This window comes from Cupressus sempervirens, chromosome 8 (assembly GCF_028749045.1).
Source record: "Cupressus sempervirens isolate cs-2001-9-10 chromosome 8, ASM2874904v1, whole genome shotgun sequence".
Taxonomy (NCBI): domain Eukaryota; kingdom Viridiplantae; phylum Streptophyta; class Pinopsida; order Cupressales; family Cupressaceae; genus Cupressus; species Cupressus sempervirens.
Genome location: NC_143125.1, coordinates 139797593 through 139869681, shown reverse-complemented (window position 1 = coordinate 139869681; position 72089 = coordinate 139797593). Strand labels below are relative to the sequence as shown.

Here is a 72089-nt window from a genome sequence, read left to right as displayed (position 1 = left end):
ACTTGAGAATTTATCTCACCTCTCTTACCATTGAGATAATGTGATAGGGTATGCTCATCCTGACAATTCAAGGAAGTCAATACCTGATACCTGCAACCTGCATAGATTCCATGCATGTACATACTATATATATATATATATATATATATGCTAAGCTAAATAGGCAATGGCAGGAAGTGGTGCATTGTGTAGATCCCGACTAGCAGGTGACTACGACTCCCTTCTTTAATCACATCAGAAATACCATCCAAGAACAAACACACACACCATACACATGCACGTATGGGGTAAGTATCCATAAGAAAACACATGTGATAATAAACCATCTAACTAATCAATAACTGAAAATAATGTAATAATCATCATGCATATATGAAATGTAGAGTCTAAGTAATCTCATCACATATCAACTGAATCCATAGCACAATATCTAATAGTCTCAAAACAATGCTGCTAACCATCAACATAAAACTAGCCCTAAAAGAGTTTGACAATGATAACAAAAATGTGACCTAGGGACAAGCACTACACATTCCCTATTCCTAAAGTGTTGAAGGATAGGAAAGTGGTAGTAGTAACATAGCTTAACTCTCTCCTCTAAGGTTATATACATCATGATAACATAACATACCATATCCCATGGTTCAAGAAGCTCTTCTCTTGTAAATCTCCGATACAAAAGGACAAGAACTTCCTTGGGATGGAAAACTTTTGTAGGCTTGTCTCATTGGAAACCCTAGCTTGCTTCCATTGGCTCTTACCCTTCATAGATAAAATTGTAGCATTAGAAATCAACTCCTCTTTAACTTCAACAAACACCACATTAATGCTCACCCAACAGTTTTTCCATGAATTAGTGAACTACCAAGTCAGGGTATATGCAGGATCATGGTGTGCCAAAAAGTGGTGATGTGAAAAAAATAGAGTTTGAAAATGTCTAAAAGTGTTTCAAAATCCGCTCTAACTTTTTTTCACCTATCCAGGCACCAAGCTTGGAAAGTAAGCCCAACCTTATCAGATATCCGATAACCCACACAATAATATTATAATAATATAATAATTATAATTATTATGCTATAATATAATGTTATTATTATTATATTTTAATAATATTAAAATATTACATAAGAATAGTATAATATATTATTTAATATTATATAATATAATATTATTATAATAATTATTATGATACTATAATATAATATTTTATATTATAATATATAGTAATGCAATATAATATATATAAAATATAATATAATATAATATATAATATAATGTAATATAATAATAATAACGTAACATATTATAATATAATATATTATAAATTATAATAATATAACATAATAATAAAAATATATTATAATATATAGTAATGTAATATAATATATATAAAATATAATATAATAATAAAAATGTAATATATTATAATATAATATATAATAAAAAAGTAGTATATTATAATTAATATATAATATATGCACAAAATATTGGATGTCCGATATCTGTGCTATTCATAAAAAAATACAGACTCGGAGGGCCCTTATTTCGCATTTGTTAGGGATAGCTTTTAGCGTAGCGATCGGATATCAGATATTAAGTAAATTTTTTTTAAAAAAAAATACATGTTTTTGTTTGTTTTAGTTGAATCTAGGGTTTTTTTGAAAAAAATGTTTAAAATTAAGGTTTTTTAAAAATATATATTACGTTTTTCAATTCAATAGGAATGGCTGATCAAAATGATGAGACTAAGGCAAGGAATAATATTCCTCATAACCCCCCACCAAATGATCTAGTACCCCCACAAAACTGTCCACGAAATGATCCTCTACCCCCTCAAAACCTTCCTCAAATCAAGGATTTGATAAATGAAAATCTCATCGAGTCGAGAGGTTTGCATAGAACATATAATAATGTACCCATATTGGCTCCTATGTTATCCATGTTAAACACCATAGTGGATAATATTGAAACCCTTACGAACCAACAAAATGCCGCTCTTCATTGGCGTGATGAAATGCACGAGATGTTTGATGATGGTTTGGATTATGATGAGGTTGCAGCCCTCAATATAACCAAAGATGATTTGGTTAGCCTTTTTGCGAACCCAAAAATGGGTTTACTAATCGACCCAAAAAAATCCAAACTATCAATTAAATGGTGCACAAATGACACCATATGTGCAAACTTTTGGGATTGTTGGTGAATGGTCTTTGATATCCCTCTACATGGAAATTTAGACATACCATTTTACTTCCCTAGAAAATTATATGCGAAATTTGTGTTGAAACTTAAAGTGAACTATTGGAGCATGAAGCCCAACATGGGCATAGGACTAGAAGCTCCTCAGGATAGAACCTCTTCCTAGCAGAATAAAGCTAGCACTTGTGTTCCCCCCACTGATCTCTCCCTCTCTCCTCGAGTGCAGCATCCAAATATTATGGTAGAGGCTAGCTCTTAGACCATAAGAGCCATTCATAGGCTGAGTAGCCTAATGATATCTCAAGCTAGGTCAGTCCTACCTCCTCATGTTGATGATGTTGGTGCCACTTCATCATTGGCTAGCTCATCACACATTTGTGTGCCTCACACTTGCATTACGTGCAAGAATATTTTCCTAGGTCCCATAGGTGATCTTCTTGAGTATCATTTTGTATTAGACAAGGATACATCAGACACACATGTAGAGGCTATAGACCCTGATGCAAGAGAGGAGGGGAATGTAGAGGCATGGATTCCTTCGATGTTGGTACGTATATACATTTTTTTGTTATGACATATGCGATTTAAAGTTAATTTTTATAATAGAGTAATTTTAATTTTTAAGCCATACTAACTTTTACATGTATGTGATCTTCATTCATGTTTAGTTGATGACCGAGGAGGAACTCAGACAAATTGATGATGCCATGCTCTCAGCCATTTCATTTGGCCTTGAGACATCTATGGTACATTATGTTGTGTTCGCATTTTTTTTTTGTTGTTGATATTGTAGCATATATGGTTACTAATCTTTCTTTTATCTTGCAGGTACCACCTATCGCGAGGGGACAAAGTGCAGGGGGTGAGCTAGCACACATTGACAAAGGAAAGGTAATTAGGTGCTTTCTATTTGATTAAATATTGATGAATTCTTGTAAAAAATTTTTGGTAATCCCATTTAATTACATTCTTTATTGTATATAGGGTGTGGCTACTGGCGATGAGCCTGTATAGATTTGGCGTCGTAGACCATCAGGGATTTCCATTTGCACTAAGAGCCCCATTTTATGTATAAGTATCATTTATTTTTTATTATCCTTATCTTCATAAATAAATTCAAAACTGATTTTTGTGATATTAACAACTACTATTTTGTATCTCATAGGAGACCCCTAGTGCACATGGGGTCCGATGGGAGAGTTATGTAGATTTGATGACACGGCCACTCTCTCTTGAGGAGGAGCCTGCAACAGTAAGTTGTAGTTTGAATTCATCATTAAATATGTTATAAATTTAGCATGTTATGAATTATAATTTTATAGTTTAAATTGTAGATTCATTTGACAAATGTATTTGAACATATACATCCCACAATTAGAGAGGTACACGTATTGTTGAGGGCGTATGAGAGGACTCCTGACTGGCATAGGAGGCTAATGAGAGAGGTATTTATTATGAAATTTTTATAGTATAAATCTTCATTACAAAAAATATCATTATGCATTTCATTAATTCAATGTTAGATACAAAGAATCATATAAATTTAGTAGTCTAACTTTGGGTTTTCCTTTTTTGCTTATGTAGGAGGCATTTGATCCACCTAGTGCAGTGAAGAGGCCACATTTTGATCATCCACCAGGACCCTAGGATAGTATATTTGTCATAGGATGCATCATGAGACATTTTGAGATGGCATATGCCATGTTGTATATAGAAACGTTGATATTATACACATTTTGATGGCATGATCAGCCACATTTTGGATATGGATCTATGTATTTTGATATATATTTGAGTACTTTGTCTATGGATACATGATCTTTGATATATATATTTGTGTAAAATTTTTTCTATGGATACATCTATTTTGATATATATTTTTGTCATTTATGTGCACAATGATATACATATTAATTTAGTATCTAGTATTGTTCAATTTATCGTGGATCGTGTGTATTATTAATGTTTATGGAATATCATTAATTTTGATTATGTTTGTTATATTTGATTCAAATGCAATAATTTTTTAATAACATTTTTAAAACCTTTATTATCAAATTTGGATGCAATGTATAATTTGAGGTGCTATCATGACATAAACACACTTGTTAACCTCCTACACAAAGTTCAGATAACCCCAAATCTGATTTTAAACTCCACCTTCAACCTTGAAACTAACTCTTGGCTTCAAATATAATCTCAACATAGTTAAGGACTCCACTCCTCAACCATGGATTCTATTCCCAACCACAAAGTCATTCATAGATTCATAATCTTTGATAACTAGCACTTCACTTTGTTACTATCCTCATACTACAACTTTTCAATTTCAAAATAACCTCAAAATATCTCAACTTAAGAGACTTGATTGGATAGCTCATCGATAGCCCTCATGAGCTCTGACTTATTTTAGGCCTTAGCGTCACTATCCTATAGCATTCAACAATTCATTGATAGACCTCACAAGCTCCGAGTTATGACCCTCGAAATATCGACCTCAAAATGCACTTAGAGCACCTTGGAGACTGCTCAGTATGAGGTGGCCGCAAAGGATGGATGGTCTTCATGGCTGAAACAAGGGTGTCACTGAGGTTCACCCACCCACCTGGAGCTAATAGCACTGACAATTCGATGCCAAGATCAGCGGTTTCAAAGTTACTCTCTGTGCACCTATGAACTAAGGCACACTATGAGTTTTGGCATTGAGCAAGATTGCTATACCGAATCCAAACAAAATGTGATCTCTCAAAAATGAGATTGGTTATTTTAGGCCTCAGCATCACCATCATGTAAAATTTGATAGTTCATCAATAGCCCTCATGAGCATTAAGTTATGACCCTTGAAAGATTAAACTCAGAATGCACTTAGAGCACCTTGGAGACTCCTTGGTACAGGGTGGCTACGAACAATGGATGGTCTCCATGGCTGGAACAATGGTGTGACTAGGGTTCACTTGCCCACCTGAAGCTAATGGAATTGACAATTCAATGCCATTATCAACAGTTTCAAAGTTATGTTGTGGTGTACCTATGAATTGAGGGACACTACGAGTTTTGGCATCGAGCGAGATCGCTGTGTCAAATCCAAATGAAATGTGATCTCTCAAAAATGAGATAGGTTATTTTAGGCCTCAACATCATTTTCCTGTAGCATTTAATAGTTCATCGGTAGACCTCATGAGCTCAGAGTTATGACCCTCAGAAGATTGATGTCAAAACACACTTAGAGCACCTTGGAGACTCCTCGGTATGGGGTGGCCATGAACGATGGATGGTCTCTGTGTTTGGAACAAGGGTGTGACTAGGGTTCACCTACACAGTCATAGCTAATGGTGTTGATGATTCAATGCCAAGATTAGTAGTTTCAAAAGTTACACTATGGTGTACCTATGAATTGAGGCACACTACAAGTTTTGGCATCGAGAAAGATCACTATGTCGAATCCAAACAGATTGTGATCTCTCGAAAATGAGATTACTTATTTTAGGCCTCAACATCACCATCCTGTAGTATTCAATAGTTCATCGATAGTCCTCAAGAGCTCCAAGTTATGACCCTCAGAAGATTGACCTTGAAACAAACTTAGAGCACCTTGGAGACTCCTCAGTACAGGGTGGCCGCAGATGATGGATGGTCTCCATGGCTAGAAAAAGGGTGAGACTAGGGTTCACTCACCCACCCAGAGCTAATGGAACTAATGATTTAATGCTGAGATTAGCGGTTTCAAAGTTATGCTGCTGTGCACCTATGAACTGAGGCACACTGCAAGTTTTGGCATTGAGTGAGATCACTGTGCCGAATCCAAATGAAATGTGATCTCTCAAAAATGAGATATATTATTTTAGGTGTCAGCATCACTATCCTGTAGCATTTGAAAATTCATCGAAAGCCCTCATGAGCTCCGAGTTATGACCCTCGGAAGATCAACCTCAAAACGCACTTAGAGCACCTTGGAGACTCATCAATACGGGGTGGTCATGGATGATAGATGGTCTCTGTGGTCAAAAAAGGGATTTCACTAGTGTTCACCTACCTACCTAGAGCTAATGGCACTGACGATTTGATGCCAAGATCAGCGGTTTCAAAGTTACGCTATGGTGCACCTATGAACTGAGGCACACTACGAGTTTTGGCATTGAGTGAGATTGCTATGCCGAATCCAAATGGAATGTGATCACTCATAAATGAGATATTTTATTTTAGGGCTTAGAATCACCGGCTGATAGCATTTAATAGTTCATCAATAGCCCTCACGAGCTTCAAGTTATGACCCTCGGAAGATTGACCTCAAAACACACTTAGAGCACCTTGGAGACTCCTCGGTACAGGGTGGCTGGAGACGATGGATGGTCTCTGTGGCTAGAACAAGGGTTTCACTAGGGTTCACCTGCCCACCTAGAGCTAATGGCACTAATGATTTGATGCTAAGATCAGTGATTTCAAAGTTACACTATGGTGCACCTATGAACTAAGGCACACTGCGAGTTTTCGCATCGAGCGATATCACTGTGCCGAATCCAAATGGAATGTGATCTCTTGAAAATGAGATAGGTTATTTTAGGCCTCAATATCACCATCCTATAGCATTCAACAATTCATTGATAGCCCTCACGAGCTCCGAGTTACGACCTTCGGAAGATTGACCTTGAAACGCACTTAGAGCACCTTGCACTAGTGTTCCATGTATTGATGTGATAAAAAAGTCCATAGAATGGTTAGTGATTGTGCGTACCTCATGTATTCGTTACCTGATTTATTTATTTTTGATGAGATGTGCTTGGTATGTGATCAATTAACAAGCTTTCTTAGCATAAGAATTGTTGGATAACCAAATCCATTTTCCTAATAATTCAAATGGGTGTGCCTAAGGGCTCAACCTATTTGGATGATATTGAGTCCACATGGAAATCATTTTCTTTTCTAGAGATGCTAAAGGGTGTATGCAAAGTGACTAGCATCCTTTAATATTATAGAATTTCATTTTTGTGCATTTTTATGGATATGCATTTGGAAACATGTCATGCATTCTTGAAAATTCTTTTTATTAGATGTAGTAGGTATGTGGATGATCAACAACCCTGTGTTTCATTAATGTTATTGGACTAAGAACTAGTTTTCCTTTCAGTTAGAAGGGTGGGCCTAAGGGTTCAACACTAATGGGTGATGTTGAACCACCTTGGTAATGACTAGTTCATTTGGGGAGGCTTGAGACTGCATGCAAAGGGATTCTTGTCAATTTTACTCTTGTTTCAAGGGGTGGGCCTAAGAGCTCTATGTCAAATAAGAAAAAAGCTAAACTTGTAATAGGATATCCACAAGAAATTATCTTTCATATAGTTATAAATGCTCTTAAAATTGTCCTTATAGCCTTGTATCACATGCAAATATGATTTGCAAGAACTTGTTCAATATCTTCCTCTTATAATTCCTTACAAAGAACCTACCAAAATACAAATTAAAATGTGCAACTAATTTAACCCGTCTTTTTCATTATTACAAAACCATATACAAAAAAAGTTCACATTTTACATCATAATACATCATAAATCTTAGGAATTCTCTCCAACACTACCCCCCCCCCCTCCCCAACTCTTCATGATGTACCTACATTCCAATATCATAAAAAAAATAGTAACTTATTGTATTAAACAAGATAATCATTAGTTCATTGAATCATTATGAAGAAAATAACATAAGAAGTAAATATACCTAGTCGAGTGTTCTAGTAGGGTCCTCTCTCTATTTTAGGGTCTCCAACAGGGCTTCATGATCAGCATTAGTAATAGTAAAAGGTTCTTTTACTTTTAATCTTCCTTGATGCTTCAAAAACTTTACATTTGTTGCTATAATAAGATGTGAATATATGAAAATTATTTTGTGCTTCTGATAGTCTTTGAATGTAGGAATTCCATTCCTTCTAAGCATATATGTCCGCAACCATGTTCTAGTGACAACCATTGAACTAGTAGGATATGTGAATCCATCATCATATGTGATCGGTTGTGCAAGTTTTGTTTACCTCTTACACAACATGCTAACCAATAATTGAATTTCTCATCATTCCCCTATGGTGCAACCAATGCAAAGACATGTCCTCGCTGAAGTAGATCTGATAGATGTTTATGCTCAAGTGAACTTTCCATGTCATCATTTTTGATAGAGAGTATGATAGAAAATGGAGTAAGATAATGTGGAGCCCATGTGTCCACCCACTCACTTGACTCATAGTGATCCCAATCACACTAAAAACAACTAGGACAAAAGCAAGCTAGTTGTCGTGTCCAAATGGTCCATGTACTAGAATCAGAGCTCCAGAATGAATGCATTTTTTATGAGTCTCTCACTGTAGCAAAATCTGATCTATCAGCTATGGACCCTTCCTCTACGAACCAAAAGAACTTGTGTACCACTGAATCAAGAGTCTCCCCCTATGATAATGCTAAACTACATGAATCAACAATGCGACAAGCATCAAGAAGCTTTGCTGCTGAAATCTTTAGTTGCTCCTTAACTAGAGCTCTCTTCACACATGCCCCTGCTCCATCATGTTCCCCTTTTCCATGACCAGACTCAAAAAAAATCCAAATATGAGGCACCCCTCTCTCCACGTGCATCCTACACAACCAATAAAACATGCAAGAATTCTTGAATTGACATGTATAGTTATCTGACCAAATGATATGTCTATCCATAGCAATTGCATGCTCATGTGAGAAATCAAAATAATTCTTGAAACAATGTTGCACATACTCGTGAGAGTGACATCTATCATCAGTCATATAAAAATGATACTCTCTAATAATCTTCTGATTATCTTCCGCACTATCAAGGACATGTCTATATCTTATGTGAATGAAAATAGCAATCTAAATGGAGTTGTACTACTGAGATTGTGTCTCATTTTGAGGTTGCAATGTGTAGTTCTCAGCAAAATCAACAACTGATATAATAGTGCCAATGGGAAAAGTCTCCTTACACATTCTAAATTATTGATCCAACCACTAAGACCTGTGACTATGTCTTGCATACTTGTAAAAAAAAATTTCCTTCAAATCTGAAATAAAACTAGCCACACTGATATCTTTTCCAACCAATTCACATCTAGAGCTCTCACCCCCACTCTTCAATGTGTATTTCACCATTTCATATACATTTTTTTTTCACTATTGTCTTTCCAAGATCTTGTTCGCACCCCTCATGGAAACATGTGTCAAACTTGGATAAGCCACCACATTCTTAACACTTCTCATTTAAGAAAGTATTTCTATAAAGGAAACAACCATCAACTCTATGACATAAAAGTTGATCTAGCAAGTCTCTTGATAATTTTGGAAGCCCATTGGCACCACAATCCTCCAACATTTTTTTACTATGCAAAGTAGAATGGATGGAGCATAATAGTTCATGGTGCATAGAAAACTCAATATGATATTTGTAGCAACATGTATTTCAAATTTTGAGTGGCACACAATAAAATGGTTTCAAAGATTCAAAATCCCTTTGTGATAGATGAAGACTTGGATGACTCTCTCTAAATTGTTTGAAAGAAATAGTTTGACTTACCTCCAAACAGTGTTTAGGATGTGGCGTGCAGTCTCTGATGCCAATTCTCAACTTTAACACATATTTAGCATTGGGTGATACTCGTGAGCTAGAGTGCCAAAATTGTGTAATTTCTTCCTTCACATTATCGGATAGCTTCTTATCAAAATGTGGAAGTCTCCCACTAAATGCCCATGTTTCATTTTGAAGAGGATCATCAATTTTCTCTGGTCGACTAAGTGCTCTTCTCAAACTAGTATGATTTAGATTCGAATAAATACAAGTTTGTCTCATATATCTACCCTTTCTCAAATGATGACTTAGCAAAGATGTTGTAATAACCCTTCGAGTAGCTTTGTTATCCTTCTCCCTGCTATTTTTCCCAATGTTATTCAGAGCACTGATAAGATTCTTCACAATAATGGAATTTCTTTCCAACTTTTTATTGACACGAATCTTCAATTTGGAAAGCATAGGTCTCATCTTTTGCATCTTTAATAAGTGCATGAAAAGTGGACCTTTCTCTACTACTGTCTTGTTGCCAAAATACATTTTATATAATTTGAAGCCCATAACCAAATGGTTCTTTCTGATTTTTTCCCTTGCAAACTAGTAATAATCATTTCATCAATTTTAATTATCCATTTTGGTGTTTTAGAACCTTCATGTTGATTATAATTAGGAGATATGTAAGGTTCTTGTGCATTAGGTTCCTGTGCATTGTCATGTTCGACATGGTCAATTATGCAATTTGGTTTATGATTTGGTAGCATTTCATCCTCAAAATTTTCATTCTCTAAATTTTCAATTTCGGCATTATCGTTTTCAATAGATACATTTTCATTCACCAACTATACATATTCATTATCTGACTCTATGATTTCACCTTCAACTAATTCATCGTCACCTTGACTGATATTTAACACACCTTGTCTTTTTCTTCAGTGTTCCATTTTGTCCCTTTCCCTATATGCCACAATGTCTTCATTAGATACCTTCCTTTTGTGTTTAGCCTTTTGATGACTGCTACTCCCCATTCAAATGACAATATCGGACACCTAGGGTTATATTTTCAAACTTTTTTCGATTTGTTGGGCCCCAAAACATAACTTTTTGTAAAACCCGTGAAAAAAATCTCAAAAAGTGATGTTGTTGGGTCTGCAGGGATAGGGAATATGTTGGACAGTGATGCTAGTAATATCATATATCCAATTTGAAATTGGATATCCAATTTCAAATCAGATATCACATTTCAAATCGGATATTCAATATCCCCCCAAAAAGATTTTGGAGGGAAAATCGAATATGTGAGTTATAGTTTATGACTTAACAATTATTTGAGTTATATTACTATGTAAAGATATATTATAATATATTTTATATATATATATATATATATATATATATATATATATATATATATATAATAATTTAACATAAAGATATAACATATATTCTATTAATAGGGTATGTGCAGGATCATGGTGTACCAAACTATGGCCTTAAGTGGCAGTGAAAAATCAGTAAATCAGGGTTATGTCAACTTGACACATAATTTTAAAGTGGTTCTAGACTTTATATCAAAAAGTTGTAAGAAAATAATTTGTATGAAATTGAATATAGTTTCTAAAATATAAGGCCTTATCTAGAGAAAAAATTATTTGATTGGCCAAAAGTTTGGATGTTAATGCAGTACTACAAAAATTTCAAGGCGAAAATAAAAAGTAGGTGTATGTCTGACCACCTTAATCATAATCAAATGATAATATTTTTAAATATAATTTTAGATATAAAAAGTAGACTCATGCATGGAGGTGACGCATATTTTTGGCAATTTTTATTCCAAATAAATAAATAATTATGAATTTTCTACTATACTATTTTCAGAATTAAAAAAACCCTGTGTCTGACCACCTTAACTAGTTCAAAACAATCAAAATTAAGTTTTTTTTTTTTTTTCTTATACTAGTCGAACCATAGAATGTGATGCATCTTTTGGATTTCACAAATCTTATACGGTTTGAAATTTATAGCTATTTTTCAACTAGTATGTTAATCAGCACTTTGTAGCTAACTCCATTAGAAAATAAGTAATAATTACTTACTGAACTCGTAATTTGACAAAAATTACATTTATGAAAAGCTAAGAACATTCTTCAGAAACCCTTTTCATTACATCAAATTTTGGTTTAAAAAAAGTCGTTAGCTACATGCTTGAAGTAAAAAAACATATAAGAACATGCCAAAAACACATTTTTGAGATGTTTTGAAGATGACCATATAAGGTTGGTATTGAAAGATATAGTAGGGATTATAAAGGTATTAATTATTTTCATTTAGTATCAAGATGGGTGGGAAAAAAGTGGGAATAGATTTTGAAATTCTTTGAGACATTTTAGAACTACATATTTTTCAGATCGCCACTTTTTGGCACACCATGATCCTGCACATACCCAATATATAATAATATATTATGTTATTCTTATTATAATCTATAAATATAATATATATTATTATTATTTTTCCTATATTTTTATTAAATATAATAATGTAATATATATATATATATAATATTAATATATATATATTATTATTATAATCTATAATATATTATTATTATTATGAGCTATGTTATTAATATATAATAATGTATTATCTTATTAGTATTATAATCTATAAATATTATATATATATGTCCCTAGGGGTCCTAGGACCCCTAAGCACATATTAGAATGCTTCATATGGGTCGAAGGGGGTCATAGGGTGACCTATGACCCCCTTTGACCCATTAAATGATGACATATGTCCCTAGGGGTCCTAAGACCCCTAGGGACATATTAGAATGCTTTGTATGGGTCTAAGGGGATCATAGGGTGACCTATGATCCCCTTCGACCCATTACATGATGACATATGTCCCTAGGGGTCCTAGGACCCCTAGGGACATATTATAATCCTTGGTGTTGGTGTGATTTTTCACAGTATAGAAAATTTTTGATATTTGGATGAAAAATCAGTTAAGTCTTTATATTTTTGCAGATTAGGGTTTTATTTTGTAAAATCCTAAAAATTGTTAGATTACCCTAATCATGCCCTATTCTGTAGGTTGTATCTTCCTTTTAATTTCTTAGGGTTTGGCTCTCAAATTATCCATAAAAAGGCCCTAAGTGCGTGAAAAACCCTTATACCTTGGTTTTATGTTACCCTAGTTTTAAAAAATTTGAAAGGGGGTTTTCTTCAAGTATCTTGGTGGGACTTTTTATCCTAATGTTTTGTTTGCATCAGAATGTCTTTTAGTCCTTATGATAAGCCTTTCATGTGCCTTTAATCTTGATATTCTTTTTGAAAGGATGCCGAGTTGAAGGGTTTTTCAAACACCGTTGATCTATCAAAGATCAAGGGCTAGCGCATCCCTGCATTATGAAGATGAAGGTTTTTAAGTAATGTGGGGAAGCACATTTGCGATGCATGGCAAAGTGGGGTCAAGTATTTGTAATTCAGTGTGCTACACTGTAAACAATGGATGACGTGTACTGACAGATGTGCACTAAAGGATTTCGGCTGCTGAATGGAAGTGAAATCTTATCAACCGTTGATCTTTCGAAGATCTACGACTGGCGCATCCCCACATTATGAAGTTGTAGGTTTTTAAGTAAAGTAGGGAAGTGCATTTGTGACGCGTGTCATAGTGGGACAAGACTATGAAGAATGCAGAAGTCAGGCCATAGGATCTGACAGTTGTGCCTAGTTGGAACCACTAATCCATGTGGGCCAAAAAGATGTCAGAAATAAATGCGATAGTAAGAACACATGGGTTAACAACAGTCATATCATTGGCCTGAGTGGATAATGTAAGCATGAAATAAAAATTTGTTTTCGATCGTCGATGTTGCCTTCATCAACGAACGGCACATCCTCGCATTTTATATTTGAGTGATGTTTAAACAATGTGAGGATGCACCCTGCAGACACGTGTCCATGGTGACATCAAATTTTTTTCTTAGATGCCCGGTAGGATGGAATCAACATTGCCATTGATCTTTTGAAGATCTACGATCAGCGCATCCCTGCATTATGAAGATGAAGGTTTTTAAGTAATGTGAGGAAGCACATTTGCGACACGTGGACTAGATGGTGTCAAATACTTACTTGCTCAGAAGAAGATACGAGATCTGCGGGAATGGAATCTTGTCAGATAGTATAAGCTCATATGGCAATTTCTTATTGGTTAGTTCAGCTAGCTAGTTGTTAATAAAAGGTGGATTAGTCTGATCGTTGATCTTGTCTTAATCAACGGACGGCGCATCCCCGCATTATGAAGTTGTAGGTTTTTAGGTAAAGTGGGGAAGCGCATTTGTGACACATAGCATTTTCTAAAAGCTATAAGTCTTGTTATTTTTAAATCAGAACCGTCCGATCTAATAAAATCTATGGATGGGATTCAAACTTGGGTGCAAATTGCGCGCAACGGTTACTGAGAGCAAATGTGATTCAGACTTTATGCATGCGGTTTTAATTTATGAAAAGAGCCCATGATTTGACCATTAATGAACCACTAAAGCGCAGAAAGAACATCAGGGCATACAAGATTTCAAAGCTAGGGCACAGAAATTCTTGGTTAATAATCCATTAAAATTGTAGAAGACATCATATAGTGCAAAAGTGTGAATTCAGGCGGGTAAGTGCTCTATGACTTTCTAAGTAAATTTGAAGTATGTACTGTTGTGAATTTCCTAGGGTTCATTCAAAATGCCTCCCCAAAAAGAGTTTACTGGGCAAAAGGATTATTTGAAATGTTCTATGCATGATGATTTTCTTGAACAGTTGCCCTTATCAGTGCATGAAATAACTAAGGGAAGGGAACTCATTCCGAAACATACTAGAATAGTGGTAGTAGAAGGCTTTTATGACAAAGCTAATTGGATAAGAGATGCCCAGGTTTCCATGGGAGGTCTGGAGTTGTTTAAGAAATGGTTTTCAGAGCAAAAACTGGACACTCCTATGAGCAATGTTTGGAAATTTGATATTGGAAAATTAATAGTCCCCATTGTTTTCTTTGATAGTGATTTATTGATGGACCTGGCAAAGAAGTATGATCCTATCACAGGATGGGTCAAAAATCATTTTGGAGTAAATCTTTTTAGGGTTTTTCCTAAGCTGTTAAGTGAGGTTTTCAACCTTAACCCTAACCACGCTGTGCATGAAATCATTGATATGGATGATTTGCAAGCCAGATATGATGCACAATGAATGTACTTAAGAACAGGGCCACTACAGAGCATGCTGCCAAGGTTGGTAATTTGCCTATGATTACAGCCAGTACCCCAGAGCCATTATTAAGAAGACATTTCAACTTGAGAGCTCAAGCACTGTATTTTTCTCTTTGCAAGATCTTTGGGATACATGAAGGTGATCAAATTCCAGGTTTTGTTGTCCTTATAATTGCTCAAACCCTTCAATTTGGAATGAGTACCATTCTGGATTTTGCCATTTTTCTAGCAAAAGAGATTCACAATGGTTTGGTTGAAATAGCAAGGGAAAAAGTAAACAAACCATTCTGTTGGTATTCATTGATGATGCATGTATGCTTATACAAAGGATATACTTTCTTCTCCAAGGGTATGGAGTTGGAAACAACAAAGGATGGAGAGAGGAATCCAGTGCAGTTGTGGAGTGTGGATATAACTTTAGAAGCCACAGATGCTAGTTATGTAAGATTTGACAGGTATTTTGCATCAAAGCTTAGACTGCTTTTAAGAGGAGATAGCCCTAGAATCCCACAAGCATTATTAGAATTGGTCAGACCCAAGGACCATGCTAATACTTGTCACTCATAACTGGGGGAATATAATTCCCTACAATGTTTCAATAGTGATAAGAGTTTATGGTTTCTTGGGAAAACCTCAATTGCTACCATTTCATGTGCCTTTGAAGATAGGGATTGCTGAGCTCTTATGGTAGATAGGTACTATAGATGAGAGGGAATTGGTCAAGAATGACACTTTATTTCCAATGGTTACTGTAGTGCATGATTTTGTCTTTGTCAAAAAGGGGAGGAAGCACTTAAATTTGTTTTTGAATAGATATAACATGGCAGAATCTCACGCCAGATTCATTGACCCTGAAGGATTCTATGACCTATTAAAAGAAAGGGTGAGAGCTTCCCATATGGTACATCAGGTTTACTATCTAGAAGATATAATAAAAAATATCTTCACATTGCAGGAGCAAGAATTGAGGAAAGAGAAATGGATAGTTTTCAGTAAAACCCTGGAATTCATTAATGCTTTTGACCCCCAGTATGACCCATTGAAAGAGAAGAAATACTGGGGAGCTAAAATACAGGCATTAATGAATAATTTTGCCATAATAATTCAAACCATGAATGAAAAGAAAGCTATGTTTTTTGAGGCACATCCAGACAAGGTAGCAAAAGTACAAACAAGAATAAGTAGTAGAAATGTGGTAGCTCCTAGCCAATATACATTGCAAAAAATGGCAAGTTATGTCATGATTCAAAATGTGCAACAGGCACCCCCTCATAAGAAACCAAGGTCAAGAAGTCCATCTGCAGCTAGCTCTCCAAAAATACAAAAATTAGAGCAGGGGTCTTCTTCTCCTCAAAAGGAACAATACTCCCCAAGCCAGTCTCCAATCCAAATAGATGATGAGGCATCTCTAGGGGAACAACTTAGACAAATGAGTGGAGAAGGGGATGTGATTGTCACTTCTATAGACCTGGATATTGGAGAGCCATAAGAACCTCCTATACCTTCCTTGGACCTAACCATTGCTAATTAGCAAGGTAACAAAATTGACCCAATCATTGCCCAGGCTTCTAAACAATTTATTAATGATGAAAATTTTGTAAGATCTAGAGCCTTTGCACAGTTTTTGTGGAGATTAAATATGAAAATTTTTTAGAAAGCTTGTGAGAAGATCAAGGCTGAACAACCAGATAAACCCGACCTGGTTATTAAGGATGAGGTAAAATCAAAATTTTTGAATGATTTTTCCCAGTTTTCTCCTGAAGCCGAGAGGCAAATAGTTAGACGATTAGGAGTCCTGCTTCTGCTAGAATGGGATATAGCAAATGCTATTATTTTTTATTCGGTAAAGAAGCAGAAGGATGTTCAACTAACAACTGCTAAAGAAGTACTACAGGATCATAGAGGAGTCAAATTTAGTGATGACCACCAAGCCCTTATTATATGGTCCATAGATAAGAGGGAAAATACCAGGATGCATGAGTTTCCAACAACAGAGTATACTGGTACATTGATAGTATACAGGACTAGTGAGGTAAGTAGTAAACAAGTAATGGGAATGACCTCAGAAGTGTTGAAATTGGGTGTTGTTATATTTGGCCAGGAAGAAGATAAGTTTACCCAACTCAATGCTAGGTTTGAAGAAGTTTTAAAAGCATATGAGGAAAGGGGTATCCAGATACAGTCACTTGAAAACAAGGTGTCTAAAAAGGAGAAGATACTTGGGAAAAGAAAGGTGGGAGAATCCAGTGCACCTAGAATTGCATACCCTTCACAGCCATGTGTTGGAACAACCCCTATTATAGAAATACCTGAAACCCCTGAAAGGCCCCAATTCTATACTATAGAGGACTTTGAAGAAGAAAAATCTAAATTATATGAGTTGAAGGTAGAATTAAAAAATCAATATGAAGGAAAATTAAAGCAGGGTGTGATGTATTTAAGGGATAAAATACAATGGTCAACCTTCTTTGATCAGTTGACAAGAATTGCAACCCTAATGGATGAGTTGGACAGAGATAAGGATAAATTGGCTCCCCTTGCACAAAAGTGGAGGGAGAGGAATAATGATATTACAATCATATGTATATCTGCCGTCCAAATGCCTTATCATCAAGTTGAGAAATTTTTTGATTTATTAAATAAACTAGAAAATTTTGACGATAAAAGGGATTCTTTGCAGAAAAGATTAACAGTCTATTTTTCCCGATATATTCCTGAAAAATTCACTTTATTTCCTTGTGTTTTAGAATCTGTTAATACAATAAAGGAAAAGGAAAAGTGGAAAAGGGAGTTGGATGAGTTATTTTATGAAAGAATCAAGAACATCATGAGTGAAACTAGCCACTGGTTTTGGGCCAGGACAAATGAAGAGTTAGTAAAGATAGAGTTATTTTATACCACCATGAGAAAAGTGTTTGATGATTTAGAAGAAAGTGCAAATTCTTTAGTGGTGATTCAAAGAGAAGCTCTAAATTTTGATTGGCCAGATGATGATGCTTATAATAAATGGAAAAATTAGTTTATAGAACAAATGTCAGAAGATGATGAGGAGGAAGATGCAAAAGTAAAAGTTACCCTCGTAGTTAGTAATGAGGACATGGAAAATCCCCACGTTAAAATAAGTTTGCAAGTAACTGAAGATGATACATCACTTTCAAACCTCATGGATATTTACTCTGAGGATGAAGAATAATTGAAGAATTAGATCATCTTTTCTTGTCTCAACAACTGAAAAGCATAACAGAAAGGGACCCACCAAGAAATGTTCTATGTAATAGCCTTTCTGTTATTTGCTTTTGTCTTTTATGACAAACATTTGTCAGTATCTTTTAGAAGACACCTGTCACTTTCTTTTAGCCTGAAGCTTGTTGCATCTCACACTATTTAAGTGAGATTCCAAGGCTAAAGAATGGTCCGAATTCTATTTTTCTAAGTAGTATGCTAAGTTTGTCTTTGTTCCAAAATTTTGAAAGCAAATTCATGATATATTTTCTCTGTCAATTCTCTTAGAATACATGAATATAGAATGAGTTGTGTTTCTTTCTGAAGGTCATTCTGAGTCTATTGTAAATGATATACCATTTTCAAAGAAAATGAATACAAATTGTGAATTGTCCCCATATTATTCTTTCTGAATCTTGTCTCCTTCCAATTACTTGGTTGTCTTGATATTGTATAAGTAAAGGCTTGTGCAATTGAATGTAATCTAGTTAGGTTTTATATCTGTTTATCACTGTTGTTAATTCAATGGATTAAATAAAAGCTTTGGTGAACATGATAAGGTTTCTTTAGTAGTGGGAAGGATTTTGAATGATGAATTATGATAAGAATTGCTGATAGAATTTGTTGTAAGGCAACAAACTAGATCTGAGAACTTGCTATAGACTCTGAATCCCAATGGATTAGGCACTGATCAAATTGATTCAGCTGAAGGAGAAATAGATCATAAATGATTATCAAAATGTAGCATCAAATCAAATTTTACTTTTATTTCCTGTAGATCTTCAAAGTTGGCTAGCACTTGTCTGCATGGAATGTTTTAGCTTCAGTTAGCCACTATTGTTAAGAACCTCTGCAGATCTATAGTAGAATTCTTGGCCATATCTGTTTTATGGGATGTGTTTATCAAGTTAGTAAGAATTATGTATATATCTAAGGATTTTGAAATGAGAATCAGAATGAAACTAAGAATAATCCTCATACAGTTGTTCCAGTTTTGAATCATCCCTGGGTATACCCACCCCAGTTTTGCAGAGCAAAAAGAGTAGAAAACCATCTTTGGTTTTGTAGAAGTTGGATCCAAATGTTTTACACATGCAATTGTTAACAAGAATTGGCTGATCTTTAGATTGTATGAGTATTATCATCTTGGTATTAAGCATTTTTCTTAGTAGTTTTAGTCCATTTTAAAACACCAACAAAATGGCGACTCCACTGGGTTATTGTCCAACACATATGCAAGAAAGTACTGCAGTTTCTTTGTTCCTATTGTGTAGGTGCGTGTTATGTTATCTAAGTTTCGCCCCTGGTTATAAGGGAATCTTTTAGTGACAAACATTGAGAATTTAAAGAGGATAAAGCCCAAGTATCATAGCTACACACTGACATATCCAGCTTATCCAAGTGTCTTATCTAACAAGCAAGAGTTGCAGTCTTACGACATCAGTGATTGGTCTATTTGTGCCAGATATTTTTGTTTCTACTTGTGTATTATTTTTCTTGAATCAGAAATAAGTGTCATTACATATTTTCTCGAAATAGGGTGGTGACTTAGTCAAGGTTTTGAAGCTAGTGCTTATTGTAACAAAAGGTGAATATGGCTGACAAGAGAAAGAACACAAGAGCTTACATAAGAGCCAATCCCAATGTATCAATGTATACTGATCTACCCCAAGGTTATAGGAAGAACCAAAATAAGAAGAAGACAGATCCAAATCCCACTTGGAAACCCAGAGGTAATGCATTCGTCAATTCCCATTATCAACCAATAGTAGGAAGAGAGTCTTCTTTGCTTAGTTCTAAATCCGAAACTACAAGACTCTTAGAAGGCATTTTTAGTACCCCATTACCAGATGAGAGAGTCTTTCAAGACAAAGACGTGTCTATAGTAGGAGTTGCTTCATCAAGGCTAGATCCTATAGCAGATATGAACTATAGGCTAGGATTTAGGAGTTCATTTGATAATCCTTTTAATCCTAGAGCAGCCCCATATGTAGAACCAAATCTTATAGATCTGGACGATCCTGCTGATTCAGAGGCAACTTCTGTAGATCCTAAAGAAGTGCACTCTGAAATAGCATTTTTGAAGAAATGGATTACTGAGGAAGAAGCTAAACACATTCGTCTTGGAAAAGAAAGGGAGCAAGCCACTTTGGATGCCATAATAGAAAGGGATGCTTTGCTAAGAAGGATGGCTGCTTTGAAGGAATAGAATAAAAAGTTAGAAGAAAATACCACAACTCTCCATACTGATGTATTTGGAGATGTAGACAATCTGAGAGCTAAAGTTCAAGAACAAGAGAAAGGCCTTAATCAAAGGCAAGAACCAGCTATTGCTCAAGTCACAGCCTATAAACCTATTCAAGTGGACCCTGTAGAACCCACTGCAAAAGCTCCAGATAAAGGGAAAGGCAAGGCTATAGGAATCCAAATAAATGAGCCTCAAACTATACCAAGCAAACCCATACAACCCTCCATGTCAAAATTAGATTTAGATCTGGAGAGGGCTCAAAAAGAGAGGGAAGATCTTGCAAAAGAACTTGAGAAGGTTGAGAATGAAGCTCAAGCTGCAGAAACTAGGAGAAAAATCCAATTCATAAAATCTAATTCTGCATTGGCTTCATGGCGCAATTTGTCTATCCCACTTGCAATTCCTGCACCAGCTAGTGGTCCAATAATCTCAACTCAAGGAATACCCGAATTTGCTCCTACTACATCTTCCACTATAGGCACCCAAGTCCCATTTGTTCCACCTCAACAATCCCAAGCTCCTCCTCTAAGTCAAGCTAATATAGCTAGTACCTCAAATGTTCTTGGTTTCTAGAAGAAGCCTATATACCTGAAAAAGTACAGACAAATATCATTTGCTGACATTCCTAGTGCCCCACATCCCATATCGTTTGATTTAAGAGATAAAGTGGTTAATTCTCTGGGAATAATGCTGTTATAAGTGAAGAACATTTGAGAATTTTCATTGATATGTTGAATGATTATGAAGTTGAACATGAAGATATGGTAATGAAATTGTTTGTGCATTCACTAACAAAGGATGCAAGGGATTGGTTTAGAAGGTTGCCTGACGATAGTATCACTTCTTGGAATGATTTGCAGAAATTGTTCAAAGAGTAATATGGAGACGACACTAATGCAGGATTCATGTTGAATGAGTTCAACAACATCAAGAAGAATCCAAATGAGTCTACATTTGATTTCAATGTAAGATTCCAGAAAGGTATGTACAGACTATTTCAAGTTATGAGGTTGAATGAAGATGTCTATCTCACAACATATTTCAATGCTTTTGATAGCAAAATGGCTTATCAATTGAGGGATAAGGATCCTAAGACTTTAAGGGATGCCTATAAAATTGCAGTAAATATAGAGAATAATAGGAAAGCATCTGGCAAACTAGGTAGGAGGGATGATCCAAAAGTTTTTACCCCAAAAACAATAATAAAAGGGAGAATGACAAAACTCCTATAGGAAAGAAGCCAGAAGAACCCACTATAAGCCAAGTTTTGGAATTTCTTAAGAAGATGAATCCCACTAATTTTAATAAGCCAAATGTTGCTGAAAGACCCCCTATGAATAACAACAATTTCAATAGGCAGCCTAGAATACAAAATTACCCTTACACCACTCAGTGGAAAGATGGTAAGCCAGTTCCCAATCAGACCCAAAATGTGAAGGATAAGGGTACTCCAAATCCCCTTCAAAGGAACACTGTAAATATGAATGATGATGTACCATGGTGCATTGTACGTCAATCACCTCATTCTGCTAATTATTGTGTTGTTGGTCAGTCATTTGCCCAAGATTAAGGTCCACAGCCTAAAGATGGAAATGAAGATAAGAGCCATGATGATATAAGTTGCAACATGGTGAGAATGTGTGATGATTTGATAGATTCCAATATAGAAGAGCTTGAGAATGATATTACTAGTCAGAGAATTTCTTATCATCTACATCATCATCAAGTGCTTTTAGATGATGAAAGTTATGATACAGATAAGGTATGTGTTACATCCGCTGATGTAGATCTCACAAGCTTAAGGATGCCCTCGAAAGAGGAAATTGATAGATTTACAAGAGAAATGATTTCACAAGTCCATAGTAACTACAATTTGAGAAACAGAGCAATAAACAATGATGCAGGAAAGCCATCTAGTGTATTCAACAAGGATATCACCCATAAGATGAATGATCAAAATAAGAGAGTCAACAAAGATGTGCCTAAGATCAAGGAAAACAAGGGTAAGAAGTGGGAACCATAAAAGAAGGTTCAGTTTCAAATAAATGAAACAACAAAACCAGTGGTGCAACCTAAGAAATCAAAAATTGATACTATCAAGCAAATAGTGGTGCCTGCTTTTCAAAAGACTCCAATGCCAGGTACTCTTGTAAAACCCACTATAACTGAACATGTTGATATGATATCTATGTTGTCCCAAATTACTATAAAAGTGCCCTGGTCTGAACTTCTTAGAATTGAAGAGCATAAGAACAAGGTTTTATCATGGCTGGGTGGGATAGGAAAAAATAATACTATTGTAGATCAAATTGTTACCCAACAAAACTCATTAGCAGTAGAAGATAATGGTATCATATCCCAGATTCCCCAAATGTTTCTAGATGATTCCTCAGTGGCATTTATCGAAGATATTGATCCTTTTTTCCTTAGTCTAATTATAAAAGGGAAGACCTTAAAAAATTGCATGATAGACTCAGGAGCTTCCAACACTATAATGTCTTTCAAAGTAATGGAAGCCTTAGGATTGAAAGTGGATACCAAGAAGGGTAGATGCAAAGGAATGGATGCTAGGGAAGTCCCAATCATAGGAACCATAAATTCCCTACCATTCAAATTGGATGCATATCCTGAAGTAGAGTTAACCATGTCTGTCCTTGTGGTAGATATAGCTCCACACTATGGAATGTTACTCTCCAGGAAATAGAGTGCTGCCATGGGGGGAAGCCTGCAATGTGATCTGACTTTTGCTACTTTCCACATAGGGGACAAAGCTATCAGGGTAAATCGAGAACCAAGGGTTAATCAAATTTTAGGGGAAGAAATTGACAAAGATGCCACTTGTTTCTTAGATACTAGGATCAATGCTTTTAGGGCTGAATTAATTATTCAGGAAGTTGAAAATTTACCTGCTATCATTGAACATGAAGTTGAATGTTGCATGAACTCACCAAAATTATGGACAATGTTCTTTGATGGGGCTAGTTCTAAAGAGGGTGCAGGGGCAGGTGTAGTTTTTGTGTCCCCTAAAAATAACACTTTTAAGTATTCATTCACTTTGAAGTTTTCCTGCACTAATAAGATTGCATAATATGAAGCATTGTTGCTAGGACTAAAAGTTGCCACACATCATAGAATTAAGAAATTATGTGTCATAGGGGATTCTGAACTAATTATCTCTCAGATCAAAGGAACCTACTCATCCAAGAATAAGAGACTGAAGCAATATAGAAATGTAGTTGGGATCAGATAGAATTATTTGATGCATTTGGGATCTCATGGAGAGATAGGACTCAAAATAAGATGGTTGATCTGTTAGCTAATGTAGCAATCAAGCCAAAAGAGATATCATTTGCAGGAATCTCTCAGATTGAGGTGCAAAATAGACCTTCCATACCTGATAACATTGAAAATTTGTAGGTCTTTGAAGATGACAAAGATATTACAAATTTTTTGTTAAATAAAGACAAGTACCACGGTCAGGAAATGGATTGCAGTGGACTGATTGAAAACATAAATGGGAAGGAAACCATTTTTGGAAAAGAGATTATGCAATTGAAAGCAAATAAGATGCTGAAGGGGTTAGTGGTCTTGGAAAATATTTTTGATAACCAAGACAGACTAAAATTAGGAGTTAACGACTCCAAACCTCAGGAGTTAGAAGAAATAAACTTGGGTACTAATGAAGTTCCTAAAAAGGTTTATATTGGCCAAAATCTGCCTGTTAAAATTAGGAAAACATTGATTGACCTACTTAGAAAATACAGACATGTTTTTTCTTGGTCATATGATGACCTTAAGGCTTATATGGAGGATCTATTCCAGCATGTCATACCATTGAAGGACAATGTAAAACCTTTCAGGAAAAAATAGAGACCAGTGAATCCTACCCTTGCTCCAAAAATGCAAGAAGAGCTGATGAAACTAAGGGATGGCAGGATAATCAAACCAATTAGGCATTCCACCTGGGTTTCAAACTTGGTTCCTGTCAGGAAGAAGAATGGAGATATTAGGCTATGTGTGGATTTTAGAAAATTAAACATTGCATCTCTGAAGGACAATTATGGCTTACCTAATATGGAAGCCATGTTGTAGCAAGTGACTGGCTCTGATGGATGGATGGCTTAACTAATGTCAATGATGGATGGTTTCTCTGGATATAATCAAGTTCTAGTAAAGGAAAGTGAACAGTTCAAGACAACCTTCACAACCCCATGGGGAACATATGTATATGTGAGGATGTCTTTTTCCTTGATTAATGCAGGAGCTACCTTCCAAAGAGCTATGGATGTAGCATTTCATGATTATATTGATAAATTTATGGTTGTGTACTAGGATGATCTTACAACATATTCTAATAAGGTTGAAGATCACTGCAAACATTTGGAAAAAATCTTTATCAAAGCTCTGGAATATGGAGTATCTTTAAACCCAAAGAGATGCACATTTCGGGGTCACAAAAGGAAAATTATTAGGACATATAGTGTCTAAGGATGGGGAGAAAATAGATCCTAAAAGAGTAGTAGCTATTGATAAAGTCCCAAAGCCAAAAAATGTAAAAGGAATTCAATCTTTCTTTGGCCAAGTTAATTTCCTTAGAAGGTTTGTTACCAATTTTGCTGAGATCAGTAGACCTATCTCGAAGATGCTCGAAAAGGGAGCTACTATAGATTGGAATGGGGATCCATCACAAGCATTCTAGGATATTAAAATTGCAATAAAAAATGCTAAAATACTGAGAACCACAGATTATGCAAAACATGTGCATATTTTTTCTTTTGCATCCTTCCATACTGTAGCTGTAGTTTTATTGCAAAAGAATCAAGAAGGATATGAGTAGCCTATCGCCTTTTTTAGTAAGTCACTGCAGCCTGCTGAACTGAAGTATGAAATAAATGAAAAGCAAGCATATGCTTTAGTAAAGGCTATAAAAGCTTTCAGATGTTACTTGGTAGGTGTTACTGCTATCGCTTTTGTACCTAGTGCTGCAGTCAAGGATATATTTTCTCAACAGAAAGTATCAGGCAGGAGATGTAGATGGATCAATAGAATCTAGGAATTTAACATTGATATACAAATAACAAAGTTAGTAAGGGGTCAAGGTTTGTCCAAACTCATGGCTGAAACTAATCTAGAGGCTAATCAAATAAATTTGGTAAATGATGATCTCAGAGCTGACTTATGTGACATGGACCAATGTGATTGGTACACCAATTTCATATATTACTTGCAACATATGGAAGCTCCTCCCCATTTGCCTAAAAATGAAAAGAGGAATACTAAATTGCAAGCCATCAGTTATATAATTGTCCAAAACAACCTATGGTGGAGAAATTTTGAGGGAGTTTTGTTGAAATGTGTTGATAAAGAAAAGGCAAAAGAGGTTTTGAAAGAAATGCATGCTGGAGTATGTGGGGGACACTATATGGCCAAAACTACTGCACATAAGATAACGAGGGCTAGGTTTTGGTGGCCTTCCCTTTTCAAGGATGCCCAAGTAATGGTTAGGAAGTTTGACCCTTGTCAGAGGTTTGTTGGAAAATTGAAATTCTCAAGAAATACTCCATTGAAGCCAGTGGAGATTCAAGCACCTTTTCAACAATGGAGTCTGGATTTCATAGGAGAGATTTTCCCCAAGTCTAGCACTGGCTATTCTTGGATTCTGGTGGCTACTAACTACTTTACAAAGTGGGTAGAGGCTATTCCCACAAGGAATGCAACAAGTAAAGTTTTCAATAATTTCCTACTCAATAATATTATTTCTAGATTTGGCTGTCCACAGAAAATTGTAACAGACAATGCTATGTGCTTCAGGTCTGAGGAATTTATAAATTTTTGTGATAAATATGGAATAAAAATGTCATCATCTACTCCATATCATCCACAAGGGAATGGACAAGCTGAGTCTACAAATAAGAGCCTATTGAAGGTCATTAAGAGAACCTTGGATGATAATAAAAAGGCATGGGATTCTAAGTTATAGTTGGCAATATGGGCTAACAAAGTAACTGTAAAGAAAGCCATTGGTATAGCTCTATTTGATTTAGTGTATGGAATTCAAGCCATAATGCCTAAGAACAACTTGATGGGATTCTACAATTACATTTAGCTGTGTGATGAAGATACTACAGATGAAATGCAAGAAAGAATGGATGAATTGGTAGGATTGGCAGAAACCAAAAGAGAAGCATCTCTAAAGAACCAAAAGCTACAACTACAAGTTAAGACACTCTATGATAAAAGAAGTGTAAGCAGAAAGTTTGAAGACGAAGATTTAGTCCTAATGTGGAATGCTAGAATTGAGGATAAAGGAAAACATGGAAAATTTGATCCTATTTGGTTAGGTCCATATCTCATTGAAAATACTTGGGGTGAAGATTCTTATATACTCAAAGATGTACTCAACAATATTCTTGAATTGCCAGTTCATGGATAGTTCTTGAAGAGGCATTTTTCTTGAAAAATACTTATTTTCTCCATGAACAGTAGTTTTAGGGTTTCCTGTTGTTTTGTACATTTTGTATATTCTGTAAATCCCTGTTAGTATCCTTGTGCAGTCTGGTTCCTTGTTTTTGTATGTTGCTTAGTGCTCTCTGAAGAAGTTGTCATTTTGCCAAATATGTGGTCTGCTCTCCTAGAGATTCTAAATTGTTGCATAGGCTCAGGTAGTCTATCATCCCCAGACAGAGCCACTGTTGGTGTGATTTTTCACAGTATAGAAAATTTTTGATATTTGGATGAAAAATCAGTTAAGTCTTTGTTTTCTGTAGATTAGGGTTTTATTTTGTAAAATCCTGAAAATTGTTAGATTACCCTAATCATGCCCTGTTATGTAGGTTGTATCTTCCTTTTAATTTCTCAAGGTTTGGCTCTTAGATTATCCATAAAAAGGCCCTAAGTGCGTGAAAAACCCTTATACCTTGGTTTTATGTTACCCTAGTTTTCAAATTTTTTTTAAAAAAATTGAAAGGGGGTTTTCTTCAAGTATCTTGGCAGGACTTTTTATCCTAATGTTTTGTTCGCATTAGAATGTCTTTTAGTCCTTATGATAAGCCTTTCATGTGCCTTTAATCTTGATATTCTTTTTGAAAGGATGCCGAGTTGAAGGGTTTTTCAAATGCCGTTGATCTATTAGAGATCAAGGGCCAGCGCATCCCCACATTATGAAGATGAAGGTTTTTAAGTAATATGGGGACACACATTTGCGACACGTGGCAAAGTGGGGTCGGGTATTTGTAATTCAGTGTGCTACACTGTAAATGATGGATGACGTGTACTGCCAAATGTGCACTAAAGGATTTCGGTTGCTAAATGGAAGTGAAATCTTATCAATGTTGATCTTTCAAAGATCTACGGCTGGCGCATCCCCACATTATGAAGTTGTAGGTTTTTAAGTAAAGCGGGGACGCACATTTGTGATGCATGTCACAGTGGGACCAGACTATGAAGAATGCAGAAGTCACGCCATAGGATCTGACAGTTGTGCTTAGTTCAAACCACTCATCCATGTGGGCCAGAAAGATGTCAAAAATAAATGCGACAGTCAGAACACACAAGTTAACAGCATTCATATCATTGGCCTGAGTGGATAATGCAAGCATGAAATAAAAAGCTATTTTTGATCATCGATCTTGCCTTGATCAACGAATGACACATCCCCACATTTTATATTTGAGTGAAGTTTAAACAATGTAGGGATGGACCCTGCAGACACGTGTCCATGGTGACATCCAATTTTTTTCTTAGATGCCTTGCATGATGGAATCAGCATCGTTGTTGATCTTTCAAAGATCTACGATGAGCACATCCCTGCATTATAAAGATGAAGGTTTTTAAGTAATGCAGGGAAGCGCATTTGCAACACGTGGACTAGATGGTGTCAAATACTTACTTTCTTAGAAGAAGATATGGGATCTACTAGAATGGAATCTTGTTAGATAGTATAAGCTCATATGGCAGTTTCTTATTGGTCAGTTTAGCTAGCTGGTTGTTAATAAAAGGTGAATTACTTTGATCGTTGATCTTTTCTTGATCAACGGATGGCGTATCCCCGCATTATGAAGTTGTAGGTTTTTAAGTAAAGTAGGGAAGCACATTTGTGACATGTAGCATTTTCTAAAAGCTATAAAGCTTGTTATTTTTAAATCAAAACCGTCCGATCTGATAAAATCTACGGATGGGATTCAAACTTGGGTTCAAATTGTGCGCAACAGTTACTGAGAGTAAATGTGATTAAGACCTTATGTATGTGGTTTTAATTTATGAAAAGAGCCCACGATTTTACCATTAGTGAACCACTGAAGCACAGAAAGAACATCAGGGCACACAAGATTGTAGAGCTAGGGCATGGAAATTCTTGGTTAATACTCCATTAAAATTGCAGAAGACATCATATAGTGTAGAAGTGCGAATTCAGGCGGGTAAGTGCTCTGTGACTTTCTAAGTAAATTTGAAGTATCTGTTGTTGTGAATTTCCTAGGGTCAGAAATTATTAGAATTGGTCAGACCCAAATACCATGCTAATACTTGTCAGTCATAACTTGGGGGATATAATTCCCTACAATGTTTCAATAGTGATAAGAGTTTATGGTTTCTTGGGAAAACCTCATGTGCTACCATTTCATGTGCCTTTGAAGATAGGGATTGCTGAGCTCTTATGGAAGATAGGTACTATAGATGAAAGGGAATTGGTCAAGAAGGGCACTTTCTTTCCAATGTTTACTGTAGTGCATGATTTTCTCTTTGTCAAAAAGGGGTGGAAGCACTCAAATTTGTTTTTGAATAGATATAACATGGCAGAATCTCACGCTAGATTCATTGACCCTAAACGATTCTATGACCTATTAAAAGAAAGGGTGAGAGCTTCCCATATGGTACATCAGGTTTACTATCCAGAAGATATAATTAGAAATATCTTCACATTGCAGGAGCAAGAATTGAGGAAAGAGAAATGGATAGTTTTCAGTAAAACCATAGAATTCATTAATGCTTTTGACCCCTGGTATGACCCATTGAAAGATAAGAAATACTAGGGACCTAAAATACAAGCATTAATGAATAATTTTGCCATAATAATTCAAACCATGAATGAAAAGAAAGCTATGTTTGTTGAGGCACATCCAGACAAGGCAGCAGAAGTACAAAGAAGAATAAGTAGTAGAAATGTGGTAGCTCCTGGCCATTATACATTGCAGAAAAGGGCAGGTTATGTCATGATTCAAAATGTGCAACAGGCACCCCCTCATAAGAAACCAAGGTCAAGAAGTCCATCTGCAGCCAGCTCTCCAAAAAGATAAAAATTAGAGTAGGGGTCTTCTTTTTCTCAAAAGGAATGATACTCCCCAAGCCAGTCCCCAATCTAGATAGATTTTGAGGCATCTCTAAGGGTATAGCTTAGACAAATGGGTGGAGAAGGGGATGTGATCGTCACTTCTACAGACCTGGATATTGGAGAGCCGCAAGAACCTCCTATACCTTCCTTGGACCTAGCCATTGCTGATCACCAAGGTAAGGAAATTGACCCAATCGTTGCCTAGGCTTCTGAAAGATTTATTAATGATGAAAATTTTGTAAGATCTAGAGCCTTTGCATAGTTTTTGTGGAGATTAAATATGAAAATTTTTTAGAATGCCTGTGAGAAGATCAAGGCTGAACAACCAGATAAACCCGACCTGGTTATTAAGGATGAGGTAAAATCAAAATTTTTGAATGATTTTTCCTAGTTTACTCCTAAAGCCAGGAGGCAAATAGTTAGACAATCAGGAGTCCTCCTTCTACCAGAATGGGATATAGCAAATGCTATTATTTTTTATTCGGTAAGGAAGCAGAAGGATGTTCAAGAAACAACTACTAAAGAAGTACTACAGGCTCATAGAGGAGTCAAATTTAGTGATGACCACCAAGCCCTTGTTATATGGTCCATAGATAAGAGAGAAAATACCAGGATGCATGAATTTCTAGCAGCAGAGTATACTGGTACATTGACAGTATACAGGGCTGGTGAGGTATGTAGTAAACAAGTAATAGGAATGGCCTCAGAAGTGTTGAAATTGGGTGGGGTTGTATCTGGCCAAGAAGAAGATAATTTTACCCAACTCAATGCTAGGTTTGAAGAAGTTTTAAAAGCATATGAGGAAAGGGGTATCCCGATACAGTCACTTGAAAACAAGGTGTCTGAAATGGAAAAGATTCTTGGGAAAAGAAAGGTGGGAGAATCCAGTGCACCTAGAATTGCATACCCTTCATAGCCATGTGTTGGAACAACCCCTATTATTGAAATACCTGACACCCCTGAAAGGCCCCAATTCTATACTGTAGAGGACTTTGAGGAAGAAAAATCAAAATTACATGAGTTGTAGGTAGAATTAAAAAATCAATATGGAGGAAAATTAAAGCAGGGTGTGATGTATTTAATGGATAAAATACAATGGTCAACCTTCTTTGATTAGTTGACAAGAATTACAACCCTCATGGATGAGTTGGACAGAGATAAGGATAAATTGACTCCCCTTGCACAAAAGTGGAGGGAGAGGAATAATGATATTACAATCATATGTATATTTGCTGTCCAAATGCCTTAGCATCAAGTTTAGAATTTTTTTGATTTATTAAATAAACTAGAATATTTTGATGATAAAAAGGATTCTTTGCAGAAAAGATTAACACTTTGTTTTTCCCGGTATATTGCTGAAAAATTCACTTTATTTCCTTGTGCTTTAGAATCTGTTAATACAATAAAGTAAAAGGAAAAGTGGAAAAGGGAGTTGGATGAGTTATTTTATGAAATAATCAAGAACATCATGAGTGAAACTAGCCACTGGTTTTAGGCAAGTACAAATGAAGAGTTAGTAAAGATACAATTATTTTATACCGCCATGAGAAAAGAGTTTGATGATTTAGAAGAAAGTGCAAATTCTTTAGTGGTGATACAAAGAGAAGCTCTAATTTTTGATTGGCCAGATGATGATTCTTATAATAAATGGAAAAATCAGTTTATAGAACAAATGTCAAAAGATGATGAGGAGGAAGATGCAAAAGTAAAAGTTACCCTCGTAGTTAGTAATGAGGACATGGAAAATCCCCAGGTTAAAATAAGTTTACAAGTAACTGAAGATGATACATCACTTTCAAACCTCATGGCTATTTACTCTGAGGATGAAGAATAATTGAAGAATCAGATCATCTTTTCTTGTCTCAACAACTGAGAAGCATAACAGAAAGGGACCCACCAAGAAATGTTCGATGTAATAGCCTTTCTGTTATTTTCTTTTTTCTTTTATAACAGAAATTTGTCAGTATCTTTTAGAAGACACATGTCACTTTCTTTTAGCCTGAAGCTTGTTGTATCTCACACTATTTAAGTGAGATTCCAAGGCTAAAGAATGGTCCGAATTCTATTTTTCTAAGTAGTATGCTTAGTTTGTCTTTGGTCCAAAATTTTGAAAGCAAATCCATGATGTATTTTCTCTGTCAATTCTCTGAGAATACATGAATATAGAATGAGCTATGTTTCTTTCTAAAGGTCATTCTGAGTCTATTGTAAATGATATACCATTTGCAAAGAAAATGAATACAAATTGTGAACTATCCCCATATTATTCTTTCTGAATCTTGTCTCCTTCCAATTACTTGGTTGTCTACATATTGTATAAGTAAAGGCTTGTGCCATTGAATGCAATCTAGTTAGGTTGTATATCTTTTTATCACTATTGTTAATTCAATGGATTAAATAAAAGCTGTGGTGAACATGATAAGGTTTCTTTAGTAGTGGGAAGGATTTTGAATGATGAATTCTGATAAGAATTGCTGATAGAATTCGTTGTAAGGCAACAAACTAGATCTGAGAACTTGCTATAGACTCTGAAGCCCAATGGATTAGGCACTGATCAAGTTGATTCAGCTGAAGGAGAAATAGATCATAAATGATTATCAAAATGCAGCATCAAATCAAATTTTACTTTTATTTCCTGTAGATCTTCAAAGTTGGCCAGCACGTGTCTGCATGGAATGTTTTAGCTTTAGTTAGCCACTATTGTTAGGAACATCTGCAAATCTATAGAAGAATTCTTGGCCATATCTGTTTTATGGGATGTGTTTATCAAGTTAGTAAGAATTATGTATATGTTTGAGGATTTTGAAATGAGAATCAGAATGAAACTAAGAATAATCTTCATACAGTTGTTCCAGTTTTGAATCATCCCTTGGCATACCCACCCTAGTTTTGCAGAAGTTGGATCCAAATGTTTTACACATACAATTGTTAACAAGAATTGGCTGATCTTTAGATTGTATGATAATTATCATCTTGGTATTAAGCATTTTGTTGCTTATTAGTTTTAGTGCATTTAAAAACACCAACACTTGGACACCTACTTTTTATTTTCACCTTGAAATTTTTGTAGTACTATATTAAAATCCAAACTTTTGACCAATCAATTATTTTTTTGTCCTAATAAGGCCTAGTAGTTTAGAAACTACATTCAATTTCCTATAGGTTATTTTCTTACAAATTTTTGATATAAATTCCATAACCACTTTAAAATTATGTGTCAAGTTGACATAACCCTAATTTGCTGATTTTTCACTACCACTTAAGGCCATAGTTTGGTACACCATGATCCTGCACATATCCATCACCTTTTCATCATGTCCATCAATGCTCTCCATAAAAGGGATGAGCCCACATTCTTTTAGGTATGTCCACACTGTTGTCATAAAGTTGTTTTCCATTGGTGACAACACTCATCTCACAGTTCTAACCGAGCACCAAGTAATACAGTTTAGATCGAGTGATGGCAACTCAGTTCAAACCGAGCACTAAAGACACAGTTCAAACCGAGCACTGAAGACATAGTTCAAACCGAGCACTAAAGACACAGTTCAAACTGAGCGTCGAAGATACAGTACAAATCGAGTGTCGAAGACACAGTTCTAACCGAGTGAAGAAGCACTTAGTGTTAACCAAGTGAAGATGCACTTAGTGTTAACCGAGTGAAGAAGCACTTAGTGTTAACTAAGTGAAGATGCACTTAGTGTTAACCGAGTGAAGATGCACTTAGTGTTAACTGAGTGAAGATGCACTCAGTATTAACCGAGTGAGGAAGGACTTAGTGATAACCAAGCTCAGGAGGTTAACGAAGAAGTTAGTTTCTACCGAGTGACACTATATCTACCGAGTCACCAATGGTTACTAAGTTCCAGGCAACGTTGTATGACTAGTATGAACCGAGCCCCTACCTCTACCGAGTGCATGACGATGTTGAGTAACGTAGTGGAACATAAGATATGATATGAGAAGTGGAATATATGGAATTATGATAATGCAAATTCATCAGCAGTAAAGAATACTCAGCAAGGTCTACAAGGAGCAAAAATAATTTCATCAATCACAGAAGGTGATCTACAATAAAGAATCCAGTCAAGTTGTAAGTTGATCTGTTGGTTCATCCTAATAGGTGAATCATTCTTGTAAATCCTTTAACAGGGTAGACTTAACCATCTTTATTCAAATCTCCTAACAGAGTGCATACTTGTAAAGTATGTTTGTAAATCCTCTAACAAGGTGGATCTAGCAATCCTCTGTGCTCCTAACAGGGAAGATCACCAGAAGTGATCATTGTAAGCCTTAACTAGCCAACTTCATACTGCAATAACGAAGCTTTGTGGGTATCATCCCCACCCTAGTTTTACTTTCTATTTTGGAAGGTTTTTGGTTCACCAAATCTCTGTGCATATATGGTTTAAATGTTTAATAGTTCTTTTATGCAGCAGGCTAGATGAGTGAATGTTGTATATGGTTATTCTGAATTGACTTAAAAGTTTTATTGTTACTGATTCACCCCTCCCCTCTCAGTAACCTATTATATCTTGAATATTTCCAACAATTTGGTATCAGAGCTTTTTTGTTCTCAGGACAAAGTTTGACAGCTTGAGCAAAGATCTAAGTTATGGAGATATTCAAAATGGAGAAAGTTATTGAAAATGAAAAGTTAGATCTAGAAATGGCCATGGTTCAACTCAAAGAAGCAAAGGAGTATCTTTCTCAATCCCTAAAAAGAAGAAAGGAACTTGCAAGAAAAATGAATGACCATCACTATGTTGAAGAAAAGATTGAAGATTTGTTACCATCAAGTAGTTCAGAAGAAGCTGAAAAGGCAATCAAAGAACTTCTAGAAAAGAATAGATCTCTGGAAGAAGAGGTAAGAAAGCTTAAAAGAGAGCAAGAAATACAGTCAATTAGGCTATGTGAAGTTTTGGAACAAAGAAACAAAGCACAAGAAGAATTGGAAGATAAAAGCCATAAAATTCATAATCAATCCCATCAGCATGAAGACCTTATAGACCAACTCTCTAATGCAAATGAAGAAATCAAGATTCTTAGAGTACAAAATGAAAGAAAAAGGAATGATTTAAACACTAAAAAGCAAATCAATGAAAGTCTACAGAATGATTTAAGAACTGAGAGACAAATCAATGAAAGCTTGGAAAATGATCTAATCTCTGAAAGGCAAGTCAATGAAAGAATGATGAAATCCCAAGCAGATATGAATCAATTAAATCAACAAAATGAGGAAAATCTTTATAGACATAAAGGTAAAGCTGATCTTGGTTACAAGGAAGAAGGTGAATCCTCCAAACAAGGTGAACAAAGGAATCAAAAACCCACTTGTAATCACTGTGGCAAGTTAGGTTATACATCAAACAAATGCTGGGGTAATGGAAAAGAAAAATTCAATGGTAAATGCTTCAATTGCAATCAGCATGGTCACAAAGCAAATGAGTGCAAAGAAAAACCAAAATTTGAAGGCAACTGTCACAAATGCAAAAAACATGGTCACAAGGCATTCCAATGTAGATCCAAATCATTCGATCCAGCTGAACAACTTGTCAAAGCCATATTTGGATGGGACTACAACACCTGGTGCAGATGTCATTGTTGTGGAGAATATGGACATACTGGCATAAATTGTGCAAGACATCACCTAAGGAAGAAGGACACTACTGTAAGGTGCTATACATGTATAGAACTTGGTCATATAGCTAGAAATTGCATGAATATAGAAAGAATTAAAGATGAGAAGAAAATCAAAGAAGACAACATTCAGAAGAAAATGAAGCAACAGTGGACTCCAAAATCTACTGAACAAGATAAGTCAAGCAATGGCAATATCACTCAAGAAATGAGTGACTCCACCATTTCTGATTAATATTTATAAAAGAAAGTATGGAACTGCATCCTCCAAGAATTATCCTAAATAGATCCACAAGAAGAAAGATGATCAGAACAGTATTCAGATACACTTTGATCCTAGACTTAACCGAGTTCAGTCGGGTGCAATAAAGTTTCACTTACCGAGTTATATCAACCGAGCAAGGTCGGTTCGTGACCCTACCGAGTTAGGTCGGTACATCAATGTTTTCTTTTGATCACCGAGTTGATAGTATCTACTGAGCAAGTGGATGACAACCTGTCATTTCATCTACCGTCATACCAAGCATTTATGATAAAAAAAAATTTGTCAAAAAGGGCAAAATTTGATCTCATTCTTCACTATGAACTTAGAGCTAAGTTATCTTCTGCGATTCCAAAACAAGCTTAAAGAAATTTCGAGAAAATTTTAAAGGGCAAAGGGTACCTTGTGAAGCAGTAGATTAGCATATAAGGTAGTAAAGAAGAATGTTGAGTTTGATCTGTCTGAATTGCTTTTGTCTCAATTTAATAAAAATATGGAAAGCATAAGGACTTCAAAGAACAAATCCTACAAATTCGGTTCACTTTTGATCTGTTTATTTTTCTATGTTCAAAAGTCTTTTCCATTAAAAGGATCAGTAGTATGGGGAAAAGATATTCCCATTCTTTATCAAATAAATGAGCTCATTGCAAAGTTAGGTGAAAATTTTGCAGTGTTTTGGATAATTACTTTGAAGATTTTAAGGAAAGAATGAACAATAGGTTCTAGATTCCACCTAAACTGGTTGAGGAATACAAAGAAGATGTATGATTTATCGTAGATTGTGACAAAGTATACATACAGGCAGTCAGGCCCCGAGTTGCATGGGTGAAACCTCTTCCTTATGAGGTCAATATTGATGAAACCAGAGATATCATAGAAGCACTAGTGAATGAACCAGTAGACCCAAAGAAACCACTCTTTGGAACTTATGATGAATCTAAGACCAGAATTGAGCTTCAAATCAAAATCCCTCAGGTCATTAGCAAAGGAAAGAGGAAGATTGCAAAGCTAAAAATAGAAGTTGGTCCTCTGATGATTACTAAAGGGACAGGAGAAGATGATGAAGAAAAAGAGGAAACCAAGTTAGAAAAAGAAGAGGAGCCTCAACAGAAGAAAGGTAAGGTGATTATCACCAAACCTAAGAAGCAAGCTACTATAGTCTTCTCCAGGAGAACAAGATAGGGGAAGAAGGAACCTGTACTTGTCAAGCCTCCACTCACATTTGAGGCAAGGTTGAAGAAATTAGAAGCAGGTGCTAGCTTTACAAACTTCAAAGCATTGAAGTTTGAAACAAGAACAGAACAGGAGAAAATGCAGATTGAGGAACTGGTATTGAGTAAAATGAGAAGATGGAAATACTCTCCGGACGAGATTGCCTCTTAGACCCCTAAAGAGCTATTGGAGAGGTTGTAACCAAGATGGGAAACTGCAATCAAGACTATCAAGGATATCTTTGAGCAAACCCTGCCAAGTCTCACTAATGCAGAAGTGAAGAAATCGCTGAAAGATTATGAAGGTAATATGATGATTAGATTCCACATTTGTTTGATACTAATCAAAGACATTGAGCATATTGTAAATGATGCAACAAACATGTGGAAAAATATCTATCATCTACATAAATCCAGTGAGGATATTGTTGAAATCAAGGACAATGATAGCACTGATGATGATGATATTGAAGATATTCCAGGGGATCTGCATTCAATGATGATAAATGTTGAGGAAGAAGACAAGGAAGATGAAATGGAGGAAGAAGAAGCTAAACAAGCTAAGGAGGAAGATGATCCTATAAAAATTGCAGCCAAAGTCATTGCATCTCTTCCTTACTCTCCACCTAAAGCAGCTACATCAACTGTGGAGATAGCTTCTACTGGTGAGATTGTGTGCACAATAGCTTCATCAATTGCTCAATCTTCACCTATCTCCTCTCAGCTCCGAGTACCATCTATGCAAGTGTCTACCACTTCATCAACTGAGCTACAACCATCTTCATTGACTGATTCATCATCAGCTACAACCAGTAAGTTCATCAAGCATATCAACTTCTACTACAGAGTGTATAGTAAATGTACCCACTAGTACTTCAATTTTGACAATTTCATCTGCTCCAATTTTTGCATTTGTTAGTTCTCCCATTCCAACCTGTACATCAATCTTGGGAGGAACATCAATTTTTGATACTATTAGCACTTCTCTCAGTCTTCCTCTAGTTAGTCCTATTCCAATTTTGTCAGCCAGTCCAGCCAGGTGAAGTTACTACAGGAAAAGCAAAGAGATACATGTTTTCCAGCAAGGCAGTGGATGAGGAAATAGACTTGGATAAGGACATTTTCATTCCTAAGATAGATCTGGATGCTGCATCAGTCGATGAAATGAGAATGATCAGTCAGCTATTAGAGTAGAAGGCAAGGCAAAAACAACTGAGGCATGAGAGAGACCAGGAATATAGTATTATTTAAAGTGCTAAGAATATTCTAACAGAGGCTATAGGTGTTGAAGTAGATTCTACTCAACACATTTTGATTCAGTTAGAAGAGGTTGTATATAAATTCAATGAGGATACCTCCGGCCAAGAAAAATTGATTGAAAAGGCAGAGAAGAAATTTGACAATAAGGTGCTTGAGCACATTGCATTAAAACAGGTAGAATTGTCTACAATTTTGAGTAATTTTGAACATTCTTTTAATAATGTAACTTCACTTTTTGGAAAACTTTGTGATGTTACCGAGTATACTAAGGAAATCAAAGAAAAGTTGAATAAAATTGATGAGGATATGAAGGTCAGTGCCTAAATGTTGCAGCTTGACCACAGTTCAAGTTCATCCCATCATCTTAGAATAAGATTTTTGTCAGAGAAATAGGTAGAATTGTTGAGAGAGGAAGCAAGGATCAGGTGTACTCTGATTGGCATCCAAAATATGATCCTTCCGGTCATGGACACAATGCAGAAGTATATTGCCCATTCCAAAACATTGATTCATGACAAAAACTTCTCAATTGCAGATCATATGATTGAACTCTCTACAAAAGTTCAAATAGCACTCTCCACTAGCAAACTTTTGCAAGAAAATTGGGATAAGACATTGGCTCTTATTCTCAAGGTAAATTCTGAGTTTATCTCTCATTTTGGAATCTCTGTGTAAATATATATTGTTTAATTTGGCATTATTGTCAAAAAGGGGGAGATAGCACACTCCAAGAGATAATTATGCAAGAGATATGTGTAATGACTTGTAAATACTGTGCATATTGTATGGGGGAGATACATGTAAGAAAGATATGTGTAATAAGACTTGCAAAGATCAATTTTGAAATTTCAGAACTGTATGTCAATTTTTGCACATAAACTTTGAATCATAATTGTTTTTGTCACTAATGCCAAAGGGGGAGATTGTTGGCATAAAGTTATTTGCCATTAGTGACAACACTCATCTCACAGTTCTAACCGAGCACCGAGTAATATAGTTCAGACTGAGTGATGGCAACTTAGTTCAAACTGAGCGCTGAAGACACAGTTCAAATCGAGCACTGAAGACACAGTTCAAACCGAGCACTAAAGACACAGTTCAAATCGAGCGTCAAAGATACAGTCCAAACTGAGTGTCAAAGACACAGTTCTAACCGAGTGAAGAAGAACTTAGTGTTAACCAAGTGAAGATGCACTTAGTATTAACCGAGTGAAGAAGCACTTAGTGTTAACCGAGTTAAGATGCACTTAGTGTTAACCGAGTGAAGATGCACTCAGTATTAACCAAGTGAGGAAGGACTCAGTGATAATCGAGCTCAGGAGGTTAACGAAGAAGTTAGTTTCTATCGAGTGACACTATATCTACCAAGTCACCAATGGTTACCGAGTTCCAAGCAACGTTGTATGACTAGTATGAACCGAACCCCTACCTCTACCGAGTGCATGACGATGTCGAGTAATGTAATGGATGCTGCGTATCAGAAGGTCATCAAGTCTGTCTAAAGAACTCAAATTTATTTTACGATTTGGCTGACTCAGTTATATTTTGTTTACTTGTGCTTGGCCGACCTTGCATGAATAATTATTGGAATGGTATATATATGTAATGTATTATATCATTCAATAGATATAGAAGATATAGAATATTGCACAAAAAAAAGGGGACATAAGATATGATATGAGAAGTGGAATATATGGAATTATGATAATGCGAATTCATCAGTAGCAAAGAATACTCAGCAAGGTCTACAAGGAGCAGAAATGATTTCATCAATCATAGAAGGTGATCTACAATAAAGAATCCAGTCAAGTTGTAAGTTGATCTATTGGTTCATCCTAACAGGTGAATCATTCTTGTAAATCCTTTAACAGGGTAGACTTAACCGTCTTTATTCAAATCTCCTAACAGAGTGCATACTTGTAAAGTATGTTTTTAAATCCTCTAACAAGGTGGATCTAGCAATCCTCTGTGCTCCTAACAGGGAAGATCACCAGAAGTGATCATTGTAAGCCTTAACCGGCCAACTTCATACTGCAGTAATGAAGCTTTGTGGGTATCATCCCCACCCCAGTTTTACTTTCTATTTTCAAAGGTTTCTAGGTCACTAAATCTCTGTGCATATATGGTTTAAATGTTTAATAGTTCTTTTATGCAGCAGGCTAGATGAGTGAATGTTGTATATGGTTATTCTGAATTGACTTAAAAGTTTTATTATTACTGATTCACCCCTCCCCTCTCAATAACCTATTATATCTTGAATATTTCCAACACACACTACCTTGTCATCCTTAACAATCTCTTCAATTCTTGGTGGTTCAATCCTAAAATTAGCAGTTTCAATGTCTTCTTCATCATTAAGATCCACAACCATACCACTCACATATTGCAACAAAATTTTCAAGAATACAAGAGCCAAGCTCTTACACACCTACCTATTCAAATCAAAATAATGGAAGTCTATAATGTTCAAGAAACATTTTTGAATCCTACTTAATTCATTGAAATCACATCTATTCTCCTACTACTAGGTCATCATATTTCCATGGCCTTCCCTAAGACTACAAGGTTATCATATAGAGTAAGATGATTTTCATTATATAGATTCCTTGTTGGTTTCTAATATAGATTTGAATAATCTCTCTTATGATAATTAGTGATTTTAATAGTGGATCGATAATATATTATGAGATAGAGTGTTTTAAAATGATTGAATAAATGTGTTTTTATACATAAACATAACATTCAAGTGCGTGCTAAATAATTATAGCTTTGCAACATGCTACTCTTGGTTGACCATGGCAGTTACCCAGGTTCTCCTCTATTAACAGCCACCTCGGTGGGCCAAGCCCATCCTTCCTCTTCTTCCCTATGTTTGGGAAGAAAAACTAATGACCCATCATCTTCTCATGTTTGATTTGCTAGCAAGGCATTGGGAAATCCATTGCCACCCCCTCCCCCCACCCCCAATGGAAATAGCTCTTATCATGTCTTTGGTCATACCATCTCTATTCCTGACAAGATTACTGATGCTACGGTGAATGATTTAGGGCTTACCCTAGTTGGGAAATTTCCCCTATTTAGACCTTTCATGGAACAACTTAAGTATTGTGAGACTTCAACTTGGTCCCGAAAAGGGTGTGTTAAGATCAATACCCTAGTTAAAAGTTTGTTTTTTCTCTCCTTTGTTTTCATAGAAGACCTTTCATATATCCTCATAAATAACCCTTGGACTCTGGGAGTGAACCTTAAAAATATCCTCAACATTGGCAAATGGAAACCTAAGTTGGACCCAACCCTTAATTTGGGGAATCGTGCCCCAGCATGGGTACATTTTCCAGTTTACCCCTAAAGTTTTGGAATAATGAGAGTTTTAAAGGTATAGAAGAATCCTTTAGATCTCTCCTCGTAGTTGAAAAGTCACCAAAAAAAATCCCACCTCTTATTTTCCATATTTTTTGTCAGTGTGGCAATTAATCAAGATCTTCCTTCAAAAGTCACTATTGATTCCAACTTGGGGTCCTACCTCCAAAACCTGTTTTATGAAAAGGTAGATTTATTATATTTTAGATGTAAAAGGATTAGGCATTTAGATGTGAAATGTATTGGCAATTTCTCAAAGCTAGAAACTCCTACTATAGACCCAACTAATATATATGGGAAGGTTTTTTCTAACCCATCCCTACTAATAGAGATCCCTAGTGTAGACATGGTTAGAAAGGAAGGGATAAATATTTCCATTGACTAGAATCACAAAGTTTTGGAGTCTATCCTTGAGCCCTATAAACCCCTTGGTGCTCTAAGATCCAATTCTAGAGACCCTGTTGCTTTGCACTCCTCTAAGTGTGAGGTTCTCCCCTTAAATGGTGGTGGTGAGTCCCTATTGACCCCACCGCAACAAATGATTTTGCACATGTCAACTAGGGCTTCCTTGGCTTCCTCCTCTAAATGTACTGGGATGATTAGTCCCCCATTCCCTGATCATTTTCTTTAGGGTAAATCTTCTATCTATATGGATATCCCTAGACTATGGTCCTCTTTTGGAGTCCCCCTTGTTGATACTACCTCCTTGAACTTGGTGGGTGTAAGAATTTTCCTTAGGGAAAAATTCACCCAAGATCAAAGAACTCAAGCATAAGCACAATAGTAGACCAGAAAGAGTATAATTAGAATATCAATATGTATTTGATTCAATGTGACAACACACTAGGAGTGCCTATATATAAAGGCCTCTGGAATGCTTCTAGAATGCCTAGTAATTAGCATACTGATAAGTCCTACAACTAGGCACATGCCCACTACGTGTGGGTTATCCTCCATAAAGCACGGGAGTAAGTGTGATGATGTGAGGATAAGCCTACAAAGGTGTCGCATGCAAAATAATGTTGTAGACACCATGTGCTAAAATAGGAGTGTGAATAACTGTGTTGTCTACATGAAAACTTAGTTAATTATGCAAACTTCAATGTTCTAGACACCATGTACTGAATTAGAGTTTCTTACTTCTGTGTTGTCAACTTGACAACTCATAAAAGTATGCAAACTCCTAAGTGTCTCACAAAATAAATAATAAAAATATGCATTAACCTAAGTAAACTTAACTAAGTGCAAATAATGAATATTTATTTACACCAACACCCCCTCTTAAGTGCAACTTAGGGGAACGCACTTAAGCTTACAAAAGCTAGGATGATATGCAAGATGGGTCTTGACTACTAGGCCATATTAGGTACCCATGTACATAATGAAATGCAATCTCCCTTAAAGTGGAGAAAGAGGAAAAACCTCATTGGAAAAACCCTCTCCCAAAAGACGAGATAAAAAGACAAGATGCATGGATGGATGGAGTAATCAAGACCCCCCCATTATGACACACATCAAGTCTATACAAAAGAGAAGTAGTAGGATAAAACCCCATAAAAGAAAAAAGTCTCCCTAATAAAAGAGAAGAAGAAGGAGATAGGGTAGTCCCCTCCCCCCTAAATGTAGTGTGTTGATCAGCAATAGTTGCTCCAATGTAGAAGTTGATCCATAACCACTAAATAATTTTCCTCCCCTTTGGAAGAAACAATGGTAGAGGTGTAGGTGAGATGCCTTCCCTATGTGTAGAAAGAATCTTGATGATGAATGGTGTCTTTGAAATCTACTCAGTTGTCCCTATGTTGATACTGATGGTGGTTCCTTCCAATACTATTGAGAAGAAGTGAAAATCTAGAAAGGATTTATATAGAACATGTCCCAAAGAACAAAGTGTCTCCTCAAATGATAAAGAGACCTTGTGCAGCTACTATACATAAGGATTCACAATCATATCAACTTGTGAAGATTGATCATGTAGAGAATGGACAAGGGGGTCAGAGTGAGCCCTTGCCACAATTGAAGAAGTATCTACTTAATCAAAGAGAAGGTGTAAATCATCAAGAATGTCTCACACGTCTACTATGTGGGAATCCATGAACAAACCTAAAATGTCTGCCAAGAAGTCATCTACTGATGCTAGAACTAGAAGAAAAAGTGTAAGTTGTTGTGCTAGATCAATCACTATGGAAATGGATGAAATATTTTCCTCAACAAAGAGAAGATTAATGTCATTGAGGATGTCTCCCACATCTTCAATGTGAGACTCCATGAACAAACTTGCAATGGCAGGAAGGAAGCCATCCCATAAAGCTAAAGTGGGAAGTCATGGAGTGTCCTACTGTACTAATTTCAAAGCATCTATTGCTGGACTTGGATCAATAGTCACAATAGGAGCATTAGGAGGTGTAATCTCATTTAGAGAGGATGTAGCTACAACTAGAGGAACAAGATCTTTTTGGAAGCAAGAAATTTATGGATCTCCAAACAGCTCCCAAAGATGAATCCAAAAGTCATATGGATCAGTCCACTTAATGTCATCAAGTGAATCCCTAACCTCCATATCCATAAAGATAAAAAGAGTACAACAAATGATGGAAAAATTTTCACCATCATATGAAAGTCCTTTCGCATATGGCAATGCATTGTACTAACTAAGATATGTGATAACCAATTGACTCCATTCCTGATAATTGTCTAGTGTCAAGAGAATTAAATCTTCCTTTCCCATGATGTACTAATCAATGTACCCCCTAAAGATGCAAGAAAAATGTTAAATTAAGCCTCATAAAATGATGACTTCAGTGAAAAATAGCCACCCTAGGTGATGTGGTAGTATAGATTGCTAACATGGTGGTAGTACAGAAGGTTGACTCAGTGTATGGCTTCTTATATCACCCTATGATATGGAGGGACACATATTCAAGCTGATTGTTCATCGCTGAGTTGGTGGGGTGTCCTGCTAATCTCTCATGGACAGATCGTAGGTGGCCATGTGGAGCTCTATGTCGCAAGACTAGTAAATGTCATGTGTTGATGTCGGGTCTTGGAAGACTAGTCACTGTACCAGGCAAGGTTGCTAGTTAAGTTTTCCAAGGACTGAAGAAAATGGTTGCACGTGCTAGATGTTAGTAATTGTCACCAAGAAAAGACTGTCAACATCACTAGGAATATTGACTGCTGAGTAGGGTTTCATGAGCCAAGAAACTGAAGTAGCGGCTACTAGAGTTTGGGTGCATTAGTCCCACATAGCATAGGGAAACACCTTTAGTGGTGTTTAAAAGAAGAAAGCCACCAGTTGCAATGCAAAGTGCCCCCCGTGCTCTATTTGCTAGCTGACGAGTGGGAAGTTCCCACCAAAGGTTGTAAAGTGCTCGAATTTGATGAGATTCACCTGCCATATTTGTATGTTGGCTAGAACTTTTCTAGAACTATAATAAAATGCCACCAATAAAATGATGAAGGAATATGCCAAAAATTGTAGAATATTTGTTGTTGTGTAGTCTACTTACCAATAGAATATTCCAAATTTCACAGTGGATATTTCTTGTAGCGGTTGGGGTTTCACAACCTGGTTCCTACAAAAAAAATTCTCTACAGGGCCAACTGGCTGAATTTTTTTGAAAATATGCAGTGAAAACATAAAAATACTAGTTTGAATCAAATGAAATTGCAGATACGAATAATGACCATACCGAACTTGCAAATTGGGCCCTCGGGTTCTAGTTTACAAAAGAAATTTTCCTTAAAATCAACTTTGGACTAGGGTAGATGAATTTATAGCCAATTTTCACCCAATCGACATTCCAAATGCAATAGCGAGCTTCATTCTAGCTCTAGATGCTTTGAATGACTACGATACTCTAGATCTAGGTTGAGGTGTTGAAGCAACAATGGTCTCGAATGACTATGTAAAGAGAAATTCTCCAAGCTTTGGTACCATGTAAGAATTTTCCTTAGGGAAAAATTCAACCAAGATCAAAGAACTCAAGCATAAGCACAATAGTAGACCAGAAAGAGTATACCAGAATATCAACATGTATTCAATTCAATGTGAAAGTAAACTAGGAGTGCCTATATATAAAGGCCTCTAGAATGCTTCTAAAATGCCTAGTAATCAGCATATTGATAAGTCCTACAACCAGGCACATGCCCACTAGGTGTGGATCTTCCATTAAGCATAAGAGTAAGTGTGATGATCTCAGGCTAAGCCTACAAAGGTGTAACACACAAAATAATGTTATAGACACCATGTGATAAAATAAGAGTGTGAGTAATTGTGTTGTCTACATGGCAACTCAGTTAATTATGCAAACACCATTGTTATAGACACCATGTGCTAAATTAGATTTTCTTACTTCTATGTTGTCAAAATGATAACTCATAAAAGTACGCAAACTCCTAACTTTCTTACCAAAAGAATAATAAAATAATGCATTAACCTAAGTAAGCTTAAGTAAGTGTAAATAATGAATATTTATTTACACCAACAATGGGAATTAATATTGTTTTCCTTAACCAAAGGCTAGGGATAGATGGGGATTACATTGTTTTAACATTAGTAGAGGCAATATAGATTGTGGTTAATAAGAAAAATAAAAGGAAGAATAAAATAGATGTGGGTAAAGACAAAAGAAGGGATAAACCAACAAGGGAGAAAGCAACCGCTAAAGAGGTGAGAGCCCCTAGAAGATTCTAGAAGGAAATGGGGTCCCTCTTAGGTGTTAACCATGTGTTTGGGCCAAAGAGTTTGGTTATTTTCAAAACTAGAGAAATTTCATTTTTTGTTATTATGGTAAGAATACTTTCCTAGAATGTTAGAGGATTGAACAATCACTTCAGGTAGCATATGCTGAAAATTTCCTTACTTGATTTAAATGTTAATATGGTGCTAAGTAAAGAAACTAGGATGAGTAAAGATAACTTGCACAAGGCGATGCCCTACATTTGGCTGATGACATCTTCGGTCTCTCAGGAGGCAAATTATGCATCTTGAGGCTTAGCTATCACCTAGAATGTGAACAATAAATCTTAGCTACTCTTTTTTACTCTAACAAAAAACTCCATGATTTTAGTTTTCCATGACATTATTACTAGTTCTTACTAGAACTTAGTGAAAATCTATGCTTTGGACTCAAAAGGGAAAAGAAAACAATGATTCATGAATACTAGATTCTTCCATCAAACAACTTCACAACACAAGAGTACAAATAGACTCATATCTCTTAAAGTGGATAATAATAAGGTGGTTATAGATGAAGATGAAATCAATACTAAAGCCATTAACTACATTTGTCGAAAGGGCTAGTTTGATGATGCTTCTAAAGACCCCCATGATCTACTTGACTTTATTCTTGAGCTTGTTTCTTCTGATGAAAATGCATCAATAACCAAAAAGGTTGAATGTGAAGAAGTCAGAATTGTTTCTTTCTCTTTCCATGGGTTCAAATCTTTGAGCCCTATTGGGTTCCCTCAAACATTTTTTCACGAATATTAGAACATCATGGGAGAGGATTTTTACAAATTTGTTTGTAACTTCTTTAGAAGTGGTAATATGGGGAATAAAACTAATCAAACCTACATTGTTCTCATTCCTAAAAAAATTGACCCAAGTTGAATGGAAGACTTTTTCCCTATTAGTCTTTTCATTATTATTTAAAAATTTATAGTTAAGGTTCTTGTGAACACGATGAAACCAATGTTGGGAAAAATTATTTCAGAAAACCAAAAAAAAAATTTTGGTGGGAGGAACATTATGGTTTTGGTCATTAGGACTCATGAAACTTTACACTCTATGAATGCAAACATTAAAGTGATAATGGCTCTTAAGCTTGACATTTCTAAAGCATATGATAAGGTGAAATGGTCATTCCTGACTAGAGTGTTAGCTAAATTTAGTATCTTTGGTAAGTTCCACAAGATGATTATGAACTATGTCACCTCTACAAGTTATGTTATTCTTGTCAATGGTGTTCCCTTAGGGTTATTCACTATTAGTAGAGACCTCACACAAGGATACCCCTCTTTCCCCTTATTTATAATTGTGATAGATGTTATAAGTAAGAATGTGAATAGACTTAAACTCTCCAGAGCTATCTGTGGTGTCAAAGAAACCTCTAATATCCCCACCATTACTCATGAGAATTTTGTGGATGATACTATCCTATTTGGAGAAGCTATCCTTTATAAATCTTAGTCTTGGAAGAAACTATTAAATAGCTATGTCATTTTGTCTCCAGCCAATATATAAACTTTCACAAAAGCAAACTATTCTTTTTTAACATCCACCAAGACATGCAAAGAATTAGATCTCAATATAACTGAAGTGTTAAGTCCAAAGTCTTCTAGATATATATCTCGACATCCTTTTCTCTACAAAATAACCTAACCACCACTACTAGAATTGTGCCATAGAGAAATTTTAAAATAAAGTGGTTGGCCAGAAATGAAAACTTCTGAGTTTCGAGGGTAATCTCCTTCTTCATAAAGAGAGACTCCAAATTATTCCAATCTACCTTTTGTATTTTTCCTTAATGCTTACAAAGGTGGTAGATATCTTGGCAAAAACCCAAAATAATTTTATGTTGTTGAAAGTTGAGGAAAAGGGAAAAATGTCTCTTATTAATTGAAATTCAGTTTGCAATCCCAAGGTGAATGGTGGTTTGGGTGTCAAAAATATCAAAACTATGAATAAAGATCTTGTCTCTAAGATAGTTTGGTTAACTTTAGGAGTTAAAGACTAGACAAAAATCCTAAGGGCTAAATACTTATCTTGTTGGCCCCATCTTGGTCATTTCTTTTCAAAAACAACTCCAATGGTAGTTTTGTTGTATGGAAGAACATTCTCAAAACTAGATTCCTAATTAGAAGAAGGAGTCACACCCAAATAGGAAATGGTAGAAGAAAACTACTCTGGGAAGAAATTTAGAAGGACACGATGCCTATTAAGGAGGTGGTGAATGACTAAGGTCTAATTGACTGGTTGAAGGTGTATATGGGTGAAAAAGTGGAAAACTACTTAGAATGGGAAAATGGTAAAGGTTGACGGAAGACTTTATTAGATTGTGGCATGTCCAACCAAAAGCTAAAAGAATTAGATATGTTAGTAGAGAGGTGGTTATCTACCTTATTAATGTTCTCCCTGACACTACTCTCTTTATGAAGAGAGGTAGTTTACTCCCTTATGAAAATTCTCCCTATGCGAAATGAATGTTGAGTCTATTAATCATATTATCTTACATTGACAATTCACAATCAAGATTTGGAATATGGTGCTCAAGGAGTGTCAATTTACCATGGTTTTCCCAAAAACCATTAAGGAAATGATATTACAATGGAAGGTGGCACCCTTCTCCCACCATATCATGGATAATAGTTGGGAAATTATTCTTCCTATGATTAGCTTGCGTGTCTGAAAAGAGAGAAATAACAAAATCTTTAGAGACAAAAAGAGGGAAACTAGTTCCATCTTCCATATCATCAAGAATATCACTAGAGATAGTATAAATTGTGCTTCTTTCTCAAAAAACATTACATTCCTCAACCTCCTTGATCTAAGGCTAAAAAAAAACTAGAATATAAAACAAAGCTTGATTGATAACAATTAGGAGAAAATATTGAAAAGGAAAAAATGCTACTAGATTCTACCTGACAAGGGATGATTGAAATATAATTTGGATGGCTATTGTAAAGACAATCCTAGTGAAGGTAGAGTAGGGGGAATAACTAGAGATTGGAAAAGGTGATATTATCCTTTGCTTCATGAAGTAGCTAGGTACTAGGTCCAATAATTATGCCAAGGCTATAGCTACATGGTTCAATATTAAAAGTCTACAAGGCCTTGGTGAGGAAAAAGTTGAGCTATAAGGTGACTCGGAGCTCATTATTGACCTACTTTTAAATAAAATCAAGTGATCTTGGAGTATATTTGATATAATGGAAGATTGCCAAAGAAGAATTTTGTCCTTCAACGATGTGCTAATCAAACACACTCTTAGAGAAGGAAAAAAAGTTTCAAATTACATGCCTATGTGGGGGCTAAACCATGAGAATGGAAGACGGTGACTAAGATGGAGGTGACACAAGTGTTAAATCAAATTGCCTTAAATGATTACAAAAAATAGAATGATACATGGTAAAAATTTTAGAAGAGCTAGATGGATGACCAAGAAGTCCATTTTGCATAAATATAGCCCCATGACCATTAAAGTTAACAATATCATAGTGATGTGTTCAAGTGTGATTTTCATTTATCACATTTATGAGACATTAACCCCTATGAAGATGAAAAGGATGACCCATGTCACCTTAATAATTAAATCATATCATGCAAATCTTAACCCATTTCTATCATTTTTATTCCCCAATAAGGTTAATTATTTAACTATTAGATATTTATGCCAACTAGTGGAAGAATACCAGGTACCCCACTCAATCACAATGATCTATCCTGCATTTCAACATGATTTACTATAGTGGTCTCATCAATGGTAGGGAAAGAGCTAGGTGTACAAAATAGTATGGAGCTGGTGAAGAGGGAAAGATTTATGGAAAGATACTTTCAACTCCTAAGTACCATTATTTTTGTCACTCTTACTTGAAAATAGAGAGTTTCACTCTACATTGTAGGTCTCTTAACAACATCCTCAACCCTTAGGTTTTAGAGAAAGCTTCCATGACAAACAAGGTTATAGGAAAAAGGTGCAATCAAGTTTATCGTGGGCCCTGAGAAAGCCAGCAAGTTCTATGAGAAGGATATCATCATGGGTGGTCCGCAAAAATGTGTTGAACCTAGAAAAAACAAAGAATTGGAGTAGAATAAGGATATCTAGGGCTACTTTGTCAAGGCGGGATTACATACTTATATCCAGGAAGTGAAAGACTACAATATCAACCTCTCGACTAAGTTTACTAAATCATGAAACAAAGGCTAGGTGGAGATAGGGAGTATCAACTTCATGGTGACGCCAGAGTTGATTGGCAAAGTGACAGACCTGGGCTATGTTAATGTGCAAATTGAAAGGAAACCTGAACACTAGATTATGGAAAATTTAGGCATAGAATCTTTGAAGGAACGAAAGAACCCATTAGAGTCAATTTTATAAATGGGTATGATAGGCTTTCCCTTCCTAGTCCCTTTGGAGCTATTTATTAATATTTAATTAAGTATTTCACTCTTAAAGGTCGGTATATGATGTATCATTGCTACCATTTCCCTTTTCTTAACATGCTACGTCATGGGGGAAAAGTGAACATTTGTTTCTTCCAATATTCCTCTCTTGTTAACAACATTACCCTAGGTTATTATAGTGGTTACTAGTTTTATTCTTGGTCTTTTAAAAATAAAGCTTCATTATTATGTCCTCAATGTTGTTGAGCTCATCTCTCAAGAATATTAATTATATTAATCCCCACTATTGTTGGGGTAGCTAAACCTTTGTTTGGGTTGGTAAGTTTAGTAGTTTACAAATTACTAGACTTATGTTAGCTTTAGATTTGGTTGTCTTAAACTATTAGAATGAGCATGGCATGTTTTGATTATTTTGTGTTTTTGTGTGTTTGGTTCTCTACTGCTTGGCTGTAATGGCCCAGAGTAGAGATGGTCTTTGCTTACTGGTTATCTGGGTTGAGGACCCTATTCCTGCCTTTTTTAATCAAAACATTCAAGTGCAAAAATTGTGCAAAGCTTAAATTGATTAAAAATATTTAGATGCTAAACAATTATAGATTTGATTTTAATTTAGATTTCTGTATTTATTAAAATTAAAAGCATAATTATATCACTGACTTTTATAATCACAAACAAAATATAGATAAAATAAATAGGTTAGATTTGTGTTCAAAATATATTGAATTATAAGAAAGACTACAAACAAAGTATCATCTCTATCTATCTATCTACCTAATTCAAAACCATAATTTCTATTGTCATATGTACGCACTGCCTTCAATCATTAACAAATACTATAACAATCAAACAGATTATTTTTACTCCCACAGATCTTTTGTCTCCCACTAGGTATATAAGGAAGTTCTAGAAAGCCTTCGTCACTAATACATTATATTTATTCAGGACTGCATATCTGAAGTGATCTTATCATTCTGAGATTTAATCATGAATTAATTCATTTAAGTTTTCTGTAAGAGTTATGCAGAAATAAAATTGTATATGCGGATATACAAAACCTTGCATTCAAAGAGAATATATAAAAGTATAGTTCTTTAACTTACATGTCATGGAGGACAAACTATCACTCATTATATGACTGTAGCTGTCTTTAATCTAATCACCTGAGTTAGTGCAGTGTATCTAACTCAGGGTTTGAAATAATCCTTGCGTTTTTTCTGTATATCCTTCAAAAAACCGATTACGAATTAAGATCACTATCTCTGTATGTAGAAAGAAAAGAAAATACTATCTACCAAGATAACATCATATATTTTTAAATCAAGATTGAACACCATATAGATCCACAGTAATAACCCTTTAGTATTCAGATGCGGCTATCATTTTTACAAACTGTACAATTGACCAATTTTCAAAGAAAACATCATGAATTTTTCTAAAAATTTCAGCATTTTATTGTGATGATCTACATAGTTTGTAATCGAAAACAACAAAAAAATTGGAAAAAATCACTACTTTAAATTTGACTTTGTTTTGTCTTCTGTACATTTTGTCTAGAGATTAGCCTGTCCCTTAATATTCACCATCACACACGATCTAGTGCACACAGACCTACATATTCACCATCACACACGATCTAGTGCACACAGACCTACACTGCATAAGAAAAATCATAGAAAACATATATATATACATATATGGTTTTATCTGATTATTATAATAATCAAACAAAACCCTTGGACAACAACATACGAAGGACATAATTTGTACTGCAAGCAAGTTCATCATATCAGCCTCATAGCATGGTGATGATTTATTTAAGATAGATAATGGGCTTAATAATTAAGCCCATCTGGCCAACAAAGACATAGCACTGATGCCCAAAAGGAGAGCAATGTAAGACCAGAGCTGAAGTGCTGCGCTGCTCTGCATTCGTGCATTTAAAAAGTCTGCTGCAAGAAGATCCACCAGAGACATATATATCAGAATTCCTGCAGATGCTGAATAAAGCAATCCTTCAACGATAAGAGCAGTCGGACTGTTTTGATTATAAACCGATGAAATTGCTATTCCCACTGCAATTCCAAGTGGTGTAGTCACTGCAAAGAGTAATGCCATTATAGTAGTTGATCTATTCCTGAAACCTGCCTATTTTTCATCATCAACTTTGGCGGCATTAGTTATAAATGAAATAAGTGTGAATTGGATTATGTCTTTCAAATAAAATTGATTCACCTGAACTATACATCCTCCAAGACCCATTCCTTCAAACAACTGATGAAATGTCAAGGCTGCAACTAGAGGTCTTATTGTGCATGGGCTCTCAGATGCTCCCAATGATACTCCAATGATGACAGAGTGGGCAAGTATTCCAAGCTCCAGCACCTGTAACCGCCAACAACATGTGGTAATGCTTTATCATTGTAATGAACGTATAGATATGATTTGGTAAGATTTTTAAACCTATAGTTTGCTTAAAAGTTAGGGGAGTAGTGATTTGAAAAACATATATTGGTTTATTAAATCTATAAAAGATCTAACGGTTCAATTGAACGACCAATATTGTCCAAAGAGCCATTTAGTTGTATCCAACGATGGTGAGAAACCGTTTTACTAGACAGCTCAAGAAAAATAGCTATGCAGTAAAATGCTAGTGGTAAATTCATAGAAGATTGCATATAAATCAATGTCAGCAGAAATTTTGCTGTCTAAAACTGTTTCATTGTATTATTATGTCTTCTAATTAGCAATAATTCACTTTTGGTATCAGAATTTTTGCTGTTTAAAACTGTTTCATTGAATTATTATGTCTTCTAATTAGTAATAATTCACTTTTGGTATATCTAAATAAGGAATAAGTTATGGAGTTTTGATTTTTTTTTAAAGGACTTTTTCTTGAATAATAAGTCTTTTTGTCAATTGTGTACAATGAAACAAAAATGATTATAAGAATATGGTTTCAATAGAACTAGAGTTGGATGTTTGCAAACAATTGAATTTTCTAATTATGTTTTCATAATGCTTATTCATTCTTTCTTAAGAAGGATTTGGTCCTATTTAAAATCTCAACTTAACCAAAATATATTATCTAAATAATAAAATCAAGATGAATAAATAGTGGTCATATGATAATAATGCTTCCCCTTCTTTAAATTGTGTTCTTCCTTGTATGATCTTTGTATGAAAAAGTTAGTGATGTTCTAAGCTTGAAAGTTGGTATGATATTATAACCAAATGAAATGTGGTGATATATAAAAATATCAATTCATTTGAAGAAACCTAAATGATAGTTATAAAGTTAATCTAATTGATAATTATAAAGTTTGTCATCGAATAATAGAAAGCTCTGATTGACAACTAATATTTTAAAATGTGACAATTCATAAATATCAGCCAATTAAACACTCAATAAAAAATTGAACTCATGCAAATAAGACAAAGATTATTATGAACTATCTAGCCATTATACATAATAATGTTAAAAAAAGAACGTTGAAATTCTAATATTAGAGAGTAAAAATAATAATTTATTAATTAGTACTTCCCACTACAATTATTTAATTATTTGATAAAAACTCTTCCCGTCTTTAAATTAATATTTGAAAAAGAAAAAGACTGTTTGATAGTTGATGTATAATCCCACTACAATTTTTTTATTAAAATCCCTCGACGCCCATTGATTATGCAATTTGAGAAAGAAAAGAACCGTTCCATTGAGAAGGTTTTGCACTATATAAATAATATTTTTAAAGTTTATTATATTAAGAAGGTTGAAAACAGAGTCATCTTTGGACCAAGCAGTCCCATGCATTTCCGTTACATTCAAACAAAAAACAAAAACCTATTGATAAACTTTTCTATAACACAAATAGATATTGTAAATTTATTCTATTGAAAAGCTAACACTACCTGTGAAATGACACGATGACGTAGCAGAGAAGAACCAGATTCTTGATCCATGTTGTTACATCCATGTGAATGTAGGTGGTTTCCATGCTCTTCTTCCCTACCATTACTCTCTTCTGCATTAGATGTTTCTGCTACACCAATCTTTAGACCTTTATTAAAGTTAGCACGTTGGTAATATCCAGTAGCCATAGAATCAAGCATAAGACTTCCAACTGCAGCCATCATAGCTATAAAACCAGCAAATGGGAACTGTTCCCAAGCATTGCCCTTCAAGCATGAATTACCAAGAGACCCAAAAGCATCAGGAAGAATATGAGCAAAACCAGTAGCAAGTATAACACCTGAAGCAAAGGCCTTGATAACAAGAAACATATCATTATCTGGCCTCAAAACATTCACTTTTCTGCCCACAATAGGCAAGCCTACGCCTATTGTGCTGCCAACCAAAATACAAGCCATCGCTCCAAGCTTGAGATGTAGAGCAGCATTAGGGTTTCTACAAGGCTCTTCCTTGTAACATTCATTTGCAACCACCAAAATGGCTCTTGAAAAGAAAGAAAATAGCATGGCAATCACCCATAGGGCTGCCATGACAAATTATGAAGGGAAAACCAGGTTCACATGGAAGAGGTAATACAAGATTCATATGCTACTTTTTCTCACACACATAGAAGAGGAAAAACATAATTTAAATGCTTCTTTTTTTGACACCCACACTGTTGTAATGTTGTCATAATATCGAAATCTTCGTATCTCATAATTTAAATGCTTCTTTTTTTCACACCCACACCGTAGTAATGTGGTCATAATATCGACATCTTAGTATCTTTTGCTTTAGACTCATTTTCTTTTCATGTTCCATTAGAATTAGATTAACATGTTGATTCTCAGTGGGGTTGGAAAGCTGCATTTAAAAGGCTCATGACCGCGCACTAAGTCCCCTTGGACTCCTCCAATGACTTACACGTGTGCTTTCAATGCACGCTACACTCAACCTGCTGATTTTTAATTTCCCAAGCTACAGGCAGTTGGTAATATTTAACCTTTGAAGGATAATGAATAAATTCTCATACTGTTAAAGAGTCTTTTCCAATCACCAGGATCTACTTTATGATATTTCTAACCTTAGTGAAATATGTCATCATCCCCATATATAGGACTGTATAAGATACCAGATGAATTGGTTAATAATATTTAATTTCTTAAACACATTTTGTTCCAAGAATGTCTAATGCGTTAACGTCCATTCAATCGCTTGGCGGTATGAAGATAATAGATTTGACATACCACTTTCACAGGTTGTATGCACTCCTTTTCATTGCATTTGGAATCTGAAAGCAAATTTAACCAAATGCTAACGTTTGTGATGTAAATGGGGGTTGGAATCTGAAAGCAAATTTAACCAAATGCTAACGTTTGTGATGTAAATGGGGGTTGAAAAGGAAAAACAAGGTTCTCTTTGATGTTTTAAATTCCTTAACAAGACTTCATACTTTATCTTTAAGGAGTCTTTTGGCATTTCTTTATACTATTTCTAACGTGAGTGAAATATGTCATCATCTCCACTTAGAATTTTATACCAACGTACGCATTGGGAGCTACTAATTAATTGTTTCAAAGGATCTATTCCAATAGCGTCTAATACGTAGGACGTCCATTTCATCACTTTGCATTATAAAGAAGTCGGTTTTATTTTTATGTTTTGTTTTCGGCTCAAGTCATGTGCTGTCCTTATTTTAAAGTATTTGCAGTCTAATCTACATAAAAAGAATTGAGTTAACAAAATGTTTATTTTGTTAGTTAGAAATAACTTACATTTTATTATTTGAGTTAAAGATTTATTGTTGGTTATTATTTGGTGTCTTTCTAATATTGTTTTCTTATATTTTCTATACAATTTTAATCTTCTTCTTCCCTTGTATTCTACTATATTAATTTTGTTGGATTAAATAGTATTTTTACCAATGCATTCTTTACTTAAGTTTACTTAGGTCAAAACACTAATGATGTATATGCATAAGGTAGAGTTATACCTAAACTTTTAATTTTTGGAGAAGTATATTGTGGAGTCTTATATGAACTGTAATTTTTCAAGGTTGAGAAACTCATCTCAATAATGTTCATTCCCCTAAACTACTTTTTTCTATTTAAGAAAATTCTATTGTACATATGGATTAACATCATTTTAATATAATTAATGTGTTTTTCCTCTTTATTTTGGAGGATGTCAATAGACTAGATCTTGGATTAAGGATGACCTATCTTAACATGGTATTGGAGCCCAAAAGCTAATAGATCCTTCCTAGCTTTAAGAGTTCATTATATCATATTCTTTAAATATTTATTTCTCTATATATTTTTTGACTATTTGAATATCTATATAAATTTTACAATATCTCTAGTCTATATTGGCTTTTTTTAAATTTATTTCAATGGCTTTCCATGCATTGCAAGGTCTATAATTATTTTTATGCTCTATTAAGTTCCAAGAGATCAATCAAGAAGTCCTCTATTGATTGCTACAATCACTACCATAATTCAATTTATTCAACTTTATTCATTGTAAATTAGTTTTATATGTTCTTGATAAAGATAGTATCACCTCTTTGATAGCTTTATTTCTTTATAAGAGAAATTATTGGTTGAGAGTATTCTTTATCCACAAGTTCCTTTAATTATCACTCAGATTTCTTGTAATATCTTCATTTATTTCTAGAGGTTTCAATTTGAGATTTCCATTTTCAATTTGTCAACCCATGGCATATCCTATAGTTGTAGTTCATGTAAGTGGTTCTTTCGTGGTATTTGTTTGATGGATTCATTTTACAAAGTTTGATATGCATGAGTGCCAACAAATTGTTTTTGTTGAAGCCCATGTATTGCCTTATATACTATTTATATGAGGATATCAATGTTATTTGTCTTTATTTGTATTTGGATGGCTACCTATTGATATATTTCTTATCTCTATTAATATCATTGATTTATTTATCTTAATTTGGCTAAGTTGACTCCTACATTGCAACAATGGTAGATTAATATGTTATAGCTTAACACCTTCAAAATGCCTCTAAATGACATCATAGATCTACATTAAACTCACACATGTCAAATTACCTATGATAGAATATGTTTTCATTAGAAAGGGAACACGTACATTATTAGGATTCTTACTACCATGCATGGATGTGAAATCTCTAATAATAGTTAAGAAGATAGACAAAATATAAACATCAATTTAAAATTTAATATAAATTACTTCATCAATATATAAATTAAATGTTTTATTTTAGAGAGGAAAGTCTTACAACATACATACTTGTTAGAACAATTAATATAGATGTTGCCCATTTATTAATTTTGAAGCACACAATCAAGAAAGAAAGAAAAATTTAACAAGAATATAAATATGGATTAAAATATATTTTAGGATTCATTCATTAATATAGAGCTATAGTTTTGTCTATTATACTGGTTCTCTTAATCTTTTGGCCTTTTCTACATTCATATTGTATTTATCATAGGATAATAGGATTTGATATGGTTCTAACCAAATCTATCCCAATAAGTGATATTGGTGTTAGAGTTTTGATGAAAGATATCCATGGATTCTTGAATCAAGTTTCATCACAAAACTATTTCTAAAGGTGTTTCACAAGGCATGACATCTCCTGGTATGGTTCTTCCTATTAAAGAATTTTATAAAATTTCTTTTATTGGGTTAATAAATTTAGTTTAATTGGGTATTTTGTGGGGAGGGTTACACATGAATGCATGCTTCATGAGTGACTAGCTAAATCTTGGGCACCTCATGGGTTCTAACTTGATGGCATCTTGAATATTAATAAGGTTCTCTTGTTTTTTTAATTTTCCAATCTTGCTCATATTAAAGATATCTAAAATGTGGACATTGGTTTTAAAGGTGCCATTTCCTTTTCATTTAGCCTGGTCTCTAGAATTCATCATCTCAAATGAGAAAAGATATTATGGTCCCTATCTAGATATAGTTCCTAGGTCTTCTTTTTCCTTATTTGTCATTCCTACAAACTATTTTTCAAATCCTTAGCAAAGTGATTTAAGTGGAATGAGATAGTCACTTTTATTTGTGTCCCAAAAGAGCATTTATTCTAAAGTTGATGTATCTTTTGTTCTAAAATGGAATACTAATATTCAAGTGGGTGGTCATTGTATCCCATTGACATTAGCACTGGAATTATGGTGGTGATCCAAGTGTGGGGCATGTATGTTCAGCACTTTGATCTTGCTAAACTGGCCCCTCCATATCTCAGTTTCTTTCTCTCATGGGTGACTTTAGAGGATTTTTTTTTTATTTCTTGCATTGGTTCAAGGTTATCCATAGGGATCTTGGTTTTCCATGCATCAGGATCTTCTTCTCCCACATTTTCTTATGGAATCTACAGTTCTATTCATATCTAGTTTTTGGATATCTAGTAAATATATCTAGTCATATTTTCTCATGGTTGAAATATTCCCATTGATCCCTTCATCTTCTTAGTTTTGTATTCGAGCCAGGATGGGAGGCTTTCTTCTTGGTTCTTTCCTCTTAGAGCTTTTAACTAGCTTTTTAATAATAAAATTGTCCCATTGAAATTCAATTTTGTCTAGCCCTTAGGTTTACAATCCCATCTTGAATTCTCCCTTTTATGTTTCATAGTATCTTTTGAAATTTTGGATCTATCTTTAGTAATCCCCTTATCAAATTCTACCTTTCCTTTGAAAACACTATGAAAGTTTTCAACCACATTTAATGTGGTTCTATTAGCTAACACTATAAGAGTTTGAAAGAATTTGCTAAAAACTATATGGTTAAATTCTTTCTAGAGGATCCACAAAATATGGGGAGCAAGAAGCATCTAGAGAAAATTTTCTCCACATAGTCCACATCTTGGAAACCATGCAAGGTAAGGTCCAATGTAATTTCCATCTTTACAAAAGAAGCATTAAAGAGTCCCAAACATAAGGGAACTACAAAAGGATGTGGTTTCTACTCTCAAGATCCCCTTCACAGAGAAAACACCTATTAATAAAAAACTACCTCTTTTCCTCAGATTATCCATCATAAGGATTTTCTTTTGAAGCACCACTTGTTGAAAAATATTGATATTTGGAATAAGGTGTTGGTTGCACACCTTGTCCCACATTGGGGGAGGATTGATTTCAATTTTGTGAGAAATTATCCTTGACACCATAGAATAAGAACCACTAACACTACGCTTCCAAATAACTTAATCAGTCTTACTCACAACTAGCACTACGGAATTGAGATTTATCATAAAATGATTAAAGATAGGATCAAGAATAGTCAAATATAAGCATCTTGCATTCTGCCAATAATCCAAGACCTACAAAAAAGACAAATAATACATCTTGCCTTGAAAGGATCCAACATCAACATGGAATAGATCATATCCTAAAAAAAGCACTTATTTGAAGTCGCAAAAGTCAACACTATGAACATTACCCACTTTCAATATAGATCTTGACTTAATTAGCTTCTTCCCCTACTAGATACCATTCCAAATTTATCATACGATAATAAGATTTGATATGGTTCTAACCAAATCTATCCCAATAAGTGATATTGGTGTTAGAGTTTTGATGAAAGATATCCATGGATTCTTGAAACAAGTTTCCTCACAAGACTATTTCTAAAGGTGTTTCACAAGGCATGGCCTCTTCTGATATGGTTCTTCCTATTAAAGACTTTTATAAAATTTCTTTTATTAGGTTAGTAAATTTAGTTTAATTGGGTATTTTGTGGGGAGGGTTACACATGAATGCATGCTTCATGAGTGACTAGCTAAATCTTGGGCACCTCATGGATTCTAACTTGATGGCATCTTGAATAATAATAAGGTTTTCTTGTTTTTTTTCTTTTCCAATCTTGCTCATATTAAAGATATCTAAAATGTGGACATTGGTTTTAAAGGTGCCATTTCCTTTTCATTTAGCCATGGTCTCTAGAATTCATCATCTCAAATGAGTAAAGATATTATGGTCCCTATCTAATATAGTTCCTAGGTCTTCTTTTTCCTTATTTCTCATTCCTACAAACTATTTTTCAAATCCTTAGCAAAGTGATTTAAGTGGAATGAGATAGTCACTTTTATTTGTGTCCCAAAAGAGCATTTTTTCTAAAGTTGATGTATCTTTTGTTCTCAAATGGAATACTAATATTCAAGTGGGTGGTCATTGTTTCATCTATAAAGTTCTTAATTTAAATTTTTATAACACTTGTTTTAGATGTCAATATTTAGAATAAAAGATTAGGGATTGTCTCTTGGTTGTTCCTAGAGTAAAATCCCCTCCTAAGGAGTCTTCTCCACAACATTATAAGGGTGCCTTGAAAAAGATGATGTTTAGACCATGGTGGTTTGTAAGGGAAAATAATACTTTGGCATTTTCTTTAGAGGAACTTAATCATTCAACTTTTTCATAACCAAATAGAGACACATCTCAATATAATCCATTCTAAAACTATTTATTTGTTCCTCCTATTCCAATGCCAAGCAATAAAGTGAATATTTTGGATGAGAATGCTTACCTCTTATCAAAGATTAACACTCATATGACTGAATTAGTGGCTACTTCTCAAGTGCACTCTCTTTCTTACTCTTGCATACCTTAAGTATGAGCTAGTAAAAATGATGGAGATTGTTTGAAGTGTTAAGTGTGTCCAAGTAGGGATACTTATCATCAACTCCAAACATCATCCAATTTCATGCATAATTGGTTCTCCTTTCTTTGGGAGGAGGATGATATATAAGTATTTGATGCATATATTATATCTCGTAGAATATAAATATACAATAGGCATAATGAGAAAGAATTGTGTTATGTATTATACCTTGAAGAAGTTAGAATTATTGCTTTCATAAATTCTAAATAATGTGCTACTAGTTAGATAAATAAACTTGTTTATTATTCCTACCATGATGTTGTTTGAAGTGGAACCATTACTCTCATTTCCCTTTATTGGTAATCCTCTATTATAGATCATGGGTGTGACCTCGTGTAGGGAATTATTTGGGTTATTCTATTAGTTGATAATTATCTTTTGGTATCACTATTGTTTATGATCCAAATGATATTATGGATGGATATAAAATTTGATTTTGGGTATCTTAATTGTTTCCACTTGAAACTTGGGTTATGTGTGAGAATTTCAATATGTTTGAGGTGGCTTCACATAAACAAGATATTTTTAATTTATGCCAAAGAACTCAAGAATATGAACCCTAGTTCTATATAAAAAATAAAATTGAGTTTTTTCAATCCTAATATCAATTTCCATCATTTTAATCATACTAGAACAGTTGATGCTACCAAAAAGTTGGTTTTGATTGAATTTTCAATTGTGGATTTTTCCATGATGACAAATTAATAATTTTCTCCATTTGGTGAATATCAATATTAACATGTATTGTATCTTTCTTATGTGAATTTATTAGACCACTATCCCAAAGATTTTATGATTGAGTGGTACACAACAAGGATATTATCTAACAAAAAATGTGTATTAGCTATGTGACAAAGTATCTTGGCTTAAAACAATTCAAAAAGTGGTATTTTTCCTTAAGCGTTTTCCACTATAAATATATTATCAATAACTATATGTGTGTAAATATTTTCTTTTGGTTAAATCATCTTTTATTTAAGATGCGCATATTCTAATGGTAAAGGAGAAAAGCTTAAAATGTAACATAGATCACTAATTCACTCCACCAAGATAAATGATCCTAATATTTCAACAAAATCATCCTTGGTGAATAAAGAAAAAAGAATTTTCTCACATCTTAACTTTTCTTTATGTGCATGATATATCAGCTTTGTTAAGTATCAATCGTCATTTTCATCTTCCCAGTAGGCCTCAATGTTGATTCTTAAAGACGGTTACAAAATTAGAGAGATGAAATTTGTTTGATTTCTAAGATATAACCTATAGAATGTATTTCAAGCATGCAAAGATGAGAATTGTTTTAAATATTTGTAAGAAGAACTAGATAATATTCAAAAGATTTGTAAGAATATCGCATTGCTGCAGGGAGCCCAACAATGTTGTTGATTGGGTTCCCAATACGGGCATGGAATTAGATAAGGGATCTTTTGTTTGGGATGTTCCTAAAATCAGGGAGGCCTGTCTGATGCAGAGGAAGGTGGTGAACTTAAATGCCCAAGAAGTTTTAGAAACTTGAGAGGTTTAGGCACTGTAGCCGATCTACCAACCTCGAATGTTCACAGGACTTGTCTTGATAAAGACTCCAGAACATTACACAATGATGCACTTGGTTATATGGGTTTTCAATGGCTTAGATTCAGAGGTCATAAGATTTCAATTAAGCTCACAAAGTTATCTCAAATTGTCACAGAGTCTTTAAAACCAGTCTACCATTCCCACAGCAAACTTGTAACTAAAAACACAACCCTCTTTCAAACCAATGACAAGTTGATAACTTTTCCAGACACCTTTTATAGTGTTCAATAATATATCAAAAGCTTTTATCTTATTGTTTTGGACAAACACCCCACTATTCAGTACTGTTACCCTGTTACAAGACACCAAAATTGATTAAATTGCAAAGGAGATCTAGCACAGTGATCCCCGAACAATCCCAGATTCAAGATGATGCTTTCTTATGTCACCAACTGCTTAAATCTTAGAAAAGAAATATCCTCACGGCTCTACAACACCCAAATCCCCGATTTGGAACCCAAGCCCTTATTATCCAGGACCTCCACATCCACTTGTTTCTACACCCTCTAGTAACAAATTCACGAATGGTTTATCATCTGACCAATAAACTATTTCAAACATAAGGAACATTTCATTGATTAGACCGGTTACCCAATCTTACAATCGGCATCCACCTCACTGTAACTCCAATTGTGATCACTAAATTCTGTCCTGTCCCAAGCCGCCAACTCTACTGGTTTCATTCACCGTTATCTCACTGTATTCACTTTGTTCAGAACAGTCTTCTCACCTCTGCCCGCGCGGTTCTGAATATGGTTTGTTAGCAATCTTATCATACATGTTAGAATATCTCACTCCATGAATACCAGGCATTGATACTTATGGAGTGATGGCCATTATCCTTAACTCTTACTGCACTAACCGTAAGAAACAAAGAAATTTGACTAATCTGCAAAGAAATTCAATGCGGTGATAAATGCATTCAGAAACAATTAACTGAAATAAAAGAAACTTGTTAATTCCTGGGCATATCGAGTCAAAACAAACTGAGACCCAAAATAGTGAATCAATCTGCCAAAACAGAGAATCCTATTTGTTTGTCTTTTAGCAGTCAATACACCCGCTCTTCCCTTCTCTGTCCCGTAACAGAGACTCCTAATCAAATTATACAAATGCTTGATAACTATCTCGACCAACTTCATCGTTGGTTTGAAGATTTAGTTCTAAAACAAATAACAAACTAAACTTCCCGCTAAATGCTTAACTAGCCGTTATCATTTAAAATTTTGAATTATTAAATAACCCAAAGGCTTTATGTAAAGATGCCACTCCTTTCTAATTACTTCCTAAAGTCCTAGACTTATCCCCTAGCCCACCTAGACTTCATGAACATAATTTGGGACTTGGAGTCAATTACAATCAAGTTCTTAGTCCTTTTAAGGACATTGTAAACATAAAATGGGTCCTTTGAAGACTTTACAAGTATGACAAAACATTGCACTATTTGAAGTCCATAATAGGTGCTAGTATCCTCCAATTAATTAATTGACCTTGATTATGCATTCCCTCCTCCTGATTTGCTTTGATGTTCCTTGAAGTCTCCTTGATCTTTATCTTTGGCTTGAATGTCTAAGCTGCTCCTGCACCACTGTCAGGGCCCAAACAACTTAAACATCACACAGTAAGGCTTGATTCCTAGGCTAAAAGTATCAAATAGTCAAAATTGACTTATTTTTCCAAGCTTAATTTTTTCCTTAAGTGTGATGTTTAAGGGTGGCCATTAGGGCCACATCCTTCCTAATGTGCTACTTTTTGAGCTCTACCACTGGAGGAACAAGGTATCCCATTGGCATCAGCATTGGAATTATGGTGGTGATTCCAAGTGCGGGGCATGTATGTTCAACACTTTGATCTTGCTAAACTGGGCCCTCCACATCTTAGTGTGTTTCTCTCATGGGTGACTTTAGAGGATTTTGTTTTATTTCCTGCATTGGTTCAAGGTTATCCATAGGGACCTTGGTTTTCCATGCATCAAGATCTTCTTCTCCCACATTGTCTTATGGAATCTACAGTTCTATTCATATCTGGTTTTTGGATATCTACTAAACATATCTGGTCATATTTTCTCATGGTTGAAATATTCCCATTGATCCCTTCATCTTCTTAGTTTTGTATTCGAGCCAGGATGGGAAGCTTTCTTCTTGGTTATTTTCTCTTAGAGCTTTTAACTAGCTTTTTAATAATAAAACTGTCCCATTGAAATTCAATTTTCTCTAGCCCTTAGTTTTACAATCCCATCTTGAATTCTCCCTTTTATCTTTCATAATATCTTTTGAAATTTTGGATCTATCTTCAGTAATCCCCTTATCAAATTCTACCTTTCCTTTGAAAACACTATGAAAGTTTTCAACCACATTTAATGTGATTCTATTAGTCAACACTATAAGAGTTTGAAAGGATTTGCTAAAAACTATATGGTTCAATTCTTTCTAGAGGTTCCACAAAATATGGGGAGCAAGGAGCATCTAGAGAATTTTTTCTCCACATATTCCACATCTTGGACACCATGCAAGGCAAGGTCCAATTTATTTTTGATCTTTAGAAAAGAAGCATTAAAGAGTCCCAAACATAAGGGAACTACAAAAAGATGTGGTTTCTACTCTCAAGATCCCCTTCATAGAGAAAACACCTATTAGTAAAAAACTACCTCTTTTCCTTAGATTATCCATCATAAGGATTCTGTTTTGAATCACCACTCATTGGAAAATATTGATATTTGGAATAAGGTGTTGATTGCACACCTTATCCCACACTAGGGGAGGATTGATTTCAATTTTGTGAGAAATTATCCTTGACACCATAGAATAAGAACCAATGACACTACACTTCCAAATAACTTAATCAGTCTTACTCACAACTAGAACTATGGAATTGAGATTTATCATAAAATGATTAAAGATAGGATCAAGAATAGTCAAATATAAGCATCTTGCATTTTGTCAATAATCCAAGACCTTCCAAAAAAACAAATAATACATCTTTCCTTGAAAGGATCCAACATCAACATGGAAGAGATCAGATCCTAAAAAATGCACTTATTTGAAGTCCCAAAAGTCAACACTATGACCGTTACCCACTTTCAATATAGATCTTGACTTAATTAGCTCCTTCCCCTACTAGATACCATTCCAAATGCTAGATCCATGAACTAGAATATGGGAATCCAAAAACTCCATAATACTCATATTAGTGGTAAAGTACTCACTCTTTAGGTTCTTATTTTAATCTTTGCTTTCCTAAAAATTGTGCCATATTTACTTTTCTATAAGGGCTAAGTTTAATAATTTTATAGAATGAACTCCTAGACTTCCATTTGATTTAGTAATACACACTTTATAACAAGAAACTAGAGACAACCTTTTCCTGTCCCCAACTCTAGACCAAAGACTTTATCCAAAAAATTGCCCCACATTTTGAACAAAATAAGATCATAAAATAATAAGTTTTACAAAGAATATTTGAGAAGTTGGAGTTTCCCATCCTAACTATGATGAACCCCTTTCCATCCATCGAATTTCACATTGAACTTGTCAACCAACTTTTACCAAGAAAACTCTTAGTTTTTAGCCCTTAAGGAATCCCAAGTTAGGAAGCTAACATAATATCAATTTTATAGTATAGACTCATAGCAATCTTCTCCTTTCTAAGAAAAGGAGTGTTGATAAATGAAAATGATATTTTTTCCCAATTAATCAACTTCACAGAGGCCTTAGTGTGCACTTGGAAACATTCTTTGAAATTTCTAGATTCCTTTATCAAAGATTTCCCCATCATAACAATATCATCAAAAAAATGGTTATGAGAACATGTCAAACCACCAAAGAAGGTATAAGGATAAAAATTAACCCTTATGGCACACAATAACTTATAGATTTTTTTAGGGTTTCCACGATGATCACAGATATAATAGGAGAGAGAGGATCTCCCTATCTTAATCCTATGGAATGTTTCAAGAAATTTGAAAAGGATCCATTACCAATAACCATTGAAGAAGATGTACCAACTACCTGGGAAAAAAGTAGGATGAAGTGATCCCTAAAGCCAATTTTCTTCAAAACTTTGAAAAGGAAGTCCTAGTCCACTCTATCATAAACCTTTGAAATGTCAAGTTTGAGAAGAAAACCTTGAACATTAGAATAGTTAGTCAAATCGATCACCTCATGGACTTTAATAATAGAATCCAAAATTTGACTCCCTAGCACAAACCCATTCTCTTAGGCAAAATTATTGAAGGAAAAAATGTCAACAACCTTGATGTCAAGAGTTTAGGAAACACTTTGTGGATGAAATTGTACAATCTTATAAATCTGGAAGCTTCCACCAATTTGGGAACTTATTTTTTAGGGATCAACACTATAAATGTTTAATTGAGTCCTTCAAGAAGTTTTTTGGATCCAATATGTTTTACCTGTACTTCAAAAAAACTCCTTACCCACTATCTTCTAGATTCGTTGAAAGAAAAACATTGGAAAGTCATTAGGACTAAGGGAATTCTCACCTTCAAAAGAGAAAACAACTTCACAAATTTCTTACATCGATGAAATGACAACACAAATTTTATTAATGTTTTCATCTAGAACCAAAGGAATAGAAGTTAGGAGTTGGTTCTAACTAACAAAAAATATATTAGATTCTTTTTCAAACAAATTCCTTTGAAACATTCTCCTCGAAATGAACATCTCCTTTATTTGAAAAAAATTTTGAGCTACTTTTTGAAGCTCTATGTTTAGATGTAGCCAAGTGAAAGAACTTTGCATTACTATCTCCAACCTTCAATCAAAGGCTCTAGTCTTAGTCTCTAGTATAACTCCTCTTTAGTCACCATATCATGATACTTTACTAGAAATACTTTCTCCTTATCAAAAGACCCCTGGGAATCCCCATACATTCAAAGAGCCCTTTACACCTTGTCTAGATTATTTTTTATATCATTTTTTGGAAAAAGATATCTCAAAAAGCTTATTCCATACTTTAACTTTGTTTTTGACTAAACTAAGTTTCCTAGTAATCCCGAACATTATCGACCCTTCAACCTTAAAATTCCACCAATATTGAACAAGATTATAAAAGTTTGGGTATTCCATCCACATCCTTTGAAACCTAAAGGGAAAGTTAGATTTAACACCCAAAGGCTCAACCAACATAGCTATCAAGAAGTGATCAAACCACATCTTAGTGATGGAGGACAAGAAACAATTTAACCTATTATACCAATCACCTAGAATAAGAGCTATGTCAAGTCTACCTTGAATAATATTCTTATCATTCTAATGATTAGACCAAATATAAGAATAACCTTGAGGATCCACATCAAACATAGCATGCAAGCCAATGAAATTCAAAAAATCATGCCACCATCTAAATGGGGTTGAGAAGAAACTCCCCCAAAATTATCATTTTCATTCAAGGTATAATTAAAATCCCCTATAACCAACCACAAGAAATCCATAACTAATGTTCTAAATGATCCCAACCTTTCCCCAAAAACCAACCTCTCATTTTTAGAATTAGGGGCATACACATTAGAGAGAATCCAAAGAAAATTATACCTAGTATGTGTAAAATTAATACAAATAATATTATTTTCAGATGGAAGAACCTCACCTTGAATGAGAAAATAATTCTAAAAGACCATCATAGCTCTTAAGGCCCCCATTTGAGTCACACCCAACCACTTTTAAATTTTTGAACAGAGAAAGCACTTCAACTTTATCTTTTATCATTTTAGTTTCTTGAATTAACAACACATCCAATTTATGATCCTAAATCACATTCCTCACTATATTTAATTATGAGGGAACTTCAATCCCCTTATATTTGAGGAAATTATCTTCATTTAGAACTAGGGGAGAACATCTCCTTGATTTTTTTTTATTTTCCATCCACAATATCTTGTTTGTTGGCTGGTTCCAGAGACTCCTTTTTATTTTTCTTACCAAGACCTGACTTCTTGGCCCCCACATCTAGTTTCATGATATTCCAAGTCACTTTATTTACAAAAGCTTACATTTTTTGTTCAAACTTTTTCCAATGATTCCCAAACTACCACGGTTGATGAGAAGAAGAGATCATTAAGTTTAACATTATCTTTAATCCTTGAGTAAACAAAGAATGTCTAGTTTTGGTGACTTGATATAGGACATCCAATAGATTAGAGGACTTATAAGGTAGGACCCCTAGCTCTACAAAGTTCACCACTACCCCCAGAGTGGTGATAGATGGTCCAAATAATACCACTTGAAAATTTTGGATCAATTTATTTGAAGAAGGGGATCCCTCAATCTTGACCTCAAATGAATCCATGAGGAATTTAAGAGCCATTGAACTTTACAACTACTATGTCCTTAATATCTCCACGTGCTAGTCCTGCTCCATGTTTAGCTTGGCCCTCTAGAAAGTCCACCCTTTGGGATTGTAGAGCATAAATCTCCCTTTTAGAGGCTAGAGAATCAACCACAACTAGAGAGGTTAGATTTCCCTCTCCTATGAAAAACCCAAGCTTCACTTCTTTGTCATTATGAAGACCTTCCAAAGAGTTCAACAAAATTGAGTCTATAGAGGGAGAAAAAAATTGAGTCACTAGATTTAGGTCCTTTGACCCATAGGCCTTCTATGAGATCAAAACCTATTTATGAATCCACTCTTTTTTTGGCATTGGAGAGGGGGGTGCTTGAGGTTGAAAAAAATTGTGTTCATTTTTGGACAATTTTTATCCCAATGACTTGTCTGATTACATACAAATAAGGAAAAATGAAGGGTTTCAAACTCAACATCCTATTTTAGTAAACTTTTACTAGAATTGATCAAAATTATAGATAATGGGTGATCTGATCTAAAAACATTCACATAAATATGAGAAAAGATCATCATTGATCTAGAGGTTGTACACTGATCAACAACTAACAACTGGCCAAAATATGCAGTGATACCTTTGAAAACCTCTTAATTCTCAATCTCTAAAGACAAACCAAGTAGTCTAACCCAAATAGGGATAGATGAAAAAAAAATATCTTTACAGTTCCATTTGGGAGCCCATTTATCGAAAGAGATAGCCAATTTACCAAACATTTAAGGTCCCCTACAAAGAATTCTATTGCAATCCTCTTTATTTGAGAGCTCAAAGGATAAGAAACCATGGGAGAGGGAAATAATCTGAACTTTTCCTTTCAAAAACCATTTCCTTTTAATATATGATAAAACTTCTTCAATATTATGGTAGGGACAAAGAAACTTACCTATAAGAATTAACTTGAAAGTCATTATTGAAGAATCCAAGAGGGAATCAGGAATGAAAATAAGAAAATCCCCATTCCGGCATCCCACTTTGACAGGTTCCAAATGCATAGAGAGCTTCATGTTTACACTAGCCCAAAACAACCTACCATAATATTTTCTATCCCACTTGAATACCCCTTTCACCAGTACCTCTGATCCACATTTCATAGACACCTCTGAACTCCCTTTACTAGATCTAGAGATAGCATAGGCAAGATGTGAAACCACAACCTCAAAAGCTCTAACCAAAGTCTCAAAATGTTCATCCCTCAAGACACTTTTAGATGATCCCCATAGAGATTTTGAAAATAAAATATAGTTGAGAATAAATCCTATAATAAAGCTAGAAGAACATGTGATTCCTCCAAACTTTTGACCCCCTACATAGGATCACCATTTTTTCTAGTCAAATATTCCAAATTCAAACTAGCAATAGCATCTCACTCTTCCACTAACCTCTCCAAGATCTTCATGTAATTGGTACTTACTTCTATTAGAAGATGAAAAATATTGCTGAGACATTGAAGGTAAATAACTTAAATATATATAGATTTATGATTGGTGTAATTTTTTATTTAACACAAAAAAAAATCAAATATAGATGTTATTTTGGTAGGAAATATGGATGATAAAAAAAATTATAAATGGTGGTCCATTAAGCTTGGTGCATCACGAGCCTATTACTATCTACTTTCATAACTAAACTATTGTCAATATTTCAAAATATCTAGAGTTGTATTCAAAGAAAAAGTATATATCTAAGAAGTATCATTTCTTGAAGGACAAGTTCATTGAAAAAGGAAGTCAATTTGGATTATGTGCTTGCAAATAAATGGATTGTAGATATATTCACTAAGCCTTTTACTATGAAAACATTTGAATACTCAAGTAGCATGATAGTGGTTAATAAACATCCTAACCTAGTAAGGGATGCATTCGATTGCATTAGTTTAAGTAATCTAACAAAAATATTTTTCTTCTTGCATTTATGAGGTGGTGTTACTCCTTAGGGGTAGTGGTATATAAAAATATCAACTTAGGAAAGTTTTGGTTATTAGAAAGGAATAGTTTAATATGAATCATTGATATGGTATGTATAGGTGTGACATGCATTTTTTAGTTTAATTTCTAGGAAATTCCATTTATAATGTGTCTCTTCATTGTTAATTCCAAAGTGGGGAAGATCAGAATTTGAAGCAAGTCTAAGGGAATTTTTTTTTTATGTTAAGTAAAATAGGAGTAGCATAGTATTTTTCTGATAAGAGATATGTTGTATGATGGATAAAGATAATGTATTGAGTATGATATGAAGCTAGAGACATTTCTCCTTATACGTAGTGAAGATGCTGAGTGAAAAGAAATATTGTGGTAATGATTTAATATTTTACATTGATATATATTTTCATCAATGCAATCAAAGGGGAGATTATTAGACAAAAAATGTGTTATTATCAATTCCAACATATTTTCTATTCATAAAGTTTTGTAGATGTGGGTTGCACAAATATACAATTGAAATAATGGAGTAATTTGGGTATTATATTTTTAATAATATAGTATGAAGGTACAAAGATTTTGAGGGCTATGTGTAATTAATACATGTTGACTTCCAAAGGATCAATTGATTGTATGATAGACTTATAGTGGTTTGAGACTAGAATTTCATGTTTAGGAAGAGTTTAGGAATAGATAGAGTGACGATGTTAGGGTTAGGGAGGCTTTTAATAATAATGCTAGTTTATGCAAATATAAAGGCATGCTTTGAGATTAGATTTGTATCCTTGACAAGACATGTTCACGATGATAAGGATCATGACTAGGTTTCAAGAGTAGTGGATTTGGAGAATATAGGATGAGTAGTATTTTTTATTGATCTAACAATATAGTGTGTACTAATAGATCATGACATAATTTATGAAGATGTTGCATGACTGGGGATTTTTTTACTTGGATCATTTCAAGGAACTA

The 72089-nt window shown here is 34.7% G+C and overlaps 1 protein-coding gene across 1 annotated transcript; it reads right to left on the bottom strand.

Moving 5' to 3' along the window:
- Positions 1-52160: 52160 nt before the first annotated feature.
- Positions 52161-55340, bottom strand: LOC149541941 (zinc transporter 5-like). The gene is made up of 3 exons (XM_089796140.1): positions 54572-55340; positions 52898-53047; positions 52161-52810 (listed from the first exon to the last, which is right to left on the bottom strand). The coding sequence occupies exons 1-3, from the start codon at positions 55160-55162 to the stop codon at positions 52505-52507; spliced, it is 1047 nt and encodes a 348-aa protein (XP_089652266.1). The 5' UTR covers positions 55163-55340; the 3' UTR covers positions 52161-52504.
- Between the last annotated feature and the right edge of the window lie 16749 nt (positions 55341-72089).

Bases quoted from the DNA above. Each gene is read 5' to 3' on its own strand.
- LOC149541941 (XM_089796140.1), bottom strand. From the start codon at position 55,162: ATGGCAGCCCTATGGGTGATTGCCATGCTATTTTCTTTCTTTTCAAGA. The intron at 53,048-54,571 runs GTAGTGTTAGCT...TGGCGGTTACAG, and splicing joins GTCATCGTGTCATTTCACAG to GTGCTGGAGCTTGGAATACT. The intron at 52,811-52,897 runs GTGAATCAATTT...GATGAAAAATAG, and splicing joins TTGGAGGATGTATAGTTCAG to GCAGGTTTCAGGAATAGATC.